This window comes from Cololabis saira, chromosome 21 (assembly GCF_033807715.1).
Source record: "Cololabis saira isolate AMF1-May2022 chromosome 21, fColSai1.1, whole genome shotgun sequence".
Taxonomy (NCBI): Eukaryota; Metazoa; Chordata; class Actinopteri; order Beloniformes; family Belonidae; genus Cololabis; species Cololabis saira.
The window spans coordinates 2,886,803-2,958,891 of record NC_084607.1 but is presented as its reverse complement, the minus strand read 5'-3'; the positions used below and the strand labels follow the sequence as shown (position 1 = coordinate 2,958,891).

Sequence of the window (72,089 nt, the reverse complement as noted above, 5' to 3'; positions counted from 1 at the left end):
TTGTGCTCACACACTCAGGGCTTTGGACGGAATACTCCATGTGAAGAAAAATTTGATGGGAGTGAGATGTCTGACAAATGGGTGAAAAACCTGTCTGATAGAGAGCTCACAAAGCCAGAGATGGAGGTTTTGGCCAGAGGTCTGAACTTTGCAGTAACACCGGACCAAATCCCAGTGGTAGACATGATCACAGCAACCGAGTCAGCTATCCGGAACAATAACATCCCTGAGGATGTGGCTGAACAGCTTCGTGCTCAGGTTTCCATGTCTCTTCTGAACGCAAAACCCCCACCATCCAATCTCACCCAACAAGAAAAAAGGGCCCTGACATCTCTAAGTAAGGATAACAACATCACTATCTTGCCAGCAGATAAGGGGAGATGTACAGTGGTGCTGGATACAGATGACTATCATTCCAGGGTAACCAGCCTGTTGAGAGACCATAACACATATGAACTTCTGAAGAGAGACCCCACCAGCAAGTTCAAGAAACAGGTAATCAATTGCCTACAGTCTTTAGAAAAACAAGGAGTTGTAGACCGCAAGCTATACTATCGTTTGTACCCAGGAGAAACCACACCTTGTCTTTATGGTTTACCGAAAATACACAAGGACAACTACCCCCTCAGACCAATTGTCAGCAGCATTAACTCAGTTACATACAACATTGCAAAATACCTGGCCACTGTATTAGCTCCATTAGTTGGTAACACGCCACACCACATACAGAATTCTAAGGATTTTGTGGACAAAATCAGTGGACTCTCTATGCAGAAAGATGAAACCATGGTGTCATACGATGTGACATCCCTGTTCACATGCGTACCAACAGCATTGGCAGTCGAGACAGTGCGGGAACGACTGAGCCATGACCACACACTAAGGGACAGAACACAACTCAACCCAGACCAGGTGAGCACCCTGTTGGAGCTATGTTTGAGTACCACCTATTTCAAATATAAAGAGGTCTTCTATAGACAGAAGCATGGCTGTGCTATGGGCTCCCCTGTGTCTCCCATTGTGGCCAACCTATATATGGAGGAAGTGGAGAGGAAGGCACTGGAGACTTACAGTGGAGCTCGTCCCACTCACTGGTTCAGGTACGTGGACGACACATGGGTGAAGATGAAGACCAATGAAATCGGCCCCTTCACTGACCACATCAACTCTGTGGATAATTACATCAAATTCACAAAAGAGGAGATGAGGGAAAATCAACTTCCCTTCTTAGACTGTGGTATAAGCCTGGGAGGAGAAGGAGAGCTTCAAGTGGAGGTTTATCGAAAACCCACGCACACCGACCAGTACCTGATGTTTGACTCTCACCATCCTCTGGAGCACAAACTGGGAGTGATCCGCACCCTACAACATCGGGCAAAGACCGTGCCCACCAACCCAGAGGCAAGGGACAAAGAACAGAAACATATAAAGCAAGCGTTAAAACAGTGCCACTATCCTGAGTGGGCCTTCACCAAAACACAAAAGAACCAGCAGAAAGATCCAAAACCAGGAAACACCAAAACTCCAAAACCCAGAAGAAGTCATGTTGTCGTTCCATATGTGGCTGGACTGTCTGAGAAGTTCCGAAGGGTTTTCTCCAAGCACAACATCCCTGTGTACTTTAAACCTAAAAACACCTTGAGACAGCGGTTGGTCCACCCTAAGGATCAGATTCCCAAACATCAAAAGAGCAACCTGGTGTATGCAGTGAAATGCACAGAGGAGTGCAAAGAGCTCTACATTGGGGAGACGAAACAGCCGCTCAGCAAACGCATGTCGCAACACAGGAGGGGGAATTCTTCGGGACAAGACTCTGCAGTCTACACCCACCTACAAAAAGAAAAACACAGTTTTAGGGATCAGGACGTCCACGTCCTGGACAGAGAGGATGGATGGTTTGAGAGGGGCGTAAGGGAGGCCATCTATGTGAAAGTGGAGCGGCCCTCTTTAAATAGAGGGGGGGGACTGAGACATCATTTGTCCTCGTCTTACAATGCTGTTTTGAAGACATTACCCCGGCGCTTAACAGACCAACCAACTTGCTCCACCTCACAGGTGGGGGGAGGGGCATCTGTTTAGGCTCCTGGGACACCATCTTCTCTGGCTCACTCATTGAGCAGTCATGTGACCTTAGTCATGTGACTCCTTTGAGTCTATAACTGCCAGAGCTACTTCCTGTGGACCAAACAACTGATGAAGGTGTTTGGATGAACACCGAAACGTCTTGTGTTTTTAAGTATGTTTTAAGTCCAGTGTTTTTAAAAAAAAAAAAAAAACCCTTTTTAGAAGGATCATTTGTTGATGATCCTGTTACAGAAAGATCTAAATAAAATGGAGACGAGTAATCTAGAGAGGAGAGGACTGCTGCCGACGATAGTATTTGTGTCAGCAGAATAAACGCCTTTTCTGCGGCCTCGGCCCAACCTAATTGTGCCGTTCGGTTCCTAACCCCTAGTTGTTTCACCATGTCGTGCAACTATTGGGTGGTGTAGGTGTAGTCAGGTATTACGTCCTCAGTCTTAAAAGGACAACATGTCCCCCATAATCAAAGGTGTGGGGTGGTGGAGGACGGAGGAACAGCATTCTGGAGAGATGTGCACTCCCTTCCGAGACACTAATCTCCCAGGAATTAAATCTGTCTTCTAACGTATTATAATTTTGCTTTGGAGGCATTAAATCCTTAGCCTGATGGCCTGGGCGCAAAGCCAATGACACATGAGGGTAGGCCTCATCCGTCATTTCATACCACCTTAGTCGAGCAGTTGTAAGTGCAGTGGAGGCGGCTACGCCTACCGCCGAAACATACATGTATGTGCATGCAATACTCCAATGGTCCCCTTGTATGTTTTAGAAGGCCTCATGGTAGCATTGGGTGTCGTGACATAAAATAATGTGAGATGTAAGGGATTGGGGGAATGAGCGTAAGGACCCCAGGTGTCGAGGGGCGCCACTGTTGATAGACCGTATATCGGGCCAGGAGTAGACGGTGTTTCTGGTTCAAACAAAGTCCAACATACTGTATTTCTGCAGCCAGACCTGGCTGAGGAGATAACATGAACTGTCCGCTGAATGGATAACCCACGCATTGTTGTGTCCCTCCGTCCAGAAAGGTAAGCGTCAAACCATCGGGACCCCACTGAATCATCACCCCCAACGTGATCAGTTGGTCTGTCCCCATCAGGTCACAAGGAGCTTGCGGTGATACGAGAAAAAAAAATGTTTCAGGGTTTGCAGTCCCACCGTGTAAATGGTAGAGTCTGTTTATCTCCAGAGAAGCCAGTCCCCGTCAGTGTACGGATGGACGGATGGGATTCTCTCCTGGCAAAAAGTAGCCCTGGTCACAGGCTAGGTTCGGGCTTTGCATGGGACCCCCTCGTCCACCTCCGGGTCCCGCCCTTGTCCACCCATCCCTCTGTATGCGTAATGGTAATGTCGGGGTTGGGTGCCCCAAGGTGGTTATACAATTCTTGTGTGTGTTTAATGCCTGAATTACTAACAGTGCCTTTGGCCTAACCCCAGCCATTGACCCCGTGCCTGTTCTTTAATTTAGCAGTTCTTAAATTCAGCAGTTGTCATTCCTTAAATTTAGCAGTTATTAAATTCAGCAGTTATCATTCCTTAAATTTAGCAGTTATTAAATTCAGCAGTTATCATTCCTTAAATTTAACAGTTATTAAATTCAGCAGCTGGGTATTTACTTAAGACTTTGGACACGGTCTTGATTTGAGTGATAACCAATGCAGAAAAAATGCTTACCCTGAATTTGCCGCGCGGGCCGTGTCCTCGCCTATTTCGTAACCAGCTGTTCTTTCATAATTACCTCTTTTCCTCTTTCTCAATCCCGGACGAGCCCCCAAATTGTTGTGATCGAATTGATCACCCCTGGTTTGTTGATTGAGCTGAAAAAGTTAAATAAAGACACAAGACTGGGATACAATTAAAGAGGTTACCTCTGCAATGGGAGACCCAGGGTGAACCGCCTCTGCAGCCATCCTACCTAGATCTGCCAGCTCTGCGTCCGAGAACAAGTTTTATTACTCTTAGAGAAAGGGGGAGAGGGGTGGCCCAAGTTTATGGCTCGGGGGCCCCTCTTATCTGGTACTGCATGGTGAGAAGTCAGAGGAATGCACCTTAGTTTTACATACAGAAACATTTAGTTAATCAGCACATGCAGTTTACATATTCAGTTTGGTTTTGAATTATTTTTTATTCAACACTATCCAATCAGAACCTTCCAAACCCCCAGACCTTAAGAGGAATTGGATAAAGCCAATCAAACGTGTTTTCCATGTAAACTTCAATTCGGAATTACTATTTCCATGTAAACCCAAAGGAAAATAGTTTAATTCTGAATTATTTAATGCGGAATAATTAATTCCGAATTAAAAAACATCATGTAACCGTGGCCATTATGTCACATGCTTAATGAAACTTGGTACCCATTCACAGAGGGTAGGAAAATAAATGTTTATCCCTTAACCTGTTGCTTCCCCTTGGACATTGCTTTGTTGCAGATGTTCAAAGCACCATAAATCCTACATTCTCTGCATATAACCTCTGTTCACTAGGGTCGCTTATCTATCTATACTTAATAAGATAAAATAATTTTGAGAGAATTAATTGTGCATTTTTATTCAGATTTTATTGAACAATATTCCACATTTAAATGCATGTATTTAACGCCATGTATGCTGCAGTGTATACGTCTAAACATAGATTTAGCAAAAAAAAAGTAGACAATTTGTGATTGGTATATAATTTTTGTTGTAACAATGCTTCTAAATCTTACACTGTTGGAAAGCCTGTTTATTTCCATTTTAAATCGTAACACATTTGTGAGGGATGTGCAGAAGAGCTGACTATGTGCCCAAGTGTGTCAAGTGGCCCTGACCTTTGTGAGGGCCTGCAGCTTCCACCACTTGAAAATGCTACTTGCTTCAGGAGATACAAACTGGAATTCACTCAGTGACCAGGAATCAATTCTTTCTTTTCTTTTCTTTTGAAAGTTGACAATGGCCAAAAAGCAGGTGAATATTAAACACAAATGCAAACAGAAGTTCAAGGAAATGTAACCCAAGAAATCATAATTAATCAACTACTAGAAATTCATCTTGAAAATAAAAAATCCCCCCCATATTGAAACCTCCAAACCACATTTTAAAGCTCTACTCAATTAACTTTACCCTCGGCTTTTAATTCCTGTAAATACACAAATCACATTTTTTTAATTATTTTTAACTTTAAATTCTTTTAAAAATGCCCCACATATTTTAATTATGACATTTTAACTTGCACTTCAATCACATGATTCTCTAATACATCACAGTTCAACCTCAATTCTATTTCACAAATGCACGCTCCCCGGCTCCTTCTTCCTCATTTGAAACTAGCTTTAGTCCTTCAAAATCTTTGGCTCATCAAATCTACAATATGAACTATATTCAAGGTGCTGCTTTAAATTTCCACATCATAAATAAATGGAAATGTTTTCTTCCCATCCCATGAACCAACATGACTTATTTCAAAATAAGGTTTCAAGGTGTGATGAAAGGAAATAACATCCCTGGTTGAGTTAAATTGGGAACTAAGCATTTTAATTACATTCCCACATTTTCCATCTCTCTAATAAAACAAAAGGTAATAAACACCTAATAAAAGAAATATGAATCCCATAAATGATTAAAATATTGCTCTGCATCCAAAGAACACTCAAAAAGAAGATGGAAGACAGGCTAAAACAAGTGAAAAAAAAGTTGACATTATACTACCACCATTTAAAAAAAGACATTAATGAAAACTTTTATCTCAAAATTTTCAGGAGCTTGAACTTGAAGTGTCCGGGATGGTTATTTTCATGGACTCCTTCTTGGCTTCAGTGCATCTGTTGGAAAAACAGAATTAAATGGATTATTAACATTTGTTAGTTAGCACCGAAAATTCACTGCCAAAACTTTTAAGGATGTTTAATTGCTAACAAAAGATTTACCTCCATTATTTTTTCATATTTGAGCTGGTTTTTAGTTCATTGTAGAATTCTTGTACCGTTGCAAGCTCTTCTGAAACATCTATGGAAAAACAAAAGTTTAGAGTTTGAATTATAATTTTACATGATTTTACTCTTCTGCAACAGTAATTTCACCTTGTCACATTCCCTTTCAAGATTACTGGTGGTGAAAAATGTACCAATTTATTTTTGCTGTTTGAAACTTTATATCCCCTTTCCTAATAATATGTAGAGAATAAAATAATTACATTTTAAAACACAGTATCAGAGCATTTTGCAAAATTTTCAAAACACAAGTGTTTACTAGTTTTAATCAACAAATAAAGTCCATGTTTGGAGGCCAGAGGTTGCAGGAGGGCAGTTACACATCCTGCTTTCATCTGACCCGATAATGTTTAGTTTATCATTTATAACCTCATTTTGTTTTCTCCCACTGATTAGTTTAGAAATCACTTATGATTGTTTCTTGATGATTTTTGTGATTATCGTAAAACTATTCCGTTACTATACCTGGGATTGAGAGGTCCTCCATCCGGAGGGCACAGTGGATTGATTCCTTCATCTTTTCCCCCAGTGTCTTCTGGACATCTTCCTAATTTGGCGTTAAAAATATTGTAATTTAACACAAAGCAAAGAATTGATTTGAAAAAATGTAATGATACACATAAATACTTAGGTTTTATATATGTTTTTTTCTTAGATTTTTTAAGTTAAAGCACCTTTAAGAATGACATATACCATAAAAACATTTAAAACTGCAGAATTAAAGCTCTGCATAGTTTTCAGTCTCAACGTGTAAAAGGTAATTTTATATAATGGAACAAACCATCAAGTCTTTCAGCTTGTTCAACATCACGTCCTTGGCTCGGTCAAAGATCTTTGCGTCATGGACATGTTTCTTAATCGTGTCCCTCATGTTTTGCAGAGACCCCTGCCCTGTGATTTCTGCTGCTTCTTCATAAGAAAATGAAATAAAATGCTTATGTGAATTTTACGCATAGCTAACATTCTTTTGCATAACTAAATAACTTTCTTACTGTTGTAACCCTCTTGCATGTTTTCCTCAATGGTCTCTATCAGACTGCCATAGATGTTTTTCTTGCGCTCACGGATGTCTTTGTTCAGTTTTGTCTTTATCTGTTCCTCCTAACAAGGACCAAGACCATTTTAAATCAGAAAATATGTTACATTATTTCAAAACTGAGTATGAGTGTGTAAGTCTGTAATTACAACTACCGAGTTCTCCAGCACACAGCCAACAGTAATAAACTATAACAGCTTTGAAGTCGGAGAAGTAAAATGAGAAATTAATACTATAATAAATACAGCTTTAACCAAATTTATACTGGTAACTTAGTAAGATCATTTTATTTTTGTAACTTTACCTCTGTCTTGAGAAATATCAGCTGCAGTTCAACACCTTTGTGGTTCCGAATCTCCTCAGTAACAAGAGAAAACTCCCTGATGACACCGTTGAATGGTGCACTTTCTCCATCATTCCTGAAAATGTTGAAATACAAATCATCATTACTTTAGTATTTTCATCATCTGATAAAATGGGATTATGAACCGATTTCAAATATTCCCGACAGCTGGAAAATTAGTTGCCCAATTATTTTTATGCACGTTAATTTCTTACGGGAAGGTGTTCTTGAATTTCTCATCAATGCTGTTCATGAGTTTCAAAGCCAAGTCCAAGTTGAGGTTTAATGGTTTCCGTGGGTGGATGCCACTGTTATTGACGACACACCTCAGTGTTTGGTGAAATCCACTGCCAGACGTCTCCTGTGACATAACAGTGAAACATTCATTCTGAACATGCATGTACAGAAGGTCAATATTGATCTGATGTTTCTGATCAAAATGCATACTGGAGGATAAAGGAATCCTTTCAAGGTTTTTTCACAGGATTTTTTTGAATTTTCCACTCCTTCAGTAAGACAATTTTGAAAGGCATTGTAGGTGTCATCCATTTCTTTTTTGATAGAGCCAAGTTGAAGGGACAGGTTTCTCTCAAGGTCTTCACACACTTTTGTTTTTTCAGCAACCTAAAAACAAGTTTTAAGAAAAATGTTTTTATATTTTTGTGTGCAAACTGCTTTGATTTTTACATGAGTTGCATTTCACGTAGATGTCTTCAGTTTTAACATTACATTTCACCGAAATTTCAGAGGTCATCAAGATGGCTTTTCTTTATTTTTCCATCAATCAAGATGAGAATATTTTCAGGAAAGTTCATCAGTTCTATAGATTATTCCTTTAAATACGTTTGACATCCATCTCACCGCTTCTCCAAGACTGGCTCCTTGAATCAGAGAGAGAAGCCCGTGAGCCCCAGACACATAGTTCACCGTCTCTGAGTGACGTTCGTTGAGAGTTTCCAAGAACTCCTGAAGCTTGGGTATTTCTGTAAAAGTACAAAACAAAGAAAACTAAAAATGTAAAATAACATTTTCTCATCTTAAGACAAAGAAACAAAAATGAGGGCTCGCAGGGTGTCACAGTGGTTAAAGCAAGCGGCCCATGTACTGAGGCTACAGTCCTGCAGCGGTCGCAGGTTTGAGTCCCGACCTGGGGCCCTTTGCTGCATGTCATCCCCCTTCTCTGTATCTAACCCTTTACACCTTGAATAAAGGCCACTAGAGCCACACAAAAAATATTTAAAAAAAGAAACAAAAATGAGGACATATGTTTTGCATCATTTCTGTATCCACAAAGTCTAACAAAATAAACAAACTTACCAGTTTCTTCCTCATTTAAAAGTTTCCTTTCAAAAAACTCTGTGGAGCTCACTGTGAAGACCTCGAAGCAGTCATCACTGAAGTGTTTCTGGGGAAAATGGAAGCTTATCATATTTTTTGAAGTAAACAATTCCTGAAAAAACTTCTCTCAGTATTTGAAACTCACTTTAATTTTGCTATGCTTGTTGAATTCCTCTTTCAGTTTCTTTTTCACATTTTCGTTCCTGTCAATACGGGGGGCTTTTGGTGAACTGTTTAAAAAAAGATATGTAATGTTTGAAGATATAGTGTACATATATTATTAAACTGACACATATATATACAGTACAGACCAAAAGTTTGGACACATCTCTCATTCAAACAAATGGGGAAGTGCATCCAAACTTTCTGTCTGTACTGTACATATATTTATATTAGAATTAATGGAGTCTGACTTGCTGCCATTGTTGTTTTTTTTCCCTTAGGTCTTATTGACTTTCATGTTAAGGGTAAATACTGTAAGCCGGCTTACCGATGATCAGATTTGGTGCAGATGAAGTGAATGCGTTGACACTCGCCACCATTTCCAAGGAGATGACATGAGCTTTCAAGGAACTCCCAGGCTTCCTTTTCTGATGCTGCTCGATTGATTTCAGCTACAATCCACACTGTCGAACAATTACCAAGAACCTGTAGGGGCAGAATATGTATTGGAATAATATACACAATTATTCATGATTAGGAAATAGATTTTAGAACATTACAGGTTCTGGTAAAATTGCAAAGCATAAAATAATAATAATAATAATAATGATAATAATAATAATAATAATAGTCACCCCTTTCCACATTTGATCTCTGCTCTTGTTACGGTCCCCGTTCCCAGGAAGGTCCACCAGTGTGACGTGCTGGAGAAGATCATTGTGTGGCTTTGGCACCTTTACGGTCACACATTTGACCAGCGGCCAGTACGATCTTTTTACATCTTCACTTCTTATGTATTTGGCAAATCCTGCAGATAGCTCTTCAGCCTGGAGATGAAAAGAATAAAAGGAATATTTATTTCATTCACAGCCACTGTGTACAAATTCATTGAAGTTAAATTAATGTATTAGTAAGAATGAAAGACTTTATTTACAGATTCAGCATTCAAAATCTTGTTCGTGCCCTGCAGGAATTCAGGAATTTCTCTGAAGTATTTACTGTCTATGAGGTCTTCAGGGGATTTTGTCTTCCATTCATATCCGTACAGAGCTGACAGCTTCTCACGGATTTTATTGTCTTCAATGTCTTCATCATGCTCTTGTTCCTGATCTTCATTGTCATGAAACTGATTCATTGACCACAGCTCATCTTCCCACTCCTAAAAACAAAGGAAAATGATGTAAACTTAAGATTGACTATGAGACTGTAACCAAATCTTTTTTTTAGAAACTACAGTAATATGTAAATCCAAATAGAAAGCCTCTTTTTTGTTGTTGTTGTTTTTACCTCTTTTGTGATGAACTCAATCTCTGCCTCATACTTTGGTGTGTCCATGTTTGTGTTCATGTTTCCCTCCACTTTGATCACGACTGAGGTGCACGCAGTCACGCTTCCAGAAGGCAAAAGATTCTCCTGTCCAATCACAGCATTTATCAAAGAGCTCTTTCCAGCCCCCGTTCTACCAAAAACACCAACAATCTCCCTCTTGTCTACCTCCAGATCACGTATTTTAGACCTGCAAAAGATTTAGACATGATTCATCAATAATTGGTTGATTTCATACAAACTTTGAAATCACAATGATTTGGGAACAAACTTTAATATGGGCAGATGAAAAGTTTTAAAGACCACATTTGAAATACAAAGGATGGGTTCCTTAGGTGATGCTTAACTTTTGGCATTGGTTGCTTAAAAACTGTTGCTTAAGAACATTTAAAAAAAATAGAGAAAAAAAGAGAAAGCAATTATTTTTTTTATCATTTTGAAGGACATTTTGAATACAATAAAAGTTAAACTGTTTGTGATAAAAACTTTTGTGAAAGCTGCATAAGACACTTCATGTAATACTTACTTCAGGAAAGTATTGAGCTTTCTGTTTTCTTGGTTTTGGAGTTTCAAATTGACATCTCCCATTATGTGCCTAACACCAGACAGTATCATCGTTTCTGTCATCATAAAAGTTACAAGAAAGAAATATTAGGGAATCATGAACAATTCAATTTATGGAAATCTATTGTACAACAACAACATCCTCTGGTCTTTCAATGACAGAGTTTATGCTGTATATCACGTGTGGCGTTGATGTTTGTAATACCTGAGACTGATCTGGATCCAGTCTTACAAAGCTGCTTAGATGGTGTTTCCAATTTACTGGACTCTCCCTGAACATCCAGCTTTCTCTTTCCTTGTTATGTTTATTTGAAAGAAAGAAAAAACATTTAAGTTTCTTTGGTGCTTGTTTTGGTTTAATTTTAATTTTTGATTACAGAGAACAATAAATAAGATCTAATCTAAAATGCTGTGTGTCTCACCGATGTCAGCTGTAGATGTTGCAGCCTGAGGACAAACAAAAATAAAACTTGATGAACAGCATTGAGCCATTAACTGGAAATATACACGATACTAAAGCTTTTTTTTTAATAAAAAAAAGGCTTTGTCCTGTAGTGAACACACAACAATTGTCTTTAAGCTTTCATCCAATTCAGAATTTATTTAAGTAATGCAGGGAGTGTGAGTTAGGAAACAACAGATGACGTTCACCATCTTTGTCTGTCAATCATGATCCCATGACAAGGTTTAGTGTCATAAAATGTAATGTTTAGGCATGCTAAATCACATGTATCTATAAACTCTGAACAAAATACATTTATAATCACAAATCATATAATATACATTTGATTAATGTAAAAATATGTTTAACTTACTTGAGTAGAAAAGTCTTGAACTGTGTTTTGTTCTTCCTAGGGGGGGAAGAAATATTGACTTGATTATCATTAAAAGACAGTTTCTTCCCCCGAGCTGTTGCTCTAATAAACTCTCATCACTCATGGAGTCTCAGAGAAATCAATTAATCACCGTGCAATAACAATAATGACAGTAATTATAATAACACAATCATATTCTGTGACAATGCACCTTCAATAATCATGTCTACCTCATTCTGCTGCACCTTTCACTTTTTAAAAATTGTATATATGTTAATAAGAGCTTAATAAGAGGAATTTGTCTATTACCTATTTACCTATTTACTGTAGAGTAGAGAACAACCGAGTCAAATTCCATATCTTGTCTGACCTGACCTGGCCAAATAAACGTGATTCTGATTCTAAAACCACTGTGAAACTCTATTTGTTTACTTTATCATAACTAAAAACATGTTCTTTTATAATAGTTTATCAACAAAAATTGGATTCCCAAATGTTTAGAGTAAAAATGTGCATCATATAGTCCCAGTTCTGGACATTACCTTCAGCTGTTTCAGTCTCTTCTTGAACATTGATCGAGGTCCCACTTTGTTGATCAGATCTTTAATGTCATCATCGTCCAGGGTATATAGATTTTCCCTGTCAACGCTTTCATCTGTAAATAACACATATAATCTTTGTCATGAAGAAAATATTTTTGAAGTTGCAGCCTGAATCCATTTTATACATTTCTGTAATTTTTGAAATTGATGAGAAGTTTTGTTGTTCTTTAAATACCAACTAGTATCATTCAACTGGTTAATCATCTTGATAAATCTTTCATATATTTTATATTATTGCACACAAGAACAAGCATGAATCTGTTGTAACTGATCTGGAAAAACAAGCAAACTACAACCTGTCCATCCCTTCTTCAGTTTTGTGTGGTTAGCAATTAAAATCACTATTGTTCAACATATTTTCCTTTATTAATAATGTGCTTCAACAGTTTACCTTTAAATCTTTGAATCCACTCGCTTAGACCCCACTCTCTTAGTTTACCACGAACAAAGTCATCCATGACCAAGAGCATAAACTGAAAAATGAATCACAATGTTACTTTTATATTCATGTCTGCTCTAAGGTACAGATTTGTCTGGTACAAATAAGGCAGATTAATTATTTTTTTTTAAATCTGATTAAAACAGATCTTAAAACAGCTTACCTTTTACAGAGTTATGGAATCAAAAACAGACTAACAGAGGTTAAGGAGATCGTGGTGGTGAGTGAGACATGCAGGAAGGCTGTTGGCAGAGTAACGTAGATGGGAGGCGCTACACTGAGCAGACAAATAATTGCTTTTAATTGGTTCCGCAGAGACTTTCTAAAAAAAGAAAGTCTCTGCAAGTCTTCATGCCTACGTGGTAAATACTGTTCACATGCCTTTTTACCATTTTCCAAGCTAGCACATAAACATGTAGATTACTAGATCATTAATTATTTCATAAACATATAATCTAATTTACAAAAATGTTCTTACTGGATGTAATTAAAAGGAGGAATTATGTATCTTATAATAAAGTCACGATTTAATCATTGTGAAATCTATTTGAAAATAATCTTTTACCTAGTGAAATAACAGAATTTGCAAACTCATCACATTCTGTATTGTGGTATATCCATATAAGAATTATGAATAAAAGTGATAATAATGAGACTGGGCTGCTGAACGAGAACCAAGAGTCCAACCGGTTTTGATAACCGAAATTCCACTCTGATATGTTCAAACAGGTCTAAACCACAGATGTGCCATGTCATAATCAACTGCTGCCAACACCCAGATTCCTGCTAATACTACAGAACATCCCATAATAGCCACCTGACAAGTCAGACCTATTACAAAAGCACAGCAGAGATCCAGAACATATTTGGCTGTAATTTTAATGTGGATCAATTTTGGTTGCTGAACAATGGTTGTGTTAGATCACATTCAATAGTACAGTATATGCTGTATGGATAACAAAGCTGGGAATTTTTGTCTCTTACAATGAACAGGTCTATACAAAGTGAACAATGTATATATATATATATATATATATATATATATATATATATATATATATATATATATATATATATATATATATATATATATATATATATATATATATATATATATATATATATGTATATATGTGTGTTTTTTATTGAACAACAGGACTAATTGCAGTTATCCGCTGCAAGTCTGAAATGAGAGAAACACAGGAAAACACACAACGGGCACACAAGCCTTGGAATCTGCCAGAGAGAAAACAAACAAACAGACCAGAAAACAGGCAGAGACACAAACAACAACCATTTCAGGTCTCTAAAACTACAATTATCTGTCCCCCAAAACTGTGGGGTGAGTATGTAGTGAGTGAGCAGGTGTGTATGTCTGTGTAACTGTGTGTGTGCAAAGTGAAAACAAGGTTTTACCTGAACTGGGTAAGTTTTGGGTCTTTTAAACCAGGTAGCCAACATTCAAAAACAAAAAAAGTATACATACACTGACACTATCTTCTCACCACCGTTAAGCCGGGCATACACTGTGCGATATTTTAAATCGTATGAGACTGCCCCATCTCACACTGCACGACTAGATCGCGGAGTTCAAAAGTTTAGAGCCCACGATTTATGGTCTCACACTGTACGACCCGATGCTCGGATGCTCCGTCTGCTCACACTATACGTTCATAATCCTCCCGTCGGACTTCTGTGTACTGGAACTCGAGGCTGGTTTTGGGGCATGGGTAGGCTGTTCCAACCCAAACGTGCGTCCTGCCCACCCGATCAAAGGTTATGGGATCCTTTATTTTTTTCATAATTATATATATATATATTTAAAAAATTCCAAAATATCTGTACTGTTTCTGATTGGGTGTGTGCACTGCGCATAATTTTTTGACACAACAAAGAACGCATACCGCAAAAGTTGTGTCTCGGCGGAGGAACCCGACGTCCCAGCAAAATGAGAAGAGAAAAGAGAGTTGTTCCAAACAGCAGACAGCGCACACACTGAAGGCTGATTTATGGTTCCGTGTTACACCAACGCAGAGCCTACGGCGCAGGGTACGCGGCGACCCGCACCATACGTGGAAATGCGGTCTTTTTTTGCTATTAAAACATGATTTGTGATGTGAATTTGCAACACTTAAACTGCAAATAATAGTTTTTGACGTGACATCAGAGATTGCGCATGCTCTCTGCGAAAGGATGAGGCAAATCGGGTCGTAGCTGCTTCAACTGTGCGATGCCTTCACGAGGAGCGACCAGGATTTCAAACATGCTTGATTTTCTTGCGACCTCACGATTTGTGATCGGGAGCTCGTCGTGAGGTGTTCATCTCTCGTCGTTACCCCACGTACACTGCACGAGGCACGAGCAACGATTGGGTCAAAATCGGGCCCGATCAAAAAATAGTCGCACGACTGGAAAATCGGCTCAAAACGAGCCGATAATCGCACAGTGTATGCCCGGCTTTATGTAGATTTTATATTACCAGCATTATGAGTGACAATTCAGACACTTGGTAAGAGAAATACAAAGGAGAACTTTAGATTCAAAGACGTGTATTAAAGATTTCTTTGAGAAAGTTGTGAAACAAAGGTAAATTTGTAATTTTCCTTTTGATTAGCTTTCCTTTTGATTTACCTACAATTTTTTAGTGCGTTACCTTAAGAATGGGATGCTACTTTACTTAGGGTTGATAAGTCATCAGTCCTGAGCAGCAGCTCAATATATAGCCTCATGTTGTCCCCCAGTGTCTTCAGGTTGTCCCAGGACGAAAGAACAGCAAAAAATATTAGTTCATTAGCAGGCTACACTGAGTGAAAAAACGTGTGACTTCACAATGCCTCTAAATACGGGGAGCCTGAGCAGACTGCTTGTCCCCTGCATAGACCACCTTCAGAGGAGGGCGTCTTCCGAGTGGGACCTGAGACATGGCTACATAACACAAAGCTGGACATATGACGATACACGAAAGCCTCTAAATACCAGTTCTGGCATGTTACTCGGACTCGTCGTTGTTGGTGATGCATCCAACTACAGCTGTGTCATCTGCAAACTTCAGGGATGTCTCACTGAGCAGTTGTATGTTAGCATGGTGAACAGGAGGGGGCTCAGCACACAGTCTTGGGGGAAACCTGTGCTGAGGATGATGGAGAAGGAGGAGGAGGAGGAGGGGGAGGGGGAGAAGACGTCATGGATCCTCACAGAATGTGGCCTGGCTATTAAAAAGTCCAGTTGCAGAGACTGGAGCTCAGTCCAAGTGTTGTGAGTTTTTGAACCAGAGTCTGCAGTCTGATGGTGTTAAAAGCAGATATGAAATCCACAAAGAGCAGGCGGACATAAGAGTCCTTGTTTTCTGAGTGGGTGAGGGTTGTGCGGACCACAGAAGAGATGTCGTCCTCTTTGGATTGATTCTTACTGTATGTGTACTGCTGCGGATCAACAGTGATGTCGATGCAGGCTTTGAAGTTAGCTATAACCAGTCTCTCGAAGCACTTCATGATTATCAGGGTGAGGGCTACCAACCAATAGTCATTCAGGACTGTCACTGTGGAGGTTTTAGGGATGGGGATGATCATGGCGGTCTTCAGGCAGGTCGGACCGCCACCTGTTGGAGTGAGGTCTTGAAGATGTCCGTCAGCACCTCTGTCTCGTGTACGTAGCTCCTCATCAACCTCCTGGAGATGTTGTCAGAACCAGCAGCTTTACGTGGATTAATCCGCTGGACTGTCTTCCTCACTGCTGCTGAGGTCACGCTGAGAGGCTGTTTTCCTGGTGGAGTCTGGTGCTGGAGGGGGTGTTTGGTTCGTCAAAGCGGGTGTAGAAACTGTTGAGACTGTCGGGCAGAGAGGTTTCCTTGGGGCTTTGTGCATCTCTAATGTTATAGTCTGCGATTCACTTTATGCCCCTCCACATGCTCCTTGGATCGTTGGACGTGAAGTGTCCCTGGATCCTCTTGGCATATGCGACCTTGGTCCTCTTTACTCCTGCAAGTATCTTCTACCCACTGAGTTCCAGTCTCGTGTAATTGTAATTGTCCTGGTCATGGTGACATCACTCTGCACTGATGTAGCCGAGGACGGTCGATGTATAATCTTCCAGGTCTACCTCTCCCTCAAGGGCAGCTGCCTGCCTGAAGAGCTGCCAGTTTGTGCGCTGGAAACAGTCCTGCAGTACGGATACAGCATCACTGGGCCACCCAGTACAAAGACGGACAGGTGTCCAAGGGTCAATTTTAGGTCTGCTTCTTTTTAACCTCTACATGCTTCCCTTGGGGGACGTCATCAGGAGACACGGCATCAGCTTCCATAGCTACGCTGATGACACACAGCTGTACATTGCCGTGTCTCCTGATGACACAGGGCCACTTGATGCCCTTTTTAACTGTATTTTAGATATTAAGTCATGGATGGCAGATAATTTCCTACAGCTCAACCAGGACAAAACAGAGGTTTTAGTTATTGGTCCTGAAGGCCAGAGAGAGAAACTTTTACCAAAACTACAAGATTTTAAACCTTCGCAATGTGTAAAGAACCTGGGTGTTATTTTTGACTCTGAGCTAACTTTTATTCCACACATAAAGAATATTACGAAGATAGGTTTTTACCATCTTAAGAATATAGCCAGGGTCCGCCCGTTTCTCTCTCAGGCCAGCACGGAGGTGCTGATGCATGCTTTTATCTGTAGTCGTTTAGATTATTGTAATGCCCTGCTCTCTGGTCTTCCTAAAAAGAGTATTAAGAACCTACAATTACTACAGAATTCAGCCGCTCGCGTGCTGACGGGGACCAGAGGGCATTACCTGTTTTAAAATCGCTGCATTGGCTCCCCGTCCGCTTCAGGATTGATTTTAAGGTTCTTTTACTGGTTTTTAAGTGTCTTAACGGTCTTGGGCCATCTTATTTATCTGATCTGCTTTTACCGTATCAACCCTCACGGACCCTGAGGTCCTCTGGGTCCGTGAGGGTGCCGTGAGGGTCCCAAACCGGGACCAAAACCCACGGTGAGGCTGCATTCAGCCATTATGGCCCTTCTTTATGGAACAGCCTGCCAGAGAACCTCAGGGCCGCAGAGAATGTTGATATTTTTAAAAGGAGGCTCAAGACACACCTTTTTAGTTTGGCTTTTATCTGATCTCATTTACCTAGTCTTTTCAGCTATTTATTGTGTTTACTTCTTTAGCTCTTTTATTATCTTTAAAACTTTAATCCATTTTAGTGACTTTTTATTTCATGTTATTTATTATTCATCTTAAGTTTGGTATAGATTTCTCTAAAATGTTACACTTTTAGGCATTTTTTACTTTCTTTTGATCTTTTAGTTTTTAGCTCCAGTGTTTCCTCAGGGGGGTCGTCCACACTGGCAGGTGTGCCTGCTCTGCCCATGGGGGTATCGTCATGGGGGTCCCTCAGGCCTGGGTAGCTGGGGGTGGGACTCCACCTTCTGTGTGGGGTCTGCCCCGGTCTGTCCGGGTTGGGGGGGTCTCTGTGGCGATGCTCCTTGTGGTCGTGGTCGGTGTAGCCTCTCGGTGTGGACGGCCACCCATAGATAGTGTTTTGCCTCACCTGGATCGTTAGTGCTAAGCCATGTCACCAGTCCACTTACTGTGTGTGTGTGTGTGGGCGTGTGAGTGTGTGCACATGTGTATGAGTGAGTGTGTGTGTTCGGTGGGGGGTGGGGGGTGGGGTCGTATGGGATGTTTTAAATTGTGTTTTTGATTGTTATTTTATTCTGCATGTAAAGCACCATGTGTTGCATTTATATTGTATGATTTGGTGCTATATAAATAAATAAAGTTTGAGTTTGAGTTTGGTGAGGGAGGGGAGAAATAAGCAGGGAGGACAGCAGCAGTTACTAGACAAGAAAAATGAGCACGCAAGCAAAAACATAAAGGTTCCAATATGAGCAGAAGGGCAAAAATTGGGACTTAGCACCTAGTTATGTTTTCCTTTGTGTAACAGGCACCCCCCATATTATCCACTGTTGTACAATCTGGTGGTTGGACAGGTGGAACCAGGTGAGAGAGAAAAAAAGGAAAAGGAAGCTAATGCAGAGTGGATGGGTGCAGCTGCAACAACAAAACTAATACAAGTGTGTCTGGTTTTGTTTCATTCTTATGGTTAAGAAGCAGAAATGTTGTTATGTTCCTGCATAAGTTGAAAACCTGCATCAAGTTTTAATGAAATGCATTAATGTCAAACACCCCAATATCTTTATTGATGAGGAAACTAAAGTCATTATTATGACTGATGGGATATCCATTTAAAATGACATTACTCTTGATAACTTTAGGTTTGAAACAAGCAATAGATGACTCTCCCAAAAAATGATTTAACTTGGATTTCTGCACATTATGGTCATTAGTTTTCTCTGTTAAAGTTCCTACTGGTCACAGATTATGTTCCAGTAACTTTGAGTACAAAGCACCATGTGTTTTTACACGTACAGTGTGCAAATGAATTCCGGTAGTTAAAAAAATAGTTGCACAGACGTCATGCCCTCGTACCTGGTGCTGCAGGGTCTGTTTGGCTTGTTGGATTCTCACTTCATGATGCCCGATGTTGGTGGTGGTTCACCGCCGGGCCCCATCGGTCCTTGACTGGGTAGGGGGGGCGGGGATGTTTATTATTCCTGCATGCCGGTGGTCGTGAGGCAGTGGTGGTGGTATGGGGTGGGAGGGTGTCCGGCTCCCGGGGGCGGCGCTGGGGCAGTTACGCGGTGTCTGCTTCCATCTTGCTGCCCTGGTCGGTGGTGGTCCTGCACGGCTCCGCTCGGGGGCCTTCCCGGCCTGCAGTCGTGGGGGTTTGTCGGTCTGCTTTGGGCCCCAGGGCTCTTGGTCCAGGGGGCTTCCTGGTGGCTGGTGCGTTTGCCAGTGGTCTGGGTCTGGCTCCTGTGACCAGCCCGAGCTCGCTATGACAATATACCCATTAACCCTGACCCAAGTTTTTAAAAGTTTTAAAAGATTTTACAATGAAGGGCCATTTTGCTAGCAAGCTAAAGTCACACAAAATCTGCTGGTGTATAGCATGACTCTGCTATGATATGGAAGAAAACATTTTTTTTTTTTTTACCTGAACCTGAAATTTTCTAGTTATTATGCAATTGTGCCAAAGGGCCCGAGAATATGCTGTCTGCATCAAATTGTTTTTGCAGGTCTGTGTCTATCCCTCCGCTGGCTGTTGCAAATGTAATAAATGTCAGCTGTGGTGTTCCCGTTTTCGTGCTTTTTCATGCGTTCTGATGCGTGCTTCTAGTCACTGAAACCCGTTTTAAAGCATGACTGACCTTTAGCATTGCAAAGCAAAACACTCTGGTGGATGGAGAGTAAAGCAGCCACTATCTTTGGATGTACTCACCATTTGCATGTTTAGGGTGTGACAACCCTGTCTAATTGTGGGCATGCCTGACTTTCTCTGTTTTGTTTTGAGGAGTCTGGAGTGAGCTGAGCTGATTGGGCTGATTTGGAGCACCTGGGCCCAGTGTTCCAGGCTATAAAACCTCCCTGCCTTCAGTGTGGCTCTCTCTTCCCTGCCAGCCCCATTCATTTGTTTGGTTGACTCTATTCTTTCTTAACAACACGCACCACACATTTTCCACATTCACACACACTGACACTACTGATGCTGACCTCCACACCTCAAAAGTTGGTTTGTTTTGCATTTGCAGTGTTTTTCTTTAAAATAAATAGCATATTTTTAGTTGCACTGTGTTGTTGTCCATTTTTGTCATGGCCTACGGGCCAGGTTATTACAAATGGGGGCTCGTCGGTTTTGTTCCTGGTTATGCTGCGTAATTTAGTTGGAACTGTTAAAGTTTAGTTGTATTTTGGTAGCTTTTGGACATCTGTTGATTAAGTTACATGTTTGTTTTGTGGCCTGCAGTTCAGGTTTGTGATCTGGTGCTTAAAGTTGCTTTGGGTTCAGTGCTGGCACACTGCTGTCGGGTTGTTTCTTTGTTTGGTTTGGCAGAAAACATTTGTTTGTTTTGTTACTTTGGGCTCGGTAGGGGAGAGCTCTAGTCGTAGGACCAGTCATTGGTTATGCTCGTAAAAGGTGTCCAGACGGCAGGTGTTTCTTGTGCGCATCCTCGTAACATGGGAAGAGTTTTTTTTTTGAGTTGGAGATTGCCGGTAGTCCTGTTATCGGTTTTGTTTGGTTATAGGTTTACCTGGGTTTTCTTATTTAGTGGGGAAAGTGCGTGGTCCGACGGCCCATTGCGTGGCTGGCCCTGTGCTGACCCCTCTTTTGTTCTTTTTGGCTGGGATCTCCATCTCCTTTTGTTTCATTACTTTTGGGTTAACCTTTTCCCTTTGTTTTGAAAAAAAAATAGCGGGTAAGCTCCAAACCCAGCTGGGGGATGTGATTGCTCGGCGCGCACAGGTAATTTAACTGGCTTGCTGCACCTGTTGCGTGTAAAGTTGTTTGGTGGACTGGTCATAGTTGTGTGAATTCAGGGTTGTGATCAATGTGCTCGTTATCTGTTCCTCTCTGTCTCCGGCTCCAGACTGTTGGACTGTCACTGCTGCTCCTCACAGAACTTTCTAAAAGCTGGAACCACGCAACTGCCATCGTGGTCCAGTTTACAACAGGACCGTGTCTGGACTTGTTTATCCGCACTTGTTTGTCGAGTCCCGGACGTTGGTTGAGTCCCGGACGTTGGTTGAGTCCCCCGGACGTTGGTTGAGTCCCCCGGACGTTGGTTGAGTCCCCCGGACGTTGGTTGAGTCCCCCGGACGTTGGTTGAGTCCCCCGGACGTTGGTTGGGTCCCCCGGACGTTGGTTGGGTCCCCCGGACGTTGGTTGGGTCCCCCGGACGTTGGTTGGGTCCCCCGGACGTTGGTTGGGTCCCCCGGACGTTGGTTGTTTGGTCCTCTGAGTGTCAGCAGGCTTTTGACAATGTAAAATGTCTCCTGTGCTCTTCTCCTGTTTTAGCAGCGCCATGCTTCGATCGTGAGTTTATGCTCCAGGTAGATGCCAGCCAGGTGGGAGCAGGTGCTGTTTTGTTGCAGGGTGATGAACGAGGGGTGGTGAGGCCGGTCAGCTTCTTTTCAAAGAAGTTTAACAGCTACCAGTGTAATTACTCTGTAATAGAGAAGGAAGCATTGGCACTAGTATGGGCTCTACAACATTTTGAGGTGTATGTAGGGGCAAATCAAATGCCCAAATCAAAGGCTAATGAGGTGGTTTCTGTTTTTGCAGGCCTATGATCTCGATGTCAGACATATTAAAGGGACGGACAATGTCATGGCAGATGCATTGTCTCGTGCTCCTTATCCTGAATTCTTGAGCTAGTATACTTTTTCATACTGCATGCTAGACTTGTTGTTGCTCTGCCTTTCATCTTAAATTGCTTCCTCAGGTACCGAGGTTGCTGAGGATGGGTGGGGGGAGTAGCAAGTTGGGGTTGCAGGGGGAAGTTAAGTGTACATTTGTTTTTTTTCCTTTTGATCGTTTGAATAATTTAAATTGTTTATATTTTGTATTTTAGGAGCGGGTGTTGGAGTGCTGGTGATCCCTTTGGGACCCCGACTTTATGGGGGGGGGTTTGACGACCCTGTCTAATTGTGGGCATGCCTGACTTTCTCTGTTTTGTTTTGAGGAGTCTGGAGTGAGCTGAGCTGATTGGGCTGATTTGGAGCACCTGGGGCCTGTACTACGAAGCGGGATTTGGGTTTAGCGAGGTAACTTCAGGTTTAACCCTGGGTTTTCAGGACTACGACGGTGGTTCACTTCTCACCGGGGTACATCGCCATGGTAACTTATGCTGAACAGCTAACCTGCTCCAGAGCAGGTTATGTTCGAGATACAGATCGCCGGGTATAAAAGCACCGCCCACTGACCAATCAGCTCTCTTGGAAAATGGCATGCCCTTTCGAAGAGAATCCAGTGGAGCTCGGTGCGCGGATCGTGAGAGGATCCCTCCGAAGAGAACGCGTATTCAGGGACCACCAAAACCCCTTTGCTTTCCCTGATGAGTACCTGTATGAACGATCCAAAAAAAAAAGGAAAAAAAGAAAAAAGGTGGAGGAGAAAATAAAAAATAAATCAATCAATGAATAAATAAAACAAATCATCACCCAAAATCCGATGTACAGTCAATCCAAAACTAATAACAATTAAATAAATAAATCAAGAAGAAATCAAAAAGAAGATGCATTTGTAAGGGGATAGCAAAAAAGGGATTTTCAATTTCGTCCCTCGAACATTCTGAGAAGTCACTTTAAAATACTAAATACCCCCCTCCTGAAAAAATTAAATAAAATAAATAAATAAACCCAATTCTTTGGTACAGCATCAGCACAAGTTATCGGTCAACAACAATAGTTATAGAACCAATATATACAGGACTGTCTCAGAAAATTAGAATATTGTGATTTTCTGTAATGCAAACACAAAAACAAAAAAATGTCATACATTCTGGATTCATTACAAATCAACTGAAATATTGCAAGCCTTTTATTATTTTAATATTGCTGATCATGGTTTACAGTTTAAGATTAGGATTCCCAGAATATTCAAATATATGTTTATATCCCTATGAATTTACGCATTTATACAGTCAGCGATCTTTTGCCAGCTGTCTTTCCTGAATTTTGCAGCTGCAACTGTGTTGCTTTTTGCCTGTATTATATGCCTATACTCATCATTTTTCCGTAAAATTATTGTTTGCTCTTCGCTACTGAAATAAGCGGCTCTGACAGCGGACTTCTCCATGCTTGCGATTGGTCATGCGCTGAAAACACTGCCCCTTTTATGTGCACGCGCTCATATCCAGATTGGAGAAACCTGGGTTGATATACCGAGTTGATAACCACCGTCGTGTGACCGCTTAGCGTGATTGCAATTGTCCGGGTTAGTGAATCTGGATAAGGAAAAGATATCCTGGGTATGTTGAACTTGCTTCGTAGTACAGGCCCCTGGGCCCAGTGTTCCAGGCTATAAAACCCATAGACATATATAAAGGCTAGATGACTCGTCCGCGCTGCTGCCAATGGAGAGCGACGTCGTCACACGGCGGCCATCTTGCCACAGGAGAACTCGCTCAGAATAACATTGTGTTCAATGGAGCATGTACTGCTTAAACAGCCTTAACTTGCTCAATTCTCAACAGATTTTCAAACAGTTTGGTTTGTCATGAACGTCAGAGATGTAGTTATGACACTGCATACTTGTGAATAATTATAAACATTGAAAAACGTACTTTTATATGAAAATAACCAGAAACAGATAGCCATGACATGGTTTTCATATTTAATCAATATTTCTATAGTATTCTTAGTAATATTTATAGTTACATTATAACATATATATATTATTACCATATAACATATATATATATATATATATATATATATATATATATATATATATATATATATATATATATATATATATATATATATATATATACATATTATTACCATATAACATGTATTCATATGACATAACATATTAATATATTATTACATTATGATGTATTTACGTCATGACATTACATATGTGTGTCTATATATATATATATATATATATATATATATATATATATATATATATATAAAAACACACACCTCTATCCATCCATCCATCCACCCATCCACCCCCCCTTTCCATCCCATATGTCATTTCATCAATGAATGTGGTTTTACTGCTATTTCAACATTTAGAGTCATTACCAGAAAAATAAGACCAGAAAAATAACTTATTTGACAATTTTCACCAGTTTCAAGTACATTTTCACTTGAAATAAGTAGGGAAATCTGCCAGTGAGACAAGATTTATCTTCTTATTACTTCTTATAAGCAAGAAAATCTTGTTCCACTGGCAGATTTTTCTACTTATTTCAAGTGAAAATCTACTTGAAACAGGTGAAAATTGTTGTTTTTTCCAGTGATGAGTCTTGTTTTAAGTGTAATGAGATTTTTTTACTAAAATGAGACATTTTAACTAGAAATAAGACAAATATTCTTGTTAAGATTGTGAGTTTTTGCAGTGATCCATTTTACTTATCCTGTGAAGGACAGAGTCATATTGATAAGTTCAGAAAAGTGTTTTTTATTGTTGTGTTTTGATGTATTTGATGTAAGCCCAGTGGATATTTAAAGCTTACAGAAGGCTGCATTTAATTGCTGCTATGTCATTCCTGCAGTATTTCTGCAGGTGTTTTGGTCACTGCTATTATTTGTAATATATTATATTATTTGTAATCAGCACAAATTATCTGTCCCCATATGATAAAATCCACCATCCCCCCTGATTTTTTTTTTTTACAACTTGAGTACTGGTGGTCACCCTTGATAACTTGGGCAGGTAACGTTAACGTTAGTTAGTGGTGATACACAACTATTGTATATGCTGCATGATTAGGTCGTTTTTCGCAACGAAGAGATACAATTTCAACATGTCCAAGCATCCCGAATCATACCCACATTAATGACGTTCATGATGAACCAATCCGTTTGTAAATCCGTCAAGATTTCAGCAAGTTATGAGTATTTTTGTCTGTACAGACCACTCACCCTCCAACAGCAACAACTATAGCGCACGCATGCGCACCAGAGAGTCTCCTGTGGCAAGATGGCCGCGGGTGAACGACGCTGGAGACTCCGCCGTGAGTCATTTAGCCTTTATATATGTCTATGCAACCCAGTCTCACACAAAAACGTACCCTGCCTACGTTGGTCCAAAGTGTAAAAACGTAGAGGGGCTACAATATTAGCCCTTGAAATGTATAACTGTTACGTTTTTTTAGCCCTTAAAACGTATAACTGTTACATTTTTCTGCCGATTCGTTTTGCGCCCAAGTCACGTGACTTTTAAGATTCTGGCCGTGATACCAACAAACACGGTGGACATTTTTCATTTTTGAGTGAAGAAAATCAATATTTTGAGTTAGTTTCTGCATAGAAATGCGTTTTGATTACATTTCTAGCAATACATATTTCACTTTCATAATATTCACTCAGTAAATGTATATAATCTCTTGCTTGCTCGTGGTTGCAAGGTTTTTTCAGATCTCGTCGGAATAATGTAAATCTGGAACGTTTTAAAAACGTGAAATGGTTACATTTTTGGTTGCTGTACACGCTGTGAAGAAAATCAATATTTTGAGTTAGTTTCTGCATAGAAATGCGTTTTGATTACATTTCTAGCAATACATATTTCACTTCCATAATATTCACTCAGTAAATGTATATAATCTCTTGCTTGCTCGTGGTTGCAAGGTTTTTTCAGATACGTCAGAATAATGTAAATCTGGAACGTTTTAAAAACGTGAAATGGTTACATTTTTGGTTGCTGTACACGCTGTGAAGAAAATCAATATTTTGAGTTAGTTTCTGCATAGAAATGCGTTTTGATTACATTTCTAGCAATACATATTTCACTTTCATAATATTCACTCAGTAAATGTATGTAATCTCTTGCTTGCTCGTGGTTGCAAGGTTTTTTCAGATCTCGTCAGAATAATGTAAATCTGGAACGTTTTAAAAACGTGAAATGGTTACATTTTTGGTTGCTGTACACGCTGTGAAGAAAATCAATATTTTGAGTTAGTTTCTGCATAGCGTTTTGATTACATTTCTAGCAATACATATTTCACTTTCATAATATTCACTCAGTAAATGTATATAATCTCTTGCTTGCTCGTGGTTGCAAGGTTTTTTCAGATCTCGTCAGAATAATGTAAATCTGGAACGTTTTAAAAACGTGAAATGGTTAAATTTTTGGTTGCTGTACACGCTGTGAAGAAAATCAATATTTTGAGTTAGTTTCTGCATAGAAATGCGTTTTGATTACATTTCTAGCAATACATATTTCACTTTCATAATATTCACTCAGTAAATGTATATAATCTCTTGCTTGCTCGTGGTTGCAAGTAGGGCTGCACGATTAATCGTTAAAAAATCGCGATCTCGATTCATGCTTGAACGCGATCTCATTTCCAAATGACGACGATTTAAAAAAAAAAAAAAAAAAAAAAAAAAAAAAATTATTTTTTTTTATTTTTTTTTTTTAAGATGGCTGCATTAAAAAAAGGACTAGGCCTATGTTCTAGGTTGTTGTAGTCCTGTCATGGTCAACTATCATGTTGTCATGTTTGTTATATTTTGTTAATGATTGTGGATTACATTTGGAGAAACATCTACCTTTCTCATCACCTGACACATATTGCACATAAATATTGTTAAAATTGTTATTGTTAAAATTATTTAAAAAAAAGGACTAGGCCTATGTTCTAGGTTGTTGTAGTCCTGTCATGGTCAACTATCATGTTGTCATGTTTGTTATATTTTGTTAATGATTGTGGATTACATTTGGAGAAACATCTACCTTTCTCATCACCTGACACATATTGCACATAAATATTGTTAAAATTGTTATTGTTAAAATTATTTAAAGACAAGAGAGATGTTTATTGTTTTTATATTCAATGTCAGCTATTACAGCAAAAAGCAGCCAGAGGAATAATTTGTTGCCTCAGAACTACAGGATCTGTTACAAGTCCCCTTTCTGAAAGGGTGTTCAACTCAGGGAGGAACAAATATTGTTCAAAATTGTTATTATTGTTTAAATTATTCAAAGGTTTGTGTAAAGAAGACAAGAGATGTTTATTGTTATTATATTTTTGTTCAGCTGTTGCAAAGTTAAAGTAATAAGTGCAATAAATTTTATATTGGAAAAAAATCGTGAGAGAATCGTGATCTCAATTCTAAGCAAAAAAATCGTGATTCTCATTTTGTCCAGAATCGTGCAGCCCTAGTTGCAAGGTTTTTTCAGATCTCGTCAGAATAATTTAAAACTGGAACGTTTTAATAACGTGAAATGGTTACATTTTTGGTTGCTGGACACGCTGTGGAAAAAATCAATATTTTGAGTTAGTTTCTGCATAGAAATGCGTTTTGATTACATTTCTAGCAATACATATTTCACTTTCATAATATTCACTCAATAAATGTACATAATCTCTTGCTTGCTCTGGTTGCAAGGTTTTTCAGATCTCGTCAGAATACCCTGGCTACGTTGGTCCAAATGCAAAAACGTAGAGGGGTTACAATATTAGCCCTTGAAATGTATAACTGTTACATTTTTCTAGCCCTTGAAATGTATAACTGTTACATTTAAGGAAAAATAAAATTGCTGCCATTTCTTTGATTCTCGGTCTAAATTGCAATATTTTAAGATAGTTTCGCCATGAAAAGCAGATTTTATCATATTCATAGCAAGAAATATATTTTGGTTATTTTACCCTCATTTAATGGAACTTATTGACGGAAATGTATGAACCATGTGCTTGTTTTACTTCCTTTGAGTAATAGAACCACCAATTCTCTTGCATGGCCCCGTTATTAAAATATATGCCAGGCCCAGTGCTTAATTTCTAAAGTGGGAGGTCCCGGAGCGCAGACGATGAGTGGCTCCGGTGCGAGAGAAAAAAAACACACACACACACACACACACACACACACACACTGTTGAACTGTCCGTTTTGACGTTAACGGCGATTTTCACAATGATATCTGCAACATTTCTTAAGGCAGAAACACCACTGTATCATTGTTAATTACACAACATTAGTGGGTTAATTTCCTGCAAACCAATTTTCATGTTTTTCCCTTCGATTGTGAGAAAAAAAAGAGTTGTTTCATGCTGAGAGCATCATGCCAGCCAATCAGAATCCTGGAAAAAACATCAACAAATGACACGTGTAACTTCCAGGCTGATTTATGGTTCCGCGTTACACCAACGCAGAGCCTACGGCGGAAGTGATACTAGTAGCTGATTGGCCGATATGTGATCATCATCATCATCATCATCATCATCATCATCATCATCATCATCATCATCATCATCATCATCATCACCATCATCACCACCATCATCATCATCATCATCATCATCATCATCATCCTCATCATCATCATCATCGTCACCATCATCATCATCATCGCTACCACCATCATCATCATCACCATCACCATCATCATCATCATCATCAGTCAAGTCAAATTGCACGTGCGAGGTCCCGTTCATCGCTGCTTGCAGCTTTAATTTATATATAACTATTTTAACATTTCTAAACACAAAAACACGAAAGTGTCCTTGATAATTCAATAATACAATAGGTTCATGTTAAGGACATCCGTTTTAATTAGTTCTCCTTCGATTATGAGATGTTATTAATGCTCAGTAGACACAGGAGTTTTGTTATGTATTGTTATGAGGCCTATTTCGTGTCTATTTTTGAACAGTTCACTAATGCTTTGAGCTAGGAAGCTGAAATTCTAGACTCTGTATCAAGAGGTGACTTTCATCCACTGTGCGGATTTTCAGATCTGTGTGACCTTCGGAAGTGTCAAAGGTCACCCCGTCTGTTGCTTTTCGGCCTGCTAAGACTATTTCGTGTCTTTTTTTGCATAGTTCACTAACGCTTTGAGCTAGGAAGCTGAAATTCTAGACTCTGTATCAGGAGGTGACTTTCATCCACTGTGCGGATTTTCAGATCTCTGTGACCTTCAGAAGTGTCAAAGGTCACCGCGTCTGTTGCTTTTCGGCCTGCTAAGACTATTTTGTGTCTTTTTTTGCATAGTTCACTAACGCTTTGAGCTAGGAAGCTGAAATTCTAGACTCTGTATCAGGAGGTGACTCTCATCCACTGTGCCGAGGTCCAGACCCGTGCGACCTTCGGAAGTGCCAAAGGTCACCGTGTGTGGTGCCTTTTTCGTGCCTTTTTTGTGTGTTTTTTGAATAATTCACTAACGCTTTGAGCTGGGAGGCTGATTTTTGACTATGTTGCAATGCAGAAGGCCCTTTGCTAGGATCTTTTGGTCTTGTGGCTGTACGACTTCCACAGAGCTAGTTGGCATTGCAGAGGGTTTACAGAGTTGAGACTTGGTAAGCCCAATTTAAGCCCCATATGGAGGCCACAGGTCAAGTTTTACTTGGTTTGGTCAAATATTGTGGCAACGGTGTCCGTTCGAATGTTGGAAAAGGTGACGTTTCAAAGCCCCGCCCATCGAAAAGTACAGGTCTGATCTGCACCAAACTAACGTCTGTCTGATCAGGGGATGCCCCCGAACAACATATAAAAAATTCAGACTCCTAGCTAAAGGCGTTAGTGAACTATGCAAAAAAAGACACAAAATAGGCCCTGTTCCATTAGTCAGGAGGCTCTCAGAGCTAGAGGTTTCTACACCCTCCTAACCAGCCAGAACGTTTTAGAGGAAACACTGTTGCAGAAGTCATAGAAATCAGAATTTTTTATATGTTGTTCGGGGGCATCCCCTGATCAGACAGACGTTAGTTTGGTGCAGATCAGACCTGTACTTTTCGATGGGCGGGGCTTTGAAACGTCACCTTTTCCAACATTCGAACGGACACCGTTGCCACAATATTTGACCAAACCAAGTAAAACTTGACCTGTGGCCTCCATATGGGGCTTAAATTGGGCTTACCAAGTCTCAACTCTGTAAACCCTCTGCAATGCCAACTAGCTCTGTGGAAGTCGTACAGCCACAAGACCAAAAGATCCTAGCAAAGGGCCTTCTGCATTGCAACATAGTCAAAAATCAGCCTCCCAGCTCAAAGCGTTAGTGAATTATTCAAAAAACACACAAAAAAGGCACGAAAAAGGCACCACACACGGTGACCTTTGGCACTTCCGAAGGTCGCACGGGTCTGGACCTCGGCACAGTGGATGAGAGTCACCTCCTGATACAGAGTCTAGAATTTCAGCTTCCTAGCTCAAAGCGTTAGTGAACTATGCAAAAAAAGACACAAAATAGTCTTAGCAGGCCGAAAAGCAACAGACGCGGTGACCTTTGACACTTCTGAAGGTCACAGAGATCTGAAAATCCGCACAGTGGATGAAAGTCACCTCCTGATACAGAGTCTAGAATTTCAGCTTCCTAGCTCAAAGCGTTAGTGAACTATGCAAAAAAAGACACGAAATAGTCTTAGCAGGCCGAAAAGCAACAGACGGGGTGACCTTTGACACTTCCGAAGGTCACACAGATCTGAAAATCCGCACAGTGGATGAAAGTCACCTCTTGATACAGAGTCTAGAATTTCAGCTTCCTAGCTCAAAGCATTAGTGAACTGTTCAAAAATAGACACGAAATAGGCCTCATAACAATACATAACAAACCTCCTGTGTCTACTGAGCCTTAATAACATCTCATAATCGAAGGAGAACTAATTAAAACGGATGTCCTTAACATGAACCTATTGTATTATTGAATTATCAAGGACACTTTCGTGTTTTTGTGTTTAGAAATGTTAAAATAGTTATATATAAATTAAAGCTGCAAGCAGCGATGAACGGGACCTCGCACGTGCAATTTGACTTGACTGATGATGATGATGATGATGGTGATGGTGATGATGATGATGGTGGTAGCGATGATGATGATGATGGTGACGATGATGATGATGATGAGGATGATGATGATGATGATGATGATGATGATGGTGGTGATGATGGTGATGATGATGATGATGATGATGATGATGATGATCACATATCGGCCAATCAGCTACTAGTATCACTTCCGCCGTAGGCTCTGCGTTGGTGTAACGCGGAACCATAAATCAGCCTGGAAGTTACACGTGTCATTTGTTGATGTTTTTTCCAGGATTCTGATTGGCTGGCATGATGCTCTCAGCGTGAAACAACTCTTTTTTTTCTCACTATCGAAGGGAAAAACATGAAAATTGGTTTGCAGGAAATTAACCCACTAATGTTGTGTAATTAACAATGATACAGTGGTGTTTCTGCCTTAAGAAATGTTGCAGATATCATTGTGAAAATCGCAGTTAACGTCAAAACGGACAGTTCAACAGTGTGTGTGTGTGTGTGTGTGTGTGTGTGTGTTTTTTTTCTCTCGCACCGGAGCCACTCATCGTCTGCGCTCCGGGACCTCCCACTTAAGAAATTAAGCACTGGGCCTGGCATATATTTTAATAACGGGGCCATGCAAGAGAATTGGTGGTTTTATTACTCAAAGGAAGTAAAACAAGCACATGGTTCATACATTTCCGTCAATAAGTTCCATTAAATGAGGGTAAAATAACCAAAATATATTTCTTGCTATGAATATGATAAAATCTGCTTTTCATGGCGAAACTATCTTAAAATATTGCAATTTAGACCGAGAATCAAAGAAATGGCAGCAATTTTATTTTTCCTTAAATGTAACAGTTATACATTTCAAGGGCTAGAAAAATGTAACAGTTATACATTTCAAGGGCTAATATTGTAACCCCTCTACGTTTTTGCATTTGGACCAACGTAGCCAGGGTATTCTGACGAGATCTGAAAAACCTTGCAACCAGAGCAAGCAAGAGATTATGTACATTTATTGAGTGAATATTATGAAAGTGAAATATGTATTGCTAGAAATGTAATCAAAACGCATTTCTATGCAGAAACTAACTCAAAATATTGATTTTTTCCACAGCGTGTCCAGCAACCAAAAATGTAACCATTTCACGTTATTAAAACGTTCCAGTTTTACATTATTCTGACAAGATCTGAAAAAACCTTGCAACCACGAGCAAGCAAGAGATTATATACATTTACTGAGTGAATATTATGAAAGTGAAATATGTATTGCTAGAAATGTAATCAAAACGCATTTCTATGCAGAAACTAACTCAAAATATTGATTTTCTTCACAGCGTGTACAGCAACCAAAAATGTAACCATTTCACGTTTTTAAAACGTTCCAGATTTACATTATTCTGACGAGATCTGAAAAAACCTTGCAACCACGAGCAAGCAAGAGATTATATACATTTACTGAGTGAATATTATGAAAGTGAAATATGTATTGCTAGAAATGTAATCAAAACGCATTTCTATGCAGAAACTAACTCAAAATATTGATTTTCTTCACAGCGTGTACAGCAACCAAAAATGTAACCATTTCACGTTTTTAAAACGTTCCAGTTTTACATTATTCTGACGAGATCTGAAAAAACCTTGCAACCACGAGCAAGCAAGAGATGATATACATTTACTGAGTGAATATTATGAAAGTGAAATATGTATTGCTAGAAATGTAATCAAAACGCATTTCTATGCAGAAACTAACTCAAAATATTGATTTTCTTCACAGCGTGTACAGCAACCAAAAATGTAACCATTTCACGTTTTTAAAACGTTCCAGATTTACATTATTCTGACGAGATCTGAAAAAACCTTGCAACCACGAGCAAGCAAGAGATTATATACATTTACTGAGTGAATATTATGAAAGTGAAATATGTATTGCTAGAAATGTAATCAAAACGCATTTCTATGCAGAAACTAACTCAAAATATTGATTTTCTTCACAGCGTGTACAGCAACCAAAAATGTAACCATTTCACGTTTTTAAAACGTTCCAGATTTACATTATTCTGACGAGATCTGAAAAAACCTTGCAACCACGAGCAAGCAAGAGATTATATACATTTACTGAGTGAATATTATGAAAGTGAAATATGTATTGCTAGAAATGTAATCAAAACGCATTTCTATGCAGAAACTAACTCAAAATATTGATTTTCTTCACTCAAAAATGAAAAATGTCCACCGTGTTTATTGGTATCACGGCCAGAATCTTAAAAGTCACGTGACTTGGGCGCAAAACGAATCGGCAGAAAAATGTAACAGTTATACGTTTTAAGGGCTAAAAAAAACGTAACAGTTATACATTTCAAGGGCTAATATTGTAGCCCCTCTACGTTTTTGCACTTTGGACCAACGTAGGCAGGGTACGTTTTTGTGTGAGACTGGGTTGGTCTATGATAAAACCTCCCTGCCTTCAGTGTGGCTCTCTTCCCTGCCAGCCCCATTCATTTGTTTGGTTGACTCTATTCTTTCTTAACAACACGCACCACACATTTTCCACATTCACACACACACTGACACTACTGATGCTGACCTCCACACCTCACAAGTTGGTTTGTTTTGCATTTGCAGTGTTTTTCTTTAAAATAAATAGCATATTTTTAGTTGCACTGTGTTGTTGTCCATTTTTGTCATGGCCTACGGGCCAGGTTATGACAAGGGCACATGTATTTGAAAGCTTTTATTTTCTCCCCTTTTCTTAAAAATCCAATGTTCCATCTACGTCTAAGTTACATATGTTAAATAATTGTATAAAAGATAATTACTTGTCTCAATCCTGCAAACTAAACATATCCAATTTCTAAGTTCTTTTTGAAGACACTTAAATGTGTGCACTTTTATTGTATGCCATTTTTCATGAAGAGATACATGCATTTAAAATCAGCAAAGACAGAAAAATGTCTATGTAGGAATACAAAAACAGTTGAACATAATTTTCACTTAAAAGCCACCAGTTTTCTGCTTTAAGCTGTTTATATTTAAATTTCTCATTTGAGTAAATCCCACAAGGATTGAAATGTCTGACTTATCAAACCTACAGTAAGAGATGTGTATAAAGTGAAAGAGTTCAATTCAAATGTTAACTTTTTACAGAAAATCAATGGGACTGTAAAATTTCCCATCCCAAGAAACCAACATTTACACATTAAGGCTCTCTAAAATCCGCTGACCTCTTAAAAGTTCTAAATATGCACGAAAACATTTTAAACCCCTTAAGCCTTTGGGTCTGATGAAATAACACTTGACAAACTGTCATGATCCCTTACCTGACCACATACCTGCCACTCCCACCTCATCAGTTTAACCAGCTTCACCTGTTCTCCCTCACCAGATACATAATCACTCCTTCCAGTCAGTATCTGCCTGATTTTACTGTAGCTCCATGCAAAGCCTTCTAGCAGTTTTCTCTGGATGGTCTTGTTGGTTTCGACCCTGCCTGTTCCTGACCAATCCGCCTGTTCTCTTGTCTGGTTCCTGGTTGCTCGGATTCCCTGCCTGAAGGTTTCTGCGTCCAAGCACTGATTTTTTGGCTTGTTCAGGTTGTGGACTACCACATTCAGCTTTCGCTTGTACCACCTTATTTTTGGCTAATAAATTGAACTGTTCCACCGGTCTCAATCTGTGCTATTCTTGGGTTCAACCTGACAGCCATCACACAAACAAGATAGAACATTTGATGGGTTTGCAACAGTCATTGAGAATATACACTCGATTGAGCAAAGATGGTAAACTTTGCTCAATGGAGAGACCAAGGAATACGGCATCTGCAACATGTAATCATAAGTGGACATTTTGTACCTTTTTAATACACTCACTGTTCAATATGGAATTAGCAGTAACACATTTTTAGAATATCAACAACTTAAGTCCATAATAAATATAAAATATAAACTCAACCAATTGGACCTACGACTTCCCGCACCCCAAAGTTGCTATCGAAACTCTACAGCAGGGGTCACCAATCCTGGTCCTCGAGGGCCGGTGTCCCTGCAGGTTTTAGATGTTTCCCTGCTTCATTGCACCATGATACAAGTGACTGTGTCATTAACAGAATTGTGCAGCCTTGGATGACAAGCTGATGATTATGATTAATTAGAATCAGGTGTGTTAAAGCAGGGAAACATCTAAAACATGTAGGACACCGGCCCTCGAGGACCAGGATTGGTGACCCCTGCTCTACAGGTTATTGTCCAAAATAGATAACTCAGACAGTCTCTCTTCCGATCTCAAAATGGGAAGCAAATCTCTCTCTTAACACCGACCAGATCCCTTGGTCACAAATATGTTTAAATACTTTAACTATGGCTAAAAACCCGAACTTACAACTTCTACAGTACAAAGTGAGTGTCCTTGTCTTTGTGTGAGTGTGGTATGAAAGGGTCCTGCGATGGATGTGCACACATTTTTGGCCTCCATCGGCAGGACAAAAAAATTAACAACAAGGATGGTTATTAACATTATTATTATTAGAGCTGGAGCACTGACAGTGTGAAGGCCCTATTGTATCTGTAGGAGATGTTTTCGTTCTCGTTTTTCTTCCGACAAAATGAGGGCCTTTTTGCCCCCCTAAACGTGCCCCAAAAGTCACCACATTTTGCACGCAAGCCAGACCTGGTGATAAATTTGATATTTCATGGTTTGCATTAATGGGCGTGGCAAAATGGCTCAACAGCGCCCCCTAGAAAACTTTATGCCTCAAGCCCCACAATACGGTTTGATGGCCGAAACCGAACAGGAAGTCAGCCATTTTGAATTAATCGTGTAATTTTGGCTAAATTTATGCCATTTCTTTAGCTGCTTCTTCGCCCGAACCGTAACGTGCACCCAGGTGTGTTATACATCAAAATGTGCGTTTCCATCCTGCGACGACGCACATTACTTTTCTCGTTCAAAAGCATTACCGTGGCGACACTAGACGCCAAAAAAAGCGTGCCCACCCTTCATCTGATTGGTCCATATTTGATAGTTCCCCAAAAGTCACCAAATGTTGCATGCAAGCCAGGGCTGGCGATATATTTGATATTTCATGGTTTGCATTAATGGGTGTGGCAAAATGGCTCAACAGCGACCCCTAAAAAACTTTGTGCCTCAAGCCCCACAATACGGTTTGACGTACATGCACGAAAATCGGTACACACCTGTATCATGTCGCAACTTAAAGAAAAGTTTCGTTACCGTGGCTGTGATGTGTTCATATCGGTTTATTTGAACAGACGGGAGAGACGCGAGTCTTCTTTCTAGTTTACATCTGCTTTATTGAAGGCTGTCAATCAACTGAACTCACACACAGCATGCGCCCCCTGCTGTCCAGGCGGGAGCGCAGCTACAACTCACAACAAACTGGCTCACGCCACATCTCCCCCTTTTAAAGCTCAAGGGAGCTCTCTCAGTGCCTTATTAATTCAAAATAGTAACAGTCAAACTTGTTCTATAATGTAACTCAAAATTAACATTTTCTGTCCTTTTTTTATTATGTAATATCCCCTTTTTAGGTAACCAAAAAAACATTATTTTTAATCATCCTCTCCAAATACTTAACTAAGGATGAAATAGCAACACCATTATAATAGAATAAGACATTTCTAAGCTACAGGGTAGTGGGTAGACTACCACTGCCTGGTGGAATAGGAAGAGGGATTATTCTGCCCTGTCTTGCTTCCTTCCAACTAACTAAAAGGTTAACTTAACAACAGGTTTCATAACACGTCCTGAACGTGTCATCTTGACTCTTGGTGTCTGTGTCACAACAGTCTCTGTTTCGGTACAGGCAGGGCCAGGAAATTCCTGTCTGGTAACACTGCTGCCTGGTGGGGAGGAAGTTGTTCCTGATTGAGCTTTTGTAACTTCCTTGTTAACAATCTGCAAGTGCCGGTGGTTTCTTCTGATGTTGTCCCTGCCTGGCGTTTCCACAACAAACGACCGTGGTGCTGTAGCTGTCGCGTGGATGACCCCAGTTCCACTCCATCCCTTCTTGATGTCGGTCTTGAGACGTACCCTGTCGCCCACCTTCAAAGCATGAAGTGGTTTCGCTGAATATCTCCTGTTGTAGGTGCTTTCATATCCTTTTTTGGCTTTGGCGTCATTCTGCTTCACTGTAGACAGATCGGGCCAAGCTGGTCTCAGCAAGTGGTTCAGCTTGGGAACGGTGGTCCTTAGTCTCCTTCCCATAAGGAGCCTAGCTGGACTCTCCCTGGTCGGTTCTGTAACTGTGTCTCGGTAACTCAGAAGAGCGAGCTGGGGGTCTGGCTGTATCAGGATACTTTTAGCTGTGCGAACTGCTCGCTCAGCGAGCCCATTGGCCTGGGAATAATACGGTCCCCTCTGTCACTTCTTGGACTTGTCTGGTCCTGCATTTGACCGCAAAATAATACTTTCTTGTGACAGAGAATCATTAAATAAGGTCACTCGCATATCAGAAAATATATTTTCCCTTATTCCATTCCACCCTTTCGATCATTATACTATCGCTCAAAAGAATAGACTCATCACACTGCAGCAATCACACCAGAATATGTGCAAATGGAAAATCATCAGTCTTCTCCACAGGGGGTTCAACAGGTAACTTCTTATAGTAAACTTTAGTCAGGGACATTTCAATTAAGCAGTGGAAGACAGGAATAGTGACATCATGTATGTTTTCCAATGTCCAAACCAAAAGAATCAACTTAAGGCAAGGCAAGTTTATTTGTACAGCACATTTTAGCATCAAGGCAGTTCAAGGTACTTTACAGAATAAAAAAAATGAAAAAATAGTGGCAGAATAAAGAAAAGACTTAAACAGTTTAGGAGCAACATGAACATTGTTTAAAGATAAATGAAGTTTTTACAGTAGTTTACAAAGGCAGTTGTAAACAAATTAGTTTTTATCATTGATTTAAAGGAATTTAGGATTTCAGCATTCCTACAGTTTTCTGGAAGTTTGTTCCAGATCTGTGGAGAATAGAAGCTGAAGCTCCATAAAGTCTGTTATCTGAGCAGCCAGTGTAAAGATCCCATAACTGGAGTGATGAGGTCCACTTTTTTAGTTGAGAACCCGGGAAGCAGCATTCTGGATCAGCTGTAGTTGTATGATTAACTTTTAGGCAGACATATGTTGCAGTAATCAATTCAACTGAAGATAAACACATGGATGAGTTCTTCGAGGTCCTGCTGAGACTTTAGTCCTTTGATTCTGTAGATGTTCTTCAGATGATAGAAGGCCGACTTTTTAATTGTTTTAGTGTGTTTCTAAAGGTTCAGCTCTGAGTCCATGACTACACCCAGATTCCAGGTCTTATCCGGGGTTTGTATCTGTGTGCTGACTCTTGTTCAACTGAAGAAAATCATGGCACATCCCCTCATTGATTTGTTCCCTGCATCTACTCAACGCTTGTATAATGATGTTCAGGAGCTTGGTTTCAATTTAAAAAAACTGGTCAAATGAGCCTCAAGAGAATCATATGAATAAATAAAAGGTTGTTGTGTTACCTGGCTATTACTGAGGGGTATTAGAACACATCTCTTAAATAAATTTGTTTCATTTATTTTTTCATTTTAATATTATTAACTATAATAACATCTATGGTGTTATGGGTCAATTTCGACCCATATACATTTACCTCAAGGAAATGGAACAAAAATATTTTTTCAGCAATAGAACTTTAAAAAATTGTCACAAGTGATATTGTGACCCTGCAGGCCAGTAGTCAAATCAAGGACGACACGTTTTCCTTGGTTTTTCTCAGGGATGCCACTCGCAGCTTTGCCTGTGTGTTTTGATATCACTGACTCTTGTCACAGCAAACCTTGTGATTCCAGGGGTCTTTTTGATGACATTTTCAGCAGCTGCCATGTACATCATGAGGTACTGAGCTCCAAAGTATCTTTACATTTTTGGACTTGAATTTTTCAGCAGGATAAGCTTCAGCACCAGTGACCTCCTCGTCAGACTCACCAGATGTGTCAGTATCTTCTGGATGATACTCCACATCGTCTTCCTCCTCAGAATCCTGCTCCTCTGCATCACTACGCTGCTCATTGTCGTCTCTATCATTTTCACCAAAAATATAGTCCAGAACTTGGCTTACTGTAAATCTCCTTCTCATCTTTGCATGCTGCAAACTGGAGATGTGCACTCTGCAAGTGAAATGAGTGAATTGACCCTACATGGCTGGACATGCCCGACTTTATTTGCTTTTGTTTATGTGCAGGTAAACTGGAAGACAAAAATCCAAAATGAGAATCCACTGAAGCTCACATGACTGGGAGAGGAGCTGGCTGTCTGACAGTGCACTTATGATTTCAGTTTTGGCTCTAATTATTGCTTTATAAGCATAATTTTATAACCGGGTCGAAACCGACCCTAACCCCACAAAGGTAACAATTTCAACCAGAGCATTTTATAATTTAGTGACAACATTTTTTTTGATATTATTTTGTCGAAATAGAGGTTCTTGACAAAGTCAAAAAGCCTTGATGCAATAAACGGATTTTTGTGGTAGTTTTATGAATTTAAAACCTAAGAACGGGTCGGTGGCGACCCTAACACCAGACGAAGGTTAAAGGAGCATGAGGAAAGAATAAGAAATGAGACTCATTACTTACTGAATTTAAATGCATTTATTTGCCCTCTAGTGGACATATTAATTACTGCATTAGAATGACTTATTTGCTCTCTAGTGGACGTAAAACTTACATTTAAATGCATTTTTTGCCCTCTAGTGGACATATATGTTACTGCAATAAAATTACTTATTTGCCCTCTAGTGGACATATTAATTACTGCATTTAAATGCATTTATTTGGCCTCTAGTGGACACATTAATTACTGCATTAAAATGACTAATTTGCCCTCTAGTGGATATATTAGTTACTGCATTTAAATGCATGTAATTGCCCTCTAGTGGATGTATAAATTACTGCATTTAAATGCATTTATTTGCCCTCTAGTGGACACATTAATTACTGCATTAAAATGAATCATTTGCCCTCTAGTGGATATATTAGTTACTGTGTTTAAATGCATGTATTTGCCCTCTAGTGGACGTATAAATTACTGCATTTAAATGCATTTATCTTCCGCCGAGTGGACATATAAATTACTGCGTTTTAATGCATGTATTTGCCCTCTAGTGGACATATTAATTACTGTATTAAAATTACTTATTTGCCCTCTAGTGGACATATAACGTACTACATTTAAATGCATTTATTTGCCCTCTAGTTTACATATAAAGTTCTACATTTAAATGCATTTATTTGCCCTCTAGTTGACATATAAATGACTGCATTTAAATGCATTTATTTGCCCTCTAGTGGACATATGAATTACTGCATTAAGATTACTTATTTGCTCTGTAGTCAACATATTAATTGCTGCATTTAAATGCATTTATTTGCCCTCTAGTGGACACATAAATTACTGCATTAAGATTACTTATTTGCTCTGTAGTCGACATATTAATTGCTGCATTTAAATGCATTTATTTGCCCTCTAGTGGACACATAAATTACTGCATTAAGATTACTTATTTGCTCTGTAGTCGACATATTAATTGCTGCATTTAAATGCATTTATTTGCCCTCTAGTGGACATATAAATGACTGCATTAAAATGACTTATTTGCCCTCTAGTGGATATATACGTTACTGCATTTAAATGCATTTATTTGCCCTCTAGTGGACATATAAGTTACTGCATTAAAATTACTTATTTGCCCTCTAGTGGACATATTAATTACTGCATTAGAATGACGTATTTGCTCTCTAGTGGACGTATAAATTACTGCATTTAAATGCTTTTATTTGCCCTCTAGTGGACGTATAAATTACTGCATTTAAATGCTTTTATTTGCCCTCTGGTGGACATATAAGTTACTGCATTAAAATTACTGATTTTCCCTCTAGTGGACATATAAGTTAGTGTATTTAAATTTATTTATTTTCCGCCGAGTGGACATATAAATTACTGCGTCTTAATGCATGTATTTGCCCTCTAGTGGACATATTAATTACTGTATTAAAATTACTTGTTTGCCCTCTAGTTGACACATAAATTACTGCATTAAGATTACTTATTTGCTCTGTAGTCGACATATTAATTGCTGCATTTAAATGCATTTATTTGCCCTCTAGTGGACATATAAATGACTGCATTAAAATGACTTATTTGCCCTCTAGTGGATATATACGTTACTGCATTTAAATGCATTTATTTGCCCTCTAGTGGACATATAAGTTACTGCATTAAAATTACTTATTTGCCCTCTAGTGGACATATTAATTACTGCATTTAAATGCATTCATTTACCCTGTAGTGGACATATAAGTTACTGCATTAAAATGACTTATTTGCCCTCTAGTGGACATATAAATGACTGCATTAAAATGACTTATTTGCCCTCTAGTGGACATATAAATTACTGCATTAAAATGCCTTATTTACCCTCTAGTGGACATATAAATTACTGCATTAAAATGCCTTATTTACCCTCTAGTGGACATATATGTTACTGCAATAAAATTACTTATTTGCCCTCTAGTGGACGTATAAATTACTGCATTTAAATGCATTTATTTGCCCTCTATTGGACACATTAATTACTGCATTAAAATGACTAATTTGCCCTCTAGTGGATACATTAGTTACTGCATTTAAATGCATTTATTTGCCCTCTAGTGGACGTATAAATTACTGCATTTAAATGCATGTATTTGCCCCTCTAGTGGACGTATAAATTACTGCATTTAAATGCTTTTATTTGCCCTCTAGTGGACATATTAATTACTGTATTAAAATTACTGATTTTCCCTCTAGTGGACATATAAGTTAGTGTATTTAAATGTATTTATTTTCCGCCGAGTGGACATATAAATTACTGCGTCTTAATGCATGTATTTGCCCTCTAGTGGACATATTAATTACTGTATTAAAATTACTTATTTGCCCTCTAGTTGACATATAAAGTACTACATTTAAATGCATCTATTTGCCCTCTAGTTGACATATAAAGTACTACATTTAAATGCATTTATTTGCCATCTAGTGGACATATAAATGACTGCATTAAAATGACTTATTTGCCCTCTAGTGGATATATACGTTACTGCATTTAAATGCATTTATTTGCCCTCTAGTGGACATATAAGTTACTGCATTAAAATTACTTATTTGCCCTCTAGTGGACATAATAATTACTGCATTTAAATGCATTCATTTACCCTCTAGTGGACATATTAATTACTGCATTTAAATGCATTTATTTGCCCTCTAGTGGACACATTAATTACTGCATTAAAATGACTAATTTGCCCTCTAGTGGATATATTAGTTACTGCATTTAAATGCATGTATTTGCCCTCTAGTGGACGTATAAATTACTGCATTTAAATGCATTTATTTGCCCTCTATTGGACACATTAATTACTGCATTAAAATGACTAATTTGCCCTCTAGTGGATACATTAGTTACTGCATTTAAATGCATTTATTTGCCCTCTAGTGGACGTATAAATTACTGCATTTAAATGCATGTATTTGCCCCTCTAGTGGACGTATAAATTACTGCATTTAAATGCTTTTATTTGCCCTCTAGTGGACATATTAATTACTGTATTAAAATTACTGATTTTCCCTCTAGTGGACATATACGTTAGTGTATTTAAATGTATTTATTTTCCGCCGAGTGGACATATAAATTACTGCGTCTTAATGCATGTATTTGCCCTCTAGTGGACATATTAATTACTGTATTAAAATTACTTATTTGCCCTCTAGTTGACATATAAAGTACTACATTTAAATGCATCTATTTGCCCTCTAGTTGACATATAAAGTACTACATTTAAATGCATTTATTTGCCATCTAGTGGACATATAAATGACTGCATTAAAATGACTTATTTGCCCTCTAGTGGATATATACGTTACTGCATTTAAATGCATTTATTTGCCCTCTAGTGGACATATAAGTTACTGCATTAAAATTACTTATTTGCCCTCTAGTGGACATAATAATTACTGCATTTAAATGCATTCATTTACCCTCTAGTGGACATATTAATTACTGCATTTAAATGCATTTATTTGCCCTCTAGTGGACACATTAATTACTGCATTAAAATGACTAATTTGCCCTCTAGTGGATATATTAGTTACTGCATTTAAATGCATGTATTTGCCCTCTAGTGGACGTATAAATTACTGCATTTAAATGCATTTATTTGCCCTCTATTGGACACATTAATTACTGCATTAAAATGACTAATTTGCCCTCTAGTGGATACATTAGTTACTGCATTTAAATGCATTTATTTGCCCTCTAGTGGACGTATAAATTACTGCATTTAAATGCATGTATTTGCCCCTCTAGTGGACGTATAAATTACTGCATTTAAATGCTTTTATTTGCCCTCTAGTGGACATATTAATTACTGTATTAAAATTACTGATTTTCCCTCTAGTGGACATATACGTTAGTGTATTTAAATGTATTTATTTTCCGCCGAGTGGACATATAAATTACTGCGTCTTAATGCATGTATTTGCCCTCTAGTGGACATATTAATTACTGTATTAAAATTACTTATTTGCCCTCTAGTTGACATATAAAGTACTACATTTAAATGCATCTATTTGCCCTCTAGTTGACATATAAAGTACTACATTTAAATGCATTTATTTGCCATCTAGTGGACATATAAATGACTGCATTAAAATGACTTATTTGCCCTCTAGTGGATATATACGTTACTGCATTTAAATGCATTTATTTGCCCTCTAGTGGACATATAAGTTACTGCATTAAAATTACTTATTTGCCCTCTAGTGGACATAATAATTACTGCATTTAAATGCATTCATTTACCCTCTAGTGGACATATTAATTACTGCATTTAAATGCATTTATTTGCCCTCTAGTGGACACATTAATTACTGCATTAAAATGACTAATTTGCCCTCTAGTGGATATATTAGTTACTGCATTTAAATGCATGTATTTGCCCTCTAGTGGACGTATAAATTACTGCATTTAAATGCATTTATTTGCCAACATTAACCAACATCAAGCTTCACACGGGGTCTTTGAAGAAATCCAGATCAGCAGAATAACGAGAGGACACATGTGGCCGCATCATGCAGTAAATAAAAACCCCACAAAAAAGCAGCTTTTTTATCTTTCTTCAAAGTCAAAGCAGCGCAAAACGTATAGGGATTCAACAGAACCTCTGATTACATTTACCATTAAGTTTACCGTTAGCATAGCAACTTAAAACATACTGTATGCCAATAACGCCTTTTTCTTAATTTGGTCCCTTTTCAGAATGTGACATGGTAGTCACTGAAATCTAATGCTTAAGTGTCTGCTCAGTTGCTTTTGACTCAATATTAAAATGTAGTGTTAAATAAAGGGAATTGTTCAAAAGAATGAGGGCAGTAAAACACAGACTTCACTTATCTAGTGTGAATCAGCTGAACGAAATACAGATGTCATGGTGTCATTTTAGAATTATTGAGTCCAGAGGTAATTTAAATCCAGCACGAATAGTACATATGGTGATAAAAACCACATGAAAAACGCACTACTGTGTGACTCTTTTCTAATATTCTGACACTGATGTCTTGTTGTGAGTTTGCAGTGAGCAGGAACCTGAAATCCAGCAGGTAAACAAAGACCTTTTTTATTTAAATGATGTAACAATGGAACATAAACTAATGAAAAATCAAATTTAAACACGTTTCAGTTGAAACTGAAAACAAAACTCCAGAATTCTTTTTTTCGCAGAACAACATGTCTAAATTGGCACCTTTACCTGAGCTCTCCAAGTAAAAGCTGCCCCACGCTGATTACAGACAATTTTTTATCCAGTGTGAACACGCTGATGACGCCTTAGATGACCTTGTTGGGTAAAAGCTGCCCCACACTGATCACATCTGTAAGGCTTAAATCCAGTGTGTATTAGCTGATGACTCCTTAGACTACCTTGTCTGGTAAAAGCTGCCCCACACTGATCACATTTGTACGGCTTATCCCCAGTGTGAATACGCTGATGACTCCTTAGACTACCTTGCTCGGTAAAAGCTGCCCCACACTGATCACATCTGTAAGGCTTAAATCCAGTGTGAATACGCTGATGACGCCTTAGATGACCTTGTTGGGTAAAAGCTGCCCCACACTGATCACATTTGTACGGCTTATCCCCAGTGTGAATTAGCTGATGACTCCTTAGATTACCTGACTTTGTAAAAGCTGCCCCACACTGATCACATCTGTAAGGCTTAAATCCACTGTGTATTAGCTGATGACCCCTTAGACTACCTTGTCTGGTAAAAGCTGCCCCACACTGATCACATTTGTACGGCTTATCCCCAGTGTGAATATGCTGATGACTCCTCAGACTACCTTGTCTGGTAAAAGCTGCCCCACACTGATCACATTTGTATGGCTTATCCCCAGTGTGAATACGCTGATGACTCCTTAGTTGACCTTGTTCGGTAAAAGCTGCCCCACACTGATCACATCTGTAAGGCTTATCCCCAGTGTGAATACGCTGATGACTCCTTAGACTACCTTGTTCGGTAAAAGCTGCCCCACACTGATCACACTTGTACGGCTTTTCTCCAGTGTGGATACGCTGATGACTCCTTAGATCACCTTGTTGGGTAAAAGCTGCCCCACACTGATCACATCTGTACGGCTTTTCTCCAGTGTGAATACGCTGATGACGCCTTAGATTACCCTGGTGGGTAAAAGCTGTCCCACACTGATCACATTTGTACGGCTTTTCTCCAGTGTGGATACGCTGATGACGCCTTAAAATACTTGATGTGGTAAAAGCTGCCCCACACTGATCACAGGTGTACAGCTTCTCTTCAGTATGAATCCTCTTTCGGACCTTCAGAACTGGTGAAGAGGTGAGGACTTTATCCCTCCTATTTTTTCTCTCTTTGGCTTTATGTTTCTGTAAGGAAAGAGAAAAAGACTTAGGTCCTGTTGTTGGTTGACCTGACAAATCCTTTTTCAGTTCAAGTCAAGTGCTGTCTGTCATGATCGCAGTGAAACAATGAAGAGTTGTATGTCTGAGTGCTATGTGAAGCTTGTTCTGTTATCAATGGCTCTTGACAGCCAGAAATATTCAGATAAAACATCTCAATATGTCAAAACAAAAGTGTGAAGGGGTAAAGCTACCCACCCTCAGAACAAAATCATAAATTGTTTATAGAAATTCCACTGAAAAGATGTGGGGATTAATGGTGTAATTTTTGCAGAGCAAATGTTCAGATTTTGGCCGTTGTTTGTATTGTTGTTGTTTCAATCTCTGTGAGCTGGTCAGGTTGAAAATCTATTTTTAAAGAGATGGAAATTTGTTTTAGCCCATATGTTCAATATATGAAATAAATTGCAGGTGTATGTGTGTGTGTGTGTGTGTGTGTGTGTGTGTGTGTGTGTGTGTGTGTGTGTGTGTGTGTGTGTGTGTCGGGGCTCAAAAGTTCTGTTATGTACAAAAGACCTGGCAAAAAAGTTTGGTAACCACTGCAGCACCACAAGGACACGGCCTGAAAACTGGGCTGTCTTAAAGGCGCAGTTACAGTTGCAGTTGGTGCCTGCGTACGCGTCTGTTTGGCTCCCAGCGTACCTCGCGTAGTTGGCCAGGACAGCCCGTCATACCGATGGTGACCAATAGGGGGCAGTAAGCAGAGCAACAGTTGGAAAAGCTACTTATATTAAGTAGCAGAAGTAGTAGCAGCAGCAGTGGTAGCAGATTAGAACAAGGAACAATTTTACAGGACAATATTGGATGATGTAGGAGATTATAACATCGTGGGAATGTGTTTGAGTGTGTATGGATGTTGGTGGTGGTCGGAGGGGCCGTTTGGCGCGATATGGCAGCCACGCTTCCGTCAGTCTGCAGGGCAGCTGTGGCTACAAATGTAGCTACCACCACCGGGGAGAATGTGGATGAATGAATAATGATCTCTGTAAAGCTCTGGGTGCCTTGAAGGAAGCTATATAAAACCATTATTATTATTACTCTTTATTCATTTTTATTACTTATTTATTATTACTTTTTTAACCCCTTCCCCGTATGTGTGTGTGTGTGTGTGTGTACTGCTGCTACGTGAGTTTCCCCATTAAGGGAGTAATAAAGGACTATTTTATCTTATCTTATTATTATTGCTTTGGTTATAATCCCTGTATAATATAAAGATAAAACAGAAGGTCATATATTTGGGGATTTTTATCTCTAAGGACAAAACAGCCATTGAAAAGATGAATATTTGGAACAATGTGGACAAGTGTAAGTCAATTCAGGTGGCTGCAAAGGGATATTTCATTTTTTGGCAGAGTCTTATTATCAAAAATGGATAATAATTAGTCTGTCCAGACTAATTTATCCGGAATTCTCTTTACCCATCTCAACAAGAATGACGAAAAAATAAATAGTTAATTTTAAGTTCATACGGGGAAATAGATGTCAATATATAAGAAAGATTGACATGGTGACAAAACTACGATGATGTTGAATGTGATCGATTTCAATATTATGAATGGTGTCTTGAAACTGAAATAGTTTAAAATCTTTCCTTACAAATAGACATTCCATCTGATTTATTGTTCCTAATATGATTTTCCAAAAAATGGGTGGAATAGACTAGAATAATATTATTTTGTTGAAGACAAGAATTTGGACTTTGTCCTTAATAATTTGGTGTTATTGGGAAAGTTCTTCATTCACAAATGTAGATTTTTTTAAGACCAAACCATGTTTGACCCATTAGAGAAATGAGCTAAAGCTCTTGAGTAAGTCCTTGAGTCTTGTTAAAGAAAAGAAAGCCCTTAAACTGTTTTCTTTACTTGAAAGATATGATTTAATATAAGATGGCCCTTGTGAGTTATTTTATTTTTATTTATGTTGTACAATAATTAGATTCTCAGTGTATATTTTGTAATACTGATGTTGCTCAACCCAAGGCGAAAGTTTGTAATTCTGATATGACTTTTATGTGCTTTGTTTGTTTGTATCTATCTTTCAATAAAAAAAAAACATTCTGGTGTAGTTAAAGTTAAAGTGAGTTAACAAGGGGGAAGTTAACCTGCATGGGGAACTTTCTCCAGCTGAGAGCAGCAGTGCCAGCTGGGATCAGACCGGGAACAGCGACACTAGCGGCCAGAGCGAGAACTGCAGGTCACGTACGCGTTCAGTGTCTTTTTGAGAAAGTGCCTGTCGACGCGCCAAATGAACGCAGGATACGTGTGACGTCACGCGTACGCGTTCTGAACGGCAACTGTAACTGACGCTTAAGTGTTGCATCCTTTGTTCAGTGCTTGTGGACTAAAGCTTGAGTTATGGTTCTGCGTCAAAACGACGCCCGCGTCGACGCAGACCACACGCCATCACTGACGCCACCTCCCGAAAATTGTAACTACGCGTCGAGGCGACGCAGACCAAACGCAGACGGAGAGGGCTGTGATTGGTTCACTTGGAAGCAACGCATTTCCGGTTTCCGGTTTGAAGCGGTCGTGAACTTTCAGCGCTCTTTTCTTCGTCTATGTGTGATTTATTTTGTTTTGTTTTTTTGCACAATAGTTGTCCTTATCTCTTTGATTCACTGTGACCGGAAAAAGTCGGATAAACCATTCAGAAAAAGATCGTGAATTAGCGGTCACGGGGGGTACTGCACCCCGGAGAAATGGAATGACGGAGAAGACCGAAGGGTTCACGACGGCGTCACGGTGACGGCGTGTGCTCTGCGTTGGGTTGACGCAGAACCGTAATTCAGGCTTAACTCAGTGAACCCAGCATGGATATTTTGTTCCTTTAGAACTTTCATTTATTGAGGTGAAGTTTATTTGCTTTTATCTGATTTGAAGCCAATTTTAGGCGTTTCATGTTAATTTAAAATGATATGTTGATTGTTACTACTACTGATGAGCCTAAGTTATTATTATTGTTCATTCCTTGACCGTTAAAAGTATTGTGATGCATTCAATATATTAACATAAGAATAAAGTTATTAATCTCCAAATGGAAACGTTTATTCAGAGGTTTTCTCATTACATGAATAAAAATACTTTTGAATTTGAATCCCATTCACTAATGCCCTGCCTACAGTCTACATCTATATTATATATTCGGACACAGACAAGTTTAAAAGTCTCTTGGGAAGGTCACGTGTTTGTGTTTTCTGCTGCTCAGTTCAAAGCTACTGACAATGAAGAGGATCTAAGATGGCGGAGTGAGTGGCAGCATTTTTGCAGGCTCCGTTAAGAGGCACTAATTAATCCTTGAAAATATTTTTTTTTTTTTTGGCAACAACCCAAACTTTTTCACTTGGACATCGTTAATCACTTAAATTTACCAAAAAAAAGCACACTTCTTAAAGCTTTCTCTTTGGACACTTAAGAAGACTGTCTGCGAGTAGATCTGTTCTGGGTCTCTGGAAAGCACCTAGAGACAACTTTTGTTGTAATAGACGCTGTATAAATACAATTGAATTGAATATGGAGCAGACACGTCCGAACACGACTACTCTTTAACTGCTCTCCAGGAGGCGTGTGGGGACAGCGATATCGAGGACATTGAGGTCGAAGTAAACTCCTCTAAAGGAGGCAAACTTAGTTTGAGTCATACGCCTAATAAAAGTCCACACGCAGAGAAGATGAAAAATAGGGGGAAACAGGACGGTGAGGAAGAGGAGGCGACCAGCGCTGCTATTCTCCATGCAGTTATGGCTCTGACTGGAAAAGTGGATACGCAGACTGAACCGCTGAAAAGTCTCTTCGGTCCAGCTTATGCATTAACCACTTTAGCAATCTTCTGTCAGATCATATTAGTAGTGAGATAATGTCTCCCTCCTGGAGGGTTTAGAGCAAATGCACATTTTTCTTACCTTTACGTATCTGTAATATGTACCGTGTGTGCGCGGGTGCATGTGTGTTCCCCTGTGTTTTTCTGTGAAGAATGCTGATGAGATATGAAATAACCAGTAGCCAATTGAATAAGCTTCCCTTTTCCCTTTTTGGTTTATATATTTGTAAATCTGACACTAAAGGAGTCAGTGCCTCACCAACCATGAACCTCACCGCACGTCACTGGTGTATATATATATATGTATGTGTATGCGTATGTATGCATATATATATATATATATATATATATATATATATATATATATATATATATATATATCAGGGTTTTTCCTGCATACAAAATTAGGAGGCGGCCGCATCCGCCTAATTTCGTGCCGCCCCCAGCTCTCAAAACTCTGACGTCATGAAAATTGTTATTTTCTGGCAGGCGTTGGACTGGATGGATGTTATTTTAACTGCAGCTGCAGCATTACGCTGCTGTGGAGGCGCTGTATCAACGACAGAGCACCAGCAGAAGAAGACGAAATCTTGAGAATTACTTTCTGCGGTTTTCCGCTATTTGTTGTATTAAAAATTGGCGCCCTGGTTTTCCCTGGCTGTTCAAACAGGTAAATATTGTTTCTTTTGCATCCGAACACGCCTTGTTTATTCGTCTTATATTCAGGCCGAAACGGTACTTTAAAAAGCGACCTCGCGACCAGGAGAAGCAAGAGTGCAGGTGAAACAGTGCAATTAACGTTACAGGCAGTTAAAAAGTAATAACTCGTGTTACCGACGAGATGCTGCAATTTTGTCAGGGCTGAAAGTAGTAACAAATATGCATGAAAGGTGACAGCGAGGGTCAGAGTGCAGGACAGGACGAGCTGGAGAGGCGAAGGGAACGTTAAGCCTGATTTATGGTTCTGCGTTAAATCGACACAGAGCCTGCGGCGTAGGGTACGCGGCGACGCGCAACGTACGGCGTAGGCTCTGAGTTGGTGTAACGCAGAACCATAAATCAGCCTTTAGTCAGTTTCCAAGTCATTAGGAGCATATCAACGTGAAGCCAACGTGTACGTGATTTAAACATGACTTTTTATTCATCTTCACAGATCTTCTCAAAAACACAGAACCAGTGGGTTTGACAAACGGTGGCTGAACCAATTTACCTGCTCAGGCAAACTGAGGAAGGTTTGGTCTGTTATTTATGCCAAAAGCACTGTGACCCCCATGCAGCAGGAACTATCACTATTTATGTCTGTATCAAAATAAATACCAGAATACTTAATGCATGAATAGTTTTGTTTAAGGTGAAGACACCTCTGCACAGCAGACTGAAGGAGAGGCTCTTGGATGTTGTGAGGAGACCATGATGGACCAGACCAGACCAGGACCATCCATGGACCAGACTAGGGCTGGGCGATATATCGAGATTTTAATATTTATCAATATATTTTCAAACGCGATATGGTGCGAGACAATATCGTTTATATCGATTAAAAAAAAAAAAACTTTTTTTTTTTTTTTAAATGATTTTGATACTTATTTTGTGACAAATTGACTTGAATGTTTTATTTGAGATTTGCACAAATGTTTTGTTATTTGCACAACTGTCAACCTCAGTGGAAAAGTCTGCCTGTTACCGTCTACATTGTATTAATTGCACAGTGTATTTTAATTTAATTGTTATGCAGGAAAGGGATATTTGTTTTATTTTATTCAAGAAGCATTTTTATTCTATATATGCAGGATAAATGGGCTATTTTGCCTAAAGATAAAGAAGTACATTTTAAAATTAGGAATAAGGTCTATTCTGAGGCAGAATTTCTTAAAAAAGATTTAAATTTGAGGTAGATCAATGTTCCTTCTGCAAAACGGATGAAGAAACACTGGATCATTTGTTTTATGAATGTCCTTTGTCTCATTGTTTCTGGACAGACATATGGAACAGGTTTGGCTCCGTTGCGACAAACGACGAGCCATAGGTTGGTTTTCTACATTTATTTCTGCAGAAGATACAAAAACACATTAATAAGTCTTCTGGACCCTCTATTTACTCCTTCTGCTCCCCTCATCAGAGCAACGCAGAACTGTGTAAATTAATTGATTTTCAGCACTTTGGACCATGTTGGTGTTTTTAAAGTGCTTTATAAATAAAGTTGTATTGTATTGTATAAAACAGCCACGCAATGTCAGTGGCATTTAAAGTATACAACATTCGCCAAAAATGCCAACATAAATGGATAATTTCTGAATATAAAAATATCATAAATATGTCAGCTCCTCACAGGGCTGCGTTGCTCTGATGAGGGTAAGTTGCGTTGGGAACTGCTGCTGCGTTTCTTAACAGATTTTCTTTAAGAAATTATCCATTTATGTTGGCATTTTTTATTTTCCTGTCTGTTTTGGTAGCTTTTGTTTGAGAAAATGTAGGAGTGTATTTCTCTGCATTGTAGAGGAAAATCAATTAATTTACACAGTGCTGCGTTGCTGTGATGAGGGGAGCAGAAGGAGTAAAAAGAGGGTCCAGAAGACTTATTAATGTGTTTTTGTGTCTTCTGCAGAAATAAATGTAGAAATCAAACCTATGACTCGTCATTTGTCCCAACGGATCCAAACCTGTTCCACTGGTGCCGTGACCCTTTGGATCTTGAGATCAGCTTGATGCTCATCGCCGCGGATGCTGTGCTGCTGTCCTGATCTGTGTTTCAGGATTATTGGATGGTCAGGTTTTGATGGACTGTAGATTTTGGTGTAGTGCCACGGCCTTATTTTATTTTATTTTTTTTCTTGCATTTGTGACTTTGCTTTCTGTGTTAACTGTTTCTGTGGAAAAAAAAAACAACAAAAAACCAACGCAAGTGCTTTTGATGGTTGATAACAGCAGCTAAAGTAAATATGGATGGGTTTAATACTTTTAAATGCAGTTTTAAACACAATTTGAAAACAAAAATGATTAAAGTGGGTTTTCCAACTCTGTTACACACAACTGGATTTCTCTTAAAATTAATAATGTTCCACCTTTTGATTTAAGCCATATTATTTTCTTCATGGGTGATTTGGAATTTTCTGTTTCTGATATTATTAATATAATTTTGTTAGTGGGTAAGTAACCATATTCATTGTGCCAAATGGAGAAATTGTGAACCCTCTTTTCGGGGTTTTAATAACGATTTTAAGATTTTTTTCTCATGTCTCAAAAGAGTAGAAAACAAAAATGCAAGTAAAATAAGTCTACACATTGCTCGTTATTTGTTATTCTAGTTTAATAATTCATCTCCTTTTCTATGCTCCATTATGTGAATTTAAATGCTTAATTTATGTTGTTATTCACATGCACCTTTTAATTCTTAGTGCCTTGTTTTTTTGTATTCCTTACAATAATCCCCATTTTTTAATTTTATTTTCCTTTCTTTTCATATTGCATTTAAATTGATATTTGTCCATTATCCTCTTTGAGAGTTTGTATATTTTCAATAAAGTTTTGTTCCAAAAAGAAAAGAAAGAAAAAGCTACTGACAATGAACTAAAGTGTTTGGATGATCAGCAGCAACAGAAAGAGCGAGGAGGAGCGGGAACGTGGACCTGAACACTGACCTGCAGACCAGCGGAGGAAGAGTCCGCTTTGGTCCTGCTGCTGGACTCCTGGTCCTGGTTCTGACCCCGGTCCTGGATCTGGTCCTGGTTCTGACCCCGGTCCTGGATCTGGTCCTGGATCTGGTCCTGGATCTGGATCTGGTCCTGGATCTGGTCCTGGATCTGGTCCTGGTCCCGGTCCATCTCCTCCAAACTCGAGTGTTTCCTGCTGGGAAAATATTAAAGTACAAACTTCAAGCCATAATCAACAATATTAAAATAATAAAAGGCTTGCAATATTTCAGTTGATTTGTAATGAATCCAGAATGTTTGACATTTTTGTTTTTTTAAATTGCATTACAGAAAATAAAGAACTTGTAATTTTCTGAGCCAGTCCTGTATTTCTGTTTCCTGTTTGTCATGTTGTTGTTTCCAGTCTTTGTTTCCAGAGTCTTTGCATGTGTGCACTTTTACGGAGCTGCTGCCTAATCTCATTGTAGCAGTCTAATGATAATAAAGGCTTTCTATTTCTCTTCTATTTCTATTGTTCTAGAGAAGCATCAGTGCAGTTCTGACTGATGCAGCTCTATACTGGTCTCCTCTTTGTGTCCTCCAGGACAAAACAACGGATGAACCACCTCAAAAGTCACACTGTGGAGTCAAACTTGAGTTTAGCACGATCTGCTCACGTGGAATGAACATAAACCAAACTCTCTCCGCTTGATCCAGCCTAGCGTTAGCCTAGCCGTTAGCCTAGCCGTTAGCCGTTAGCCTAGAACCCCGTTATCGTTTCATCCCGCTCCCACCTTTGGACACGACACAGTCTGCATGATCAAAAAGATTGATTCCTGCTCACCTTATCAGTAAAAGTCCAGAGCTCAAAACCCCCCAAGAGTCCCGTGATCGGGGCCGCAAAACGGGACTAGTTTCTTCTGAGCGGAGGAAGATTTTGGTCCGCGGGTCGAGGCGCGGTCGTCACGTGATCCCGCTGCTCCAATAGGATGCGCGTTGCTAGACGAATGTGACATGGAAACCACATTTCCCAGCATGCCACAGTAGTCAGGAGCATGCGCAGTAGCCCCGCGGGAGGTTCTCTGACAAATGAATGTCGCTACCAAGAGGTGAGTTTGTGTTGGACTCTATTAGACACTAGAGTGAATCCAGCGCTGTCGGGGGGAGAACATTTCCCTCTAAATACAAAATTCTAGTCTCCGGGACGACAATCTACATTTACCAGCAGGAAACACTCGAGTGGTGGACACAAGTTTTGGAGGAGATGGACCGGAACCAGAACCAGGACCAGATCCAGATCCAGGACCAGGACCAGATCCAGGACCAGAACCAGGACCAGATCCAGGACCAGGACCAGATCCAGGACCAAATCCAGATCCAGGACCAGATCCAGGACCAGATCCAGGACCGGGGTCAGAACCAGGACCAGGAGTCCAGCAGCAGGACCAAAGCGGACTCTTCCTCCGCTGGTCTGCAGGTCAGTGTTCAGGTCCACGTTCCCGCTCCTCCTCGCTCTTTCTGTTGCTGCTGATCATCCAAACACTTTAGTTCATTGTCAGTAGCTTTTTCTTTCTTTTCTTGCCTGGCAGAGCCCTAACACTGAGCCATGGTAGATTTACGTTACACGCGGACACGCGGCACCGTTGACTTTTTTTCCCTGCCGACAACGTGACCAGATCACGTGACTGGTCAAATCGCAGCCTTTGCGGTTAGAAAATCTTGTTTTATCACATCGCGATATTATCGCAAATGCAATTAATCGTTCAGCCCTAGTCCACACTACCACCTACTGGTTTAAACCAGTCACCGCCCGCCGCTATACAAAAAGGCACGAAAATGAAAACATCCACAAAAAGCATATTAATCATTAAAACAACAAAAAACAGCCACGTAATGTCAGTGGCATTTAAAGTATACAACATTCGCCAAAAATGTAAACATAAATGGATAATTTCTGAATATACAAATATCATAAATATGTCAGCTCCTCACAGGGCTGCGTTGCTCTGATGAGGGTAAGTTGCGTTGGGAATTGCTGCTGCGTTAACAGATTTTCTTTAAGAAATTATCCATTTATGTTGGCATTTTTTATTTCCCTGTCTGTTTTGGTAGCTTTTGTTTGAGAAAATGTAGGAGTGTATTTCTCTGCATTGTAGAGGAAAATCAATTAATTTACACAGTGCTGCGTTGCTCTGATGAGGGAGCAGAAGGAGTAAAAAGAGGGTCCAGAAGACTTATTAATGTGTTTTTGTGTCTTCTGCAGAAATAAATGTAGAAAACCAACCTATGACATGGAAAGTTTCCGGAAAGTTTCTGGAAATTTACTGGAAATTTTCCACCCCTTTGCAACCCTAGTCGCAACGGAGCCAAACCTGTTCCATATGTCTGTCCAGAAACAATGAGACAAAGGACATTCATAAAACAAATAATCCAGTGTTTCTTCATCCGTTTTGCAGAAGGAACATTGATCTACCTCAAATTTAAATCTTTTTTAAGAAATTCTGCCTCAGAATAGACCTTATTCATAATTTTAAAATGTACTTCTTTAACTTTAGGCAAACTAGCCCATTTATCCTGCATATATAGAATAAAAATGATTCTTGAATAAAATAAAACAAATATCCCTTTCCTGCATAACAATTAAATTAAAATACACTGTAATTAATACAATGTAGACAGTAACAGGCAGACTTTTCCACTGAGGTTTACAGTTGTGCAAATAACAAAACATTTGTGCAAATCTCAAATAAAACATTCAAGTCAATTTGTCACAAAATAAGTATCAATATCATTTTATTTTATTTATTTTTTTTAAATCGATATAAACGATATTGTCTCGCACCATATCGCGTTTGAAAATATATCGATATATATTAAAATCTCGATATATCGGCCAGCCCTAGTCTGGTCCATGGATGGTCCTGGTCTGGTCCATGGATGGTCCTGGTCTGGTCTGGTCTGGTCTGGTCCATGGATGGTCCTGGTCTGGTCCATCATGGTCTCCTCACAACATCCAAGTGTCTGTCCTTCAGTCTGCTGTGCAGAGGTGTCTTCACCTTAAACAAAACAATTCATGCATTAAGTATTTTAGTATTTATTTTGATACAGACATAAATAGTGATAGTTCCTGCTGCATGGGGGTCACAGTGCTTTTGGCATAAATAACAGACCAAACCTTCCTCAGTTTGCCTGAGCAGGTAAATTGGTTCAGCCACCGTTTGTCAAACCCACTGGTTCTGTGTTTTTGAGAAGATCTGTGAAGATGAATAAAAAGTCATGTTTAAATCACGTACACGTTGGCTTCACGTTGATATGCACCTAATGACTTGGAAACTGACTAAAGGCTGATTTATGGTTCTGCGTTACACCAACGCAGAGCCTACGCCGTACGTTGCGCGTCGCCGCGTACCCTACACCGCAGGCTCTGCGTCGATTTAACGCAGAACCGTAAATCAGGCTTAACGTTCCCCTCGCCTCTCCAGCTCATCCTGTCCTGCACTCTGACCCTCGCTGTCACCGTTCATGCATATTTGTGCACGACCTTCAGCCGTGACAAAATTGCAGCATCTCGTCAATAACATGATTTATTACTTTTTAACTGCCTGTAACGTTAATTGCACTGTTTCACCTGCACTCTTGCTTCTCCTGGTCGCGAGGTTGCTTTTTAAAGTACCGTTTCGGCCTGAATATAAGACGAATAAACAAGGCATGCTTGGATGCAAAAGAAACAATATTTACCTGTTTGAACAGCCAGGGAAAACCAGGACGCCGATTTTTAATACAACAAATAGCGGAAAACCGCAGAAAGTAATTATGGAGATTTCGTCTTCTTCTGCTGGTGCACTGTCGTTGATACAGCGCCTCCACAGCAGCGTAATGCTGCAGCTGCAGTTAAAATAACATCCATCCAGTCCAACGCCTGCCAGAAAATAACAATTTACATGACGTCGGAGTTTTGAAAGCTGGGGCGGCACGAAATTAGGCGGATGCGTCCGCCTCCTAATTTTGTATGCATGAAAAACCCCGATAAACAGTGGTGGAGTAAATTTACTTGAGTACTGTACTTAAGTACATATCCAGAGGATTTGTACTTTACTTGAGTATTAGATTTCTTTGGTACTTATTACTCTTCCTTGAATACATTTCCAAGACAAATATTTTTACTTTTACTCGAGTAAATTTCTAGGAAGGCTGAAAAGTACTCGTTACTTTCAGGTCTGCTCTTTTTTCTTCTTCCCTAAAATCCTATTGGACACAAGCTGTTTTTGTCAAAGGAGGAGACCTATCACAGTGCACGCTCTCCACTGGGATGTACGTAAAGCGGAAATACGTCAAACCTCCTCAAAACGATACCGCCAAAGTAGCCTGCGTTTGTCAAGACAGAGCCGCAACAAGTCAAGACAGAGCCGCAACAATGGCTACGCCTGCGTCAGGAGAAGAAAGACAATCCGCTGAGTCGTCTGAGTCTGATAATGAGCCGGACTCGGAGCAGGGACTTTCACAAAATCCTTGGCTGTATCTTAACTTAATTTTTGAGTTCGACCGAGTAAAAAACGAGGGCACAGAAAAACCACAGACGTTTATTTTCAAATGTTTATTGTGTCTGCCGAAGCAGAACTACCTCTCTGATTTCAACAACTCAACATTGAATTCTCAGAAACAAGAGTTAAAAGATCCTTAAATTAATTTAGAAAAAATATAGTAATTTACTGATGTGGAAAATAAGAAATTTACTCTTACTCTTACTTTTACTTAAAGTAGATTTAAAAGCATTTACTTTTGGATACTTAAGTACCTTTAAAAGCAAGTACTTTTCTACTCTTACTCGAGTAATATTTTGACTGAGCTACTTTTACTTGTAACAGAGTAAATTTTGACCAGTAGTATTTGTACTATTACTCAAGTACTGGGGTTGAGTACTCTGTCCACATACACATACATATATATGCACATACGAACCCAGTGTTTTTTTTTTTTGTTGGGGGGGGGGCACATGGAGGCACACGTCGAGCACTGGAAATCTGCAACAAAAACCACAAACGAAACACGATACCGACACGGAACCGACCAAAACACGAGCAGCAATCGACCCAAATCTCGAGATCCGATCACAATCTGAGCTAAGCTACCACGATTAACTAACCCCAAAAACTACCGTGCGTGCGTGCGTGCGTGCGTGCGTGCGTGCGTGCGTGCGTGCGTGCGTGCGTGCGTGCGTGCGTGCGTGCGTGCGTGCAAGCAAGCAAGCAAGCAAGCAAGCGATAATCAAAGCTCCAACTGAAGTGTATCTATAGTGGGGGAGGGCCACCCCGCCACCCGCGAGACCAGAGGCCAATGAGGAAGAACCCAGAACCCAGGCCACCAGCAACCCCACAGAGGGGAGAAGAGGGCGGGGGGCAACCCACCGCCAGCGAGGTCCGCCCCCCCTCCAGCAGTGGCTGAGGGGGTCCGCGGGCGGGGCCCCCATGACACGGGAAGAGGCGGCCAGGGAACCAATGGGGGCGGACCGCGACCCAGGCGAACCCCGGCGAACCCCGGCCACCCGGTCCGGGCCGGATATGTGGCCAGGAGGCCCTCACCCCCCAGACCAACGACCCCCACCCGGCGAGGTGCCAGCCTGCCCGGAGAGACAGAGCCGCCCCGGCCGCCGACACGGACAGGTGCACCCGCCTCCACAAAAGCGGCCCTCCAGGACCAGAGGAGCGCCCCGCCGCAGAAGCAGCTGGGGCGACCGGAGACGGGCCCGGAGAGAGGGAACCCCCCAACAGGGAGGGGGGGACCGGAGACGGGCCCGGGGAACCCCCCAACAGGGCGACACCCACACGGGCCCGACAACGGAGGGCCCCCGACCCAGGCATCCCATTCATCCATCCGATTCCTATAATAATTATAATAATATAATATACTAACTACAATAATGATGATAATATTAATAAACATCTTTGTATTGTAATAATATTAATAAATTATTCAATTTTGTTGTCCTGCCAATGGAGGTCCAAATCCTCCATGGCAGGACCCTTTCATACCGCATTCTCACCGACAAAGACGCACATTCACTCCCAGTTTCTCCCTCCCCGAGGGGGTCCAGCACCGTTTCCCCCTCCCCGGGGGGGTCCAGCACCGTTTGCCCCTCCCCGGGGGGGTCCAGCACCGCCAGGTAGCACCCCAGGCTGCGCGGCGAGCCCCGCCTGTCCCAGGCCAGCGAGGGAACTCAGGTGGTTTGGGCCCCTCTCCCGCCCCTGGTGTTGAGTGTATGTAATTAATGCAATAAAAACAGGGAGGGGGAGGTCAGGGTATCAAACTGACAGTGACCCTCCCCTCCAAACGCTAAGTATCCTTAGCTGACACCACTGCCCCCCAGGGGCCACCAGAGGCCCGCACCCCAGCCCCCCAAGCCGGCCCCCAACCCCAAGGGCTACAGGATCACCACCCCCCGCCCCCACTAGGTAATGAAGCCTATAATCGGGGACCAGAGAGAATGCAGTTCGGCCGAATGTTGTTCAGTGGAGGCAGACATTATCTCACTACTAATATGATCTGACAGAAGATTCCTAAAGTGGGTAATGCATAAGCTGGACCGAAGAGGCTTTTCAGCAGTTCAGTCTGCGTATCCACTTTTCCAGTCAGAGCCATAACTGCATGGAGAATAGCAGCGCTGGTCGTCGCCTCTTCCTCACCGTCCTATTTCCCCCTATTTTTCGTCTTCTTTGCATGTGGACTTTTATTAGGCGTATGACTCAAATTAAGTTTGCCTCCTTTAGAGGAGTTTACGTCGACCTCAATGTCCTCGATATCGTTGTCCCCACACGCCTCCTGGAGAGCAGTTAGAGTAGTCGTTTTCGGACATGTCCATACCTGCCAACACTCCCGATTTATGCTGGAGTCTCCCGATTTTCAACCATTTCTCCCGCCCTGCTCCCGATTTGTAATTTCTCCCACTTATCTCCTGATTTTAAAGTGAAACGAGTCAATGGTGTTTAATGTGTCGTGGTACCTGAGAACCTGGCAACCCAACCCAAAAGCACCCGTCCTACGTGCCTTGCGTGCCATACGTCACTGCCTACGTCCAAGCTACGTAGACGCCCCATCGAGCGCTGAGCCGTACGTCGACGCCGCAGGCATATTGGATGTGGCAAGACTGCGCTGTAAACTAATACAAGTAAATGGACATATTTTCATTAAGCGCCTTTCTACAAAGAAATGTACGTACATTTATTAATTCACACACGCACTAATATACTTGGGAAACAGTTAGGTACCAAATATGATATATTTAATTTTCTCAGATGGCAAAAATAAGAACTTTATTGATCCCACATAGGAGTAATCCATGTTATATCAGCTATAGCGAACAAGGTAGTGCCGAAAAACAATATATATCCCCCCTCAAAAAAATAAGAAAAATAGAGAAACATATTTTCTCATCAGCAAAGCATATTTTACATCAACATATTTAACATTTTTCAAGTTACAAATAACACATTTGAACCACTTTTCAGACTTTTTCAGTTATTTTATTGTCTGGAAAATGGTTCAAATATGTTATTTTGTTATTTGAAAATTTGTTTTATTTGAGAAAATGCTTTGAAAAAAAGCTGAGGGAATAGTTGGAGTATCAAGTCATAGTAAGCAAGGATCTCCCACAGGAAGAGAGAGTTGATTCTGGTTCTGGTTCTGGGGCCTTCTAGGGAAAGAGGAGAGCTTTACAAATCTGGCATCACTGATGAAGGCAATGCTCTGCATCCCTCACAGCAATGCAAGCTCAGAGAGGTGACTCAGCATGGTGAAGATCCTCACAGAAAACACAATGAGTATGGATAATTCTACTTCTTTCTTGCAAGATAAACCATACCAGCCCTGGCCACAAGTATGTTCCTCCAAGACAGTGATTGAAGCTGCAAAGTCTAACACCTACAACTACAACAGGTCCTTGGGTGACAAAGGGAACCTGGAAAATTGAAGTCCTGGACACACACACACACACACACACACACACACGCGCACACACGCACACACGCACACACACACCACCACCTCAGTGCTGATTCAGTATGTGTGTGGTTTAGAAGATGACATTATTGACAGCATTGTTTTTTGTTATTATTGTATGTACAATTTTATTGTTATTAATATTAAACATATTTGGCTCCAAGAAGGCTGTAGAGTCATTTTGGGAGGTACATTTTAGCACATTTCATCGTAGCTATGGATTTAAAGCTCATTAAAAGTGGTCTTGTTTATATCAGTACGGGGATGTTGTGAGTGTAGCATTCCAAGCGCTACCCCAGAAAATCTCCCTCTTTTTCACAGCCCAATGTTGGCAGGTATGCATGTCTGCCCCAGATTCAATTCAATTGTATTTATACAGCGTCTAATACAACAAAAGTTGTCTCTAGGCGCTTTCCAGAGACCCAGAACAGATCTACTCGCAGACAGTCTTCTTAAGTGTCCAAAGAGAAAGCTTTAAGGAGTGTGCTTTTTTTTTGGGGGGGGGGGGGGGGGGTAAATTTAAGTGATTAACAATGTCCAAGTAAAAAAGTTTGGGTTGTTGCCAAAAAAAAAAAAATTTTTCAAGGACTAATTAGTGCCTCTTAACGGAGCCTGCAAAAATGCTGCCACTCACTCCGCCATCTTAGATCCTCTTCATTGTCAGTAGTTTGAACTGAGCAGCAGAAAACACAAACACGTGACCTTCCCAAGAGACTTTTAAACTTGTCTGCGTCCGAATATATAATATAAATGTAGACTGTAGGCAGGGCATTAGTGAATGGGATTCAAATTCAAAAGTATTTTTATTCATGCAGTCGTGAACTTTTAGCGCTCTTTTCTTCGTGTATGTGTGATTTTTTTATTTTTTTATTTATTTATTTATTTTTTTTCCAACTCTGTTTATTGAATTTTCATTTTTCAACACATAAATGACAGTAACAATGAAGCAAGTATCAAGGTTTACATGATCACATAACTCAAATAAGGACAGTGTACAGATTATATACAAAAATACACATACATACAAACACACTCATTCACTCGGGGAAGGGGGAGGGGGGGTGTGTGGGGGGGTTTATTCTGCTCACAGCTTTCCTAATTAGTCCTCAGGTTCTTCATCAATGCTGAGTGAGTGAATGTGGTCAACAAAAGGTTGCCAAGTTTTGTTAAAGGATTCCAAGGAACCCCGACGGGAGAACCTAATCTTCTCCAGCTTAATGCAGTATAGGATTTCATGTATCCACCTATTGTGTGTGGGCGGAAGCGTATGTGTCCATTTGAGGAGGATGAGCCTTCTAGCGAGTAAAGTTGTGAAGGCTATAACTCGTTTCGCAGTGTTAGGCATCCCAGTGTGTCGTGGTACTCCAAAGAGGGCAGTGAGGGGGTCGGGGTCAATTGTGCTACCCAAAACCCTCTCCAGCGTATCAAACAACCCCAACCAAAATAAAGACAATTTCGGACATGACCAAAACATATGCATGTAATCTGCCGGTGATAATTTACATCTGTTACATGAGTCAGCCCTATCTGGGTAAATCTTCGCTAATCTTGCATTGGTGTAGTGGCTCCTGTGTAGGATTTTGCATTGAAGTAGACAGTGTCTTGCACATATAGAAGATGTGTGTACCAGATCTAACATATGATCCCACTGATCATCAGTGATATCAGTCCCAAAGTCCTGACTCCACACAGTTCGAAGTGAGTCCAGTCTGGTTGGATTAACCGCAAAAAATGTTTCTATAAATGATAGAAATCAACCTCTTAGAGTCTGTCTTCAGAGATAGAAACGGGTCTAAACTAGAGTTTGGGGGCTGACTAGGGAATTGCGGGTATTGATTCTGAACAAAATGTCTAACCTGAAAATAACGAAACCGATGGGAGTTTGGGAGAGTGAATTTAGCAGCCAGATCAGAAAATTGAGGGAAAATCCCATCAATGTATAGGCTACTGACAGAATGTAGACCTTTCTCATGCCAATCCCGAAATGTTGGATCTGAGTAAGAAGGGACAAAACAATGATTGCGGTAAATAGGAGCCAGACCTGATGGTACATGTAAACCAAAGTGCTTTCTGAATTGGCTCCAGATTTTTAAGGTGTTAGTCACAATCGGGTTAATGGAGACCTTGAGCGGCAGAGGTAATTGTGCACAAACCACTGACCACAGTGAGTGCCTGGATGAGGATATCTCCATTTGAGCCCATTGGGGTAAGCCAGCTTGTGCAATTTTGGAGTTCCAAAAGAGGAGTTTATTAATATTACACGCCCAGTAATAATGACGGAAGCTTGGTAGCGCCAGGCCACCCTCTGCCTTGGAGAGTTGGAGAATCTCCTTCCTAATACGAGCCTTTTTATCACACCATAGAAATGAATTAATTATTTTATCAAGAGAGAGAAAAAATGAGTTGCGTAAGAAAATCGGAATTTGCTGAAAGAGATATAAAAATTGCGGTAGAGTAATCATCTTGATCAGGTTAGCACGTCCCATTAAAGAGAGAGGCAGGGAGGACCACCTGGCTAAGTCTTCTTTGCAACGCTCAACTGAGGGATCAAAGTTCTTGGCAGCTAGTTCTGTAAAGGATTTACTCACAAAGATACCCAAATATTTGAACCCTTCCGAGACTTTCCTAAAGGGAAAAATATTTTGAGGAAGAGCATTAGCCAGATCGTTAACTGGAAAATATTCACTTTTATGAAGATTGAGTTTATAACCGGAGATTTTCTTAAATACCTCTAATATGTTCAAAATTACAGGAAGGGAATTCGGGGGGTCCGAGAGGTCGTCCGCGTACAACGACAACTTGTGAGTTAACCCTTGGCGCATGATACCGTCAAAACGACCCTCATTACGGAGCCAGATAGCCAACGGCTCCACGGCGAGCACAAACAGAGAAGGGGATAAAGGACAGCCCTGTCTGTTACCTCGCGAGAGCGGAAACGAGTTGGAGCGGATTCCATTGATATTGACTGAAGCAACCGGGGATGTGTAGAGTAACTGAATCCAGGAAATAAAATTAGCGCTGAAACCAAACCTGTTGAGAGCATAGAACATGTACCTCCACTCCACCCGGTCGAAGGCCTTTTCGGCATCTAAAGAAAGAACGATTTCGGGAGAGTCCGCGGTGGGAGTGTAAATAATGTCGAATAACCGTCTGGTGTTAAAGAAAGAATGTCTACCAGGGATAAAACCAGATTGGTCTGGATGAATAAGAGCAGGCAATACTCTCTCGATGCGGGTGGCAAGGACCTTAGCCATTATTTTAAAATCCACATTCAGTAAGGATATGGGTCTGTAACTGCCACACAACAACGGATCTTTGTCTTTCTTTAATAAGATAGAAATTGAGGCTTCTGTCAGGGTGGGTGGAAGTCGGCCTTTCTGGAAAGCGTCATTAAACATTCTGACCAGGATCGGAGTGAGTAAGTCTGCAAAAGCTTTGTAAAACTCCGTAGTGTACCCGTCAGGGCCGGGAGATTTCCCAGTTTGCAAAGATTTAATGGCAGTTGTTACCTCTGCTGCGGTCAGTGGTGCACCTAAATCATCAGCGCCTTCCAAGTTGATTTGAGGAAATGTAAGGTCATCCAAGGGGTTACGGCTGTCCCAGTCCTGTGAAGAGGACTCAGAGGAGTAGAGTAAAGAATAGAAGTCGGAGAAAACATTACAGATCTCGGTGGGGTCTGTTTTGATATCACCCATGGACGATTTTATATTGGGGATCAGTCTAGACGCGCTAGCCGAACGAGCCTGGTATGCAAGCAGTTTACCTGCTTTATCTCCCTGTTCGCAAAAAACGTTGTCTGGTATGTAGTAGCTGTCTTTCAACTTTACTGGAGGCTAACACGTCATATTGCGATTGCAGCAGAAGCCGTTTCTTATACAGAGCTGCTGAAGGGTTTTCTGCGTGTCCAAGTTTCGGATCTCAGTTGAAATGTCTGCCATCTTAGTCTGTTCAGATTTTTAAGATGGGAAACGAAAGAGATAGCCTGCCCCCGAATATAAGCCTTGAAAGTCTCCCAGAGCATGTCAGATCCGATGCCCGGCGTATCATTGGTCTCAAAGAAGAATTTAATCTGCGAAGTGAGGAAGGATTCAAATCCTGCTTCTGAAAGCAAATGCGAGCTAAATTTCTAGTGTTTTGAGGGAGCTTTGCAACCAGAAAACTTAATATCAACAGTGGTTGGCGCGTGATCTGAAATAACTATGCTATGATATTCACTGGTGACAGCGTTATGTAACAATTTACTATCCAGTAAAAAAAAGTTGATCCGGGAGTACGAGTGGTGAACATGTGAAAAGAAAGAGAAAGCTTTGCTGGATGGAAATCTGGCCCTCCAGGGGTCCTCCAAGCCGAGCTGACTGGCGTGAAATTTTAAAGCTTTGGCAGATTTGGATAAAGAAGTTTGTTTCCTTGATGATCTGTCAAGGTCTATATCTTGAACCAGGTTAAAATCACCACCGATTATAATCTGGTGATCATCCAAATTGGGTATGGTGGAAAAGAATTTGGATATAAATTTGTCATCATCCCACGTTGGTGCATATAGCGAAGCCAGAACCACGGGAGTATTTTGCAATTTGCCTGAAACGATGACATATCGGCCGTTAGGGTCAAGTACAGATGATTCAAGCTCAAAAGAAACGTTTCTATGTATAATGATAGCCGCCCCCCTGGCCCTCTCAGAGTACCTCGAGTGGAACAGGTGTCCCATCCATGGCTTCTTAAGACGGGACACTTCAGAGGTGCGAAGATGCGTTTCTTGAAGGAAGCATACATCGCCCCCAAGATGTACTAAGTGGGATATCACCTTATTGGCTTTAGAGACCTCATTCACTCCTTTGGTGTTCCAGGAGACGAACCGGATGTTCCTACCAGTCATTTATGACTTGGAACTGCCGATGTAAAGATACCTGAGCAGAAAAGGAAGGGGTGGGGGGGGGGGTTGTAGCCACTCACACACACATTCATTCAGGACGAAGACAGACATAAACAAACCTAGTCCCTAAGGAAACACTAAACACTTGTTTAGAACTACCTGACTTAGTCAGTTATAAACTTCCCCTACAAAACCTCTCTTCCCTCAGTGTAAAATAAATCCGTACAAAAGGTAAAACCCCCCAAGAATGTAACAATGTGGCTCGGGGAGGCATGAACTATAACAAGCACACTCATTTATGTGGTGCTGATGGTAATAAATCCACATTTCCTAATAATGCCAATCAGAGCAGTATGGAGGAAATGTAAAATAAAAACAGTCAAAGTAAACAATGACATGTGAACAAACTCGCAACACCACCTAATATGTTAAGCAAGGCATATTAACTGGCAAGAATGCGGTAATAAATTAAAATAAAATTATCGTTAATTGTCCAGAAAGAAAGCAAAAGTCCACGGGTAGGTGTCGGACCACGCTGCTCCACTTACAGATCAGGCACCTCCGGGAGCGGAAGCGGCGCCCACAGTGCACAGAAAATATGCTGAACAGTTCGATCCCTTCATGGTGGCCCCATCCAATGAGTAGTGGCAGTTGTCAAAAAAATAAATAAAAAAAAAGAATTAACTTCAGGCAAAGTAATAAGAGTCCAAACAAAACGAAATGCGTGCTACCCAGCACAAGCTCTTCATGACACAGTATGTCAAGTAAAAAGTTAAATATTAATATAAAAAAATAAATAAATAAAAAATAAAGTAAAATAAAACAAAATTAAAGTTAACAAAAAAAAAAAATTGAAAAAATTAAAACTTGTTCAAGGCACCCAGAGAGGGATCGCTTAAAAAAAAAATAAATAAATAAAAAAAAGGTGTCCATACCAAAAAAAAAGGTGTGCTACCCATCACAGGTTCTTCATGACACAGCATGTCAAGTTAAGAAAGAAAATTAAATTAAAAAAATGTTCAAGGCACCCAGAGGGCACCCCACGCACGGAGGCGCGGACCGTGCTACAAAATAATGCCCCGTGTAGCAAAAAAGAAGCAAAAAACAAATCGGGTCGCAACAACCAAAGAACGTTCAGTTCAAGCACCGCAACAGGTGGCCAGCCCGGGCTGCAGCTCCAAGTGAAAAGTGGTGGGGGCTGCGCTAAAAACAAGCCGTTAGCTCCGGGCCAGGCCGATGAGCACATTAAAAATACTGCTCAAAGTTAATTACCGTGTCTCAGGTGGTGTTGCGCCTGTCAGCGATGTATTTCTTGGCTTCCTGAATCGACGAGAGCCGAACCGTGCTCCCGTCCTCTGTGGTGATTCTCAGCCTGGCCGGATACTGTAAAGACGGCTTGAGCCCCAGGTCGTACAGCTGTGACATGACTCCACGATACTCTGTACGGAGCTCAAGCACATCAGCAGGATAGTCCTCATAAAAAGCTATCGGCTTGCCCTCGTAGTGTAGCTGCCCTCTCCTCCGTCTGGCCTCGCGCAGCACCCTCTCCTTGGTCTGGAAACTGTGGAAATACATGATAACAGTCCGCGGCTTCTCAGTCGACTTAGGCCTGGCAAATGGTATCCTGTGTGCACGTTCCAGTTTTGGTGGTTTGGGAAGAACCTCCTCGCCCATCACTTTTTGCAGCAGAGAAGAAAGAAAGGCGGTCGGGCGAGGCCCCTCAGTCGACTCCGGCAGCCCAATCAGCCGAAAGTTTGCCCGGCGGCTCGTCACCTCGAGGTCCGAGGCTTTGGCCTTTAGCTTAGCGTTGCTAGCCTCTAGCTCCGCACAGGTAGTCTCCAATGCGGCTAGGCGCTCGTCGGTAAAGTTGGCGTTTGTCTCCAGCGAGCCGATGCGTTGACCATGGTCCAATACTGTAGCGTGCATCATGTCAATCTTGGCTTCCAATGAGGCCATGGAAGATTTAAATTCCGACAAAAGGACCGCCTTGTGGTCCTGCAGCAACGTTGTTAGCGCCGCCATGCTAACGTCGCTAGCAGCGGCTTCTTCCTTTTGTGAATTGTCCTTTCTTGATCTCAAAGTGGACATTATGCTGAGCAAACAGCAGGTTGTTAAATAATAAGCCCCGTTAAACGTCAGAAGAGCGGGGTTTTAAAGTTTATAAAACGTAGTTGAGGGAGCGAGAGAGAAACGTGACTACTCCTCGTCACCCATACCGGAAGTCACCTTTTTTGTTTGTTTTGTTTTGTTTTTTTTTGCACAATAGTTGTCCTTATCTCTTTCATTCACTGTGACCGGAAAAGTCGGATAAACCATTTAGGAAAAGATCGCAAACTAGCGGTCGCGGGGGGTACTGCACCGCGGCGAAATGGATTGACTGAGAAGTTTGAAGGGTTCACGACGGCGTCATGGTGACGACGTAGGCACGGCGTCGGTTTGATGCAGAACCTTAATTCAGCCTTTAGGCTCATCAGTAGTAGTAACAATGAACATCTAATTTTAAATGAACATGAAAACACCTTAAATTGGCTTCAAATCAGATAAAAGCAAATAAACTTCACCTCAATAAATGAAAGTTCCAAAGGTACAAAATATCCATGCTGGGTTCACTGAGTTAGTCCACAAGCCCTGAACAAAGGATGCAAGACAGACAGCCCAGTTTTCAGGCCGTGTCCTTGTGGTGCTGCAGTGGTTCCCAAACTTTTTTGCCAGGTCTTATGGACATAACAGAATTTTCGAGCCCCGACACACACACACACACACACACACACACACACACACACACACACACACACACACACACACACACACACACACACACGCATACACGCACACCTGCAATTTTTTTCATATATTGAACATATGTGCTAAAAAAATGTCCATCTCTGTAAAAATAGATTTTCAACCTGACCAGCTCACAGAGATTGAAACAACAACAATACAAACAACGGCCAAAATCTGAGCATTTGCTCTACAAAAATTACACCATTAATCCCCACATCTTTTCAGTGGAATTTCTATAAACAATTTATGATTTTGTTTTGAGGGTGAGTAGCTTTACCCCTTCACACTTTTGTTTTGACATATTGAGATGTTTTATCTGAATATTTCTGGCTGTCAAGAGCCATTGATAACAGAACATGCTTTACATAGCACTCAGACATAAAACTCTTCATTGTTTCACTGCGAACATGACAGACAACACTTGACTTGAACTGAAAAAGGATTTGGAAGGTCAACCAACAACCGGATCTAAGTCTTTTTCTCTTTCCTTACAGAAACATAAAGCCAAAGAGAGAAAAAATAGGAGGGATAAAGTCCTCACCACTTCACCAGGTCTGAAGGTCCGAAAGAGGATTCATACTGAAGAGAAGCCGTACACCTGTGATCAGTGTGGGGCAGCTTTTACCCGACAAGGTAGTCTAAGGAGTCATCAGCGTATTCACACTGGAGAAAAGCCGTACAAATGTGATCAGTGTGGGGCAGCTTTTACCCACCAGGGTAATCTAAGGCTTCATCAGCGTATTCACACTGGAGAAAAGCCGTACAAATGTGATCAGTGTGGGGCAGCTTTTACCCAACAAGGTCATCTAAGGAGTCATCAGCGTATTCACACTGGATTTAAGGCTTACAGATGTGATCAGTGTGGGGCAGCTTTTACCCGACAAGATTATCTAAGGAGTCATCAGCGTATTCACACTGGGGAAAAGCCTTACAGATGTGATCAGTGTGGGGCAGCTTTTACCCGACAAGGTCACCTAAGGAGTCATCAGCGTATTCACACTGGATTTAAGGCTTACAGATGTGATCAGTGTGGGGCAGCTTTTACCGAACAAGGTCATCTAAGGCGTCATCAGCGTATTCACACTGGGGATAAGCCTTACAGATGTGATCAGTGTGGGGCAGCTTTTACCGAACAAGGTCATCTAAGGCGTCATCAGCGTATTCACACTGGGGATAAGCCTTACAGATGTGATCAGTGTGGGGCAGCTTTTACCGAACAAGGTCATCTAAGGAGTCATCAGCGTATTCACACTGGATTTAAGCCTTACAGATGTGATCAGTGTGGGGCAGCTTTTACCCAACAAGGTAGTCTAAGGCGTCATCAGGGTATTCACACTGGATAAAAAATTGTCTGTGATCAGTGTGGGGCAGCTTTTACTTGGAGAGCTCAGTTAAAGGTACCAATTTAGACATGTTATGTTGTTCTAAAAAAAAAAACCTGGATTTTGTTTTCAGTTTCAACTGAAAAATTAAAATTAGATTTTTCACCAGTTTATGTTCCATTGATCCATTGTTCCATCATTTAAATAAAAAAAGTTCTTTGTTGGATTTCAGTTTCCCTCTCACTGCAAACTCACAACAAGAAATAAGTGTCAGAATATTAGAAAAGAGTCACACAGTAGTGCGTTTTTCATGTGGTTTTTATCACCATATGTACTATTCGTGCTGGATTTAAATTACCTCTGGACCTGCAATAATTCTAAAATGACACCATGACATCTATATTTCGTTCAGCTGATTAGATAACTACTAGATAAGTGAAGTCTGTGTTGTACTGCCCTCATTCTGTTGAACAATTCCCTTTATTTAACACTTCATTTTAATATTGAGTCAAAAGCAACTGAGCAGACACTTAAGCATTAGATTTCAGTGACTACCATGTCACATTCTGAAAAGGGACCAAATTAAGAAAAAAGCGTTATTGGCATACAGTATGTTTTAAGTTGCTATGCTAACGGTAAATTTGATGGTAAATGTAATCAGAGCTTCTGATGAATCCCTATACGTTTTGCGCTGCTTTGACTTTGAAGAAAGATTAAAAAGCTGGGGGTTTTTTGTGTTTTTTTTACTGCATGATGCGGCCACATGTGTCCTCTCGTTATTCTGCAGATCTGGATTTCTTCAAAGACCCCGTGTGAAGCTTGATGTTGGTTAATTTCTGTATGATTATCATCTAAAAATATCAGATCACTACACTATATGGGGTGCATATAGACTAATGTGGTGTTGCTGCATCATGCATTGACTTTTTATTTCCGTATGAAACTGAGTAAAGCGTAACTGTTCAGGGGACGGGTCGGGGACAGGGGGACAGGGGGACAGGTCGGGGACAGGTGAACAGGTCGGAGACGGGGGGACAGGTTAGAGACAGGTGAACAGGTCGGGGACAGGTGAACAGGTCAGAGACAGGTGAACAGGTCAGAGACAGGTGAACAGGTCGGGGAAAGGTGAACAGGTCGGGGACAGGTGAACAGGTCGGGGACAGGTGAACAGGTCGGGGACAGGTGAACAGGTCGGGGACAGGTGAACAGGTCGGGGACAGGTGAACAGGTCGGGGACAGGTGAACAGGTCGGGGACAGGTGAACAGGTCGGGGACAGGTGAACAGGTCGGATTTCACTATCAAATTGCAGCAACAGCTACCAGCTCCACGGTTCCAAAACATATTTGGGGCGTCCTCCAGTTTTAGGCTGCTTCTGTTTCCTTTGGCCTGATTCATAGCAACTAGTAAAACGTTTCAGAAAATGCAGTATGTAGAATTAGGAATCTTATTTCCAAAAAGACTACCCATGAATTAGAAGGGATACAAAAAACATTTGAACATTTTTATCAGTCTCTCAGCCCACACCATTTGATTCCAGTAAGGTCAAATCATTTCGGAACCATTTGGACTTTGAACGGAAATTACATAAAGACAAATGAATAAAAGAAATATCGACTGCAGAAATAGATAAGGCTGAAATGCTGC

The 72,089-nt window shown here is 40.4% G+C and overlaps 3 protein-coding genes and 1 pseudogene across 3 annotated transcripts in view; 2 read left to right on the top strand and 2 right to left on the bottom strand.

Moving 5' to 3' along the window:
- The window catches only part of LOC133422544 (uncharacterized), a 2,510-nt gene extending 411 nt beyond the window's left edge, over positions 1–2,099 (top strand). Inside the window, exon 1 of the mRNA XM_061712566.1 lies at positions 1–2,099. This exon is cut by the window's left edge and continues 411 nt beyond it. Coding sequence (XP_061568550.1) covers positions 1–2,079 — 2,079 coding nt within the window. The 3' untranslated portion in view covers positions 2,080–2,099.
- Positions 2,100–4,661: 2,562 nt separating this feature from the next.
- LOC133421965 (nuclear GTPase SLIP-GC-like) lies at positions 4,662–12,278 on the bottom strand (annotated as a pseudogene).
- A 31,617-nt stretch (positions 12,279–43,895) lies between these two features.
- On the bottom strand, positions 43,896–65,160 carry LOC133422542 (zinc finger protein 665-like). Its single transcript, XM_061712564.1, has 3 exons — positions 65,058–65,160; positions 64,386–64,553; positions 43,896–45,985 (listed from the first exon to the last, which is right to left on the bottom strand). Exons 1-3 carry the CDS (start codon positions 65,158–65,160, stop codon positions 44,895–44,897), a joined length of 1,362 nt encoding a protein of 453 aa, XP_061568548.1. The 3' UTR covers positions 43,896–44,894.
- A 3,198-nt stretch (positions 65,161–68,358) lies between these two features.
- Positions 68,359–71,130, top strand: LOC133422541 (zinc finger protein ZFP2-like). Its single transcript, XM_061712563.1, has 2 exons — positions 68,359–68,392; positions 69,675–71,130. Exons 1-2 carry the CDS (start codon positions 68,359–68,361, stop codon positions 70,463–70,465), a joined length of 825 nt encoding a protein of 274 aa, XP_061568547.1. The 3' UTR covers positions 70,466–71,130.
- Positions 71,131–72,089: the final 959 nt, after the last annotated feature.

Bases quoted from the DNA above. Each gene is read 5' to 3' on its own strand.
- LOC133422541 (XM_061712563.1), top strand. From the start codon at position 68,359: ATGCTAACGTCGCTAGCAGCGGCTTCTTCCTTTT. The intron at 68,393-69,674 runs GTGAATTGTCCT...CCACTTCACCAG, and splicing joins AGCAGCGGCTTCTTCCTTTT to GTCTGAAGGTCCGAAAGAGG.
- LOC133422542 (XM_061712564.1), bottom strand. From the start codon at position 65,160: ATGGGTGATATCAAAACAGACCCCACCGAGATCTGTAATGTTTTCTCC. The intron at 64,554-65,057 runs GTAACCCCTTGG...TTCTTTCTTTAG, and splicing joins TTCACAGGACTGGGACAGCC to ATGCCGAAAAGGCCTTCGAC. The intron at 45,986-64,385 runs GTAACAGACAGG...AGAAACATAAAG, and splicing joins CTCGTTTCCGCTCTCGCGAG to CCAAAGAGAGAAAAAATAGG.